The sequence below is a fragment of the Microtus pennsylvanicus genome, chromosome 16, assembly GCF_037038515.1.
Source record: "Microtus pennsylvanicus isolate mMicPen1 chromosome 16, mMicPen1.hap1, whole genome shotgun sequence".
Taxonomy (NCBI): domain Eukaryota; kingdom Metazoa; phylum Chordata; class Mammalia; order Rodentia; family Cricetidae; genus Microtus; species Microtus pennsylvanicus.
Genome location: NC_134594.1, coordinates 26,723,246 through 26,795,334, shown reverse-complemented (window position 1 = coordinate 26,795,334; position 72,089 = coordinate 26,723,246). Strand labels below are relative to the sequence as shown.

Sequence of the window (72,089 nt, the reverse complement as noted above, 5' to 3'; positions counted from 1 at the left end):
AAATGTGTGCACACGTCCTTCCTTGCTGCGTGAGGTCTTTTGAGGAGTGTGTTCAACTACAGTTCTCTCTCCTTCATTCCACTCCTCAGCTTCTCAGTAACCTTAGCAGCAGTAAAATCCATTGGCAAAGGGATTGAATTAAAAGGAACTTCCAGGAGCTGGGAAGGGGACCCATCAGTTAAGAGCACTCGTTGCTTTGGCTGGGAACTTGGTTCGGTTCCCAGCACCTACAGGAGAATCACCAGCATGGGTACCTCCAGTTTCAGGAAGATGATGCCCTCTTCTGACCTCTGCAGGCACAAGGCACACACATATGGTACACATATATACTCCTGAAAATAAAATAAATAAATCTACAACAAAGAGTTTGGTAAATATTTAAAATATATTAAATTTGGGTTGTTTTATTTTCCTACCGGACATTTTAGGCAAATGACTTCTGAAAATTTATTTTCTTAAGTTGTTGGATAATTTTTCTGATTTTTATTTAATGTTTTTTGAGACAGGGTCACTATGTAGCCCTGGTAGCATGGCGCTCTCAATGCAGCCCAGTCTGGTTTTGAACTTGTGGCAATCATCCTGTTTTGATCTCTTGAGCATTGTCATTACAAGAACATGTCACCACACCCAGCTCTGTTTTTATGGTTATGCATTGATTACTTGGTCAGAGGTGTTATTATTTCCTTTATTTCATTTTTTGATTCCTTACCATGAGATTGAAAAATACAATATGAGTTCCATTAGACCTAAAGATATGATATAAATTATATGCATTAAGATTCAACAGGTAAGACTCAACTTTTGGCTTCTTCATGATCCTTCATGTGTCTGTGTCTATATATTTTGTATGTGTGTATGTGTGTGTGTATTTATATAACAAAAATATTTATAACCCCAAATAAAGAAGAAAAATTTCCTACAATATATCACTGAAAATAATTACTGGAAATACTTTATGATTTTTTGAAACACTTATAAAACATGATTAATTCATGCAGGTAAGAAGAAAGCTGAACAATTAACAAATAAACAAAAAACAGTCAAACTGCAAATAAGATACCATAGTTGAGTTGAACACAATACTGCAAAATTATGACTGAGTTGGAAAGACAGGAGGAAACTGACTGTATATTCAACAGCACTGCTGTAATTTTACCAAAGTGATGCCATAGATTCCAGTTGCAAATTAAACAGTTACTTAACAGTTTTCCTTGGGTAACTGACTGGCTTGAATAGCGTTTCAGTGGTTTTTCTCCTTTTGTCTCATGTCCCAGTGGGAGTGTTTTTAGACACCTTGGAGAACTGACTTCTCCTTATACTTTTGAACCTATTGTTATGATCGATTGTGAAATATTAACTCTTTACTTACGTATTTATTTGTTTATTTACATATTTATGTCAGGTTTGCATACATGTCACGTGTGCATATATGTGGGTGTGTGCAGTACCCACAGACTAGAAGATGGTACCATATCTCCCAGAGCTTACATTACAGATGGTTCTGAGCTGTCATATGGGTGCTAAGAATTGAACCCGAGTCCTTAGCAAGGGCTTCGAATGCAAGATCAGTGAGCCATCTTTCCAACCCTTGACACAGTTTTTCTTAATGAAATCCACAACTGCATCTTCTCTCTAACTGAACAAGGGAGCAGGAGATGTTAGCATCAGTGTCTGGGGTACTGAGCCATTGCCTCTGTTAATGTGAACCTGGTACAACAGCCAACTGACCTTGGAAACATTTTGTACTATTCTGAGAACAGGATTGGAGACAGGACTTGTAAGGGCCATAGTGATGCAATGCTAAGATCCTTCTTTATGAAAAATTAATAGGAGTAGGTTCTTGGGAGAAAATCTGCATAAATAAGGAGCCCTGGGGGCTTAGACCTCACTAAATTTGCAGAACTTGTGCCTCTTTCTGGGCCTTGACACTTCCCCCTTCTATTGTTAACAATCAAAATTAAGGTTCTAATTATCAGCATTTTCCTTAGTTAGTGTCCTTCCAGGGTTTTATTTGACTTTGTAAACTTGTGAGTTGTTGCTCCTACTCTACTAATATTTTCTTCATTAGTATCAATTTTACTCCCTTAAGAACAAAATGGCATAAATTTGATACATTGAAGACGCTTTAAGTGTGGCATCAAGGAAGCCTGCCTTTCAAATAGGTAGATGTCAGCAAATTCTTTTGGCTCTCTGGGTGAGGACAGCTATGTCACCATTGGCTGTAAGCTACATCCTGCTTCCAGGGAGTTAGTACAAGAATTTGCATATCTCAGAGTTGCTGGGATATAGGGATTGTTTTTTTAAACTATTTTGTTTCTTTGTATTTTATGTGTGTGAGTGTCTGGCTGCATATATGTATGTGCATCATGTGTGTGCAATACTCACTGAAGCCAGAGGGGGCATCATATCCCCTTTGCGAGCCACGTCACCTGTGCTGGGAATCCAAGCTGGGTCCTCCGCAAAAGCAGCCAGTGACTTAACCACTGACTCGTCTTTCCAGTCCTTGGGACTTTGCAATTCTTGTTATATTTAGTTTACAGTTTTACTTTCTTTTTAAATTAATGCTTTTTGAGATAACAGTTACATATGCTAATGCTTACTAATTTAAATGTTTGGTTTAATATTTAACACATTTAAATACTTGGGTAATCCTCAGCACAGTCTAATTTTAGGACATATTATGACCCTCTGAAAAAACCCTGTGGTCGTTACCAGTTGTGGCTCATCAGCGTAATACCTGACTGTTTTATTTACGTTTTCACTTGATTGCTTTTTTATTTGCTCTATTTTTGTTTTATGGCATAAGTCTTAATTAAAACTAACTATCAAAGAGTTGAAATTCTGCATGTATTTTATCTGGTTTAGGAAGAATGGATTTCCTGATTGCTGGAGTTGTTGGCTGGCTCACTTACCAGTACAGTCTTGGGGATTGAGAGAGTGTCAGACTATCTTGTGACCACATACGTTCTCTATAGCTTTTCTCTGCTTTTCTGCTGTTTATCATACACTGTGGCCAGCTTTGAGCCCCATCAGATGGTCATAAACGTTGTCACCAAGGCTGGCCTGGACACTGTAGGCAGCCTGCATGTTGCTACAAGGCTACCTTCCCTTGCAATGCTTTGGACATGGAGATTTGTTCAAGTTTCAGCAATAATTTGGTCATTTGGTTTATTTTATTTATTTATTTATTTATTTATTTATTTATTTATTTATTTATTTTGGTTTTTTCGAGACAGGGTTTTGCTGTGGCTTTGGAGCCTGTCCTGGAACTAGCTCTGTAAACCAGGCTGGTCTCGAACTCACAGAGATCCGCCTGCCTCTGCCTCCCGAGTGCTGGGATTAAAGGCGTGCGCCACCATCGCCCGGCTCATTTGGTTTATTTTATTATGAAGATCGCAGCTTCAGCTCCTGGTCTGACTTACGCTGCAGTTTTGGTCCAAGGACTGCATGGTGGGGGCCTTTCCTGTAGCCTCTTCTGCTCTCACGCATAGCACCGAACTCCGTGGCTTTACATCCTCGCTTCTCATCTCACTTCTGGTCCTGAAAATACTTATTTTATATTTTCATTTAATTTTAAGGATTCCTCTACACCTGCTATGTGCTGTTATTCCCTGTGATGTTCAGGCTGTATGCACACCTGCCCCTAAGTGGAGGGCATCTGTGTCTTGACTCTCACAGCGAGACATTAAAATACCACCTTACACTGCCAGGAAGCTCCCAATAGGTTCTACAATCTTTGTGCTGCAGGCTCATCTTTGCCTCTGGATTGTTTTAGTTCTGCTAGTGTTGCTCAAGTGTTTGGAGACTCGTGTCTGATTTTTTTTTTTTTTTGAAGTCTGGTTTTTCACTTGGAGTTTTGGGTTTGGGGTGTTAAAACTAAAGATAGGGGAAAGCTTTTTGTATAGGAAAAGGGCACAATTTGAGCTTTTAAAGACATGGGTGGATATATACCTGCGGGATTCAGGCTGCAGTGTGGTGAAAAGACATGGGGACAGAAGACATGACAACGTGCTCCTTTAGCAAGAGTTGATGAAGAAATGTTACTAAATGTTAAGAGAAATGAATGAGTCCCCACATCAGAGAAAGTTTAAAGCAGCTGTGCCCTGGTCTTGATACCTTAGATTTCATTTATCTCGCCTGCAGGGTACATGTCTGTGTAATGCTCTAGTTAGCAGTAGGTTCTGGGGAAATGGAACTGACAAATGAGGCAGACCAAAGTCTCATGCACTAGCCAGATTGCTTCAGAGCATCAGACTCTGGGGGATAAAGAGTCACGTATAACCACAAAGACAAGCCAAAAGTGGTGGGCAACCCCCATGTGGCAAAGCATGCTTCCCATAGAGGCATATAAACAATAACAATAGCCAGCCGCAAAGAATATCTCAAGTAAACTCATCCCTGTCCTCTACACTAGGGATGGGCAAACAAGTATAATCCAAGAATAACTCCATTTTTTTTTTTAAGAAACTGATGTCACAAAACTCCTGTCTTGGTTTCTTGGAATTCTCAGAAACGCTCATTAATCTCCTTACACAACTCCTTTCTTGGGCCGTGTTCCAACAATGTCTTAAATTAATTTAAGATTAAAAAAAATAAAGAGTCTATGCCCACAGAACATTATAGAAAACAACAAGTCAAGGATGGGGGCTCGAGAAATGGCTCAGGAGTTAAAAGCACTGGCTGCTCTTGGTGAGCAGCCACATGGTGGCTCCCAACCTTCTGGAACTCTGTTCCAAGGCATCCAACCTTATTCTGGACTTTGTGGGCACCAGCACACATGGGTGCACATGAATGTGTGCATGCATGGGCATGGACACCACACACATGTGTGCACACACATAAGTACACACACATAGACAAAATAAATGAAAGGTAATGTGGTTTTTAATGTTGGTGCACTTCATTAAAAAAAATGTGACCCGGCTCATACTTAATTCCCAGCACTCAAGATTAGCCCTAGGGCTTACAGAGAAACTAGATCTTTCCTGCATCCTACCCTAAGGGTGGCACCGTTCTCCTCCTTGCCAATTCTAACTGTGTCACTAATGAATATTCAGGAATCTCATTATTTTTTTCTTACACATCACATTCCAAGCCAGTCAGGGCTACACAGTCGTACACAATAATAATTATGATTAATTTTCATCCACTTTATTAAATTTTCACAGTTGTATTTTGCCCATATTGAAAAACATATTATTTTAAACAGCTGAACAGCCAATAGTGAGGCAAGAGAAAGGATAGGTGGGGCTGGTAGGCAGAAAGAATAAACAGGAGGAGGCATCTGGGAAGAAGGAAGGAGGAGCAAAAGAGAACAAGAAGATGAGAATGCCAGGGGCCAACCACCAAGCCACCCAGCCAGCCATGGAGAAAGAGTGAAAGTAAGGTATACAGAAGTGAAAAATGGAAAAATCCCAGGGGGAAAAGGTAGATGGGATAATTTAAGTTATGGAAAGCTGGCTAGAAAAAAAAGCCAAACTAAAACTGGGCATTTATAAGAAAGAATAAAACTCTGTTTATGATTTATTTAGGAGCTAGGTGGCAGCCCTCACACCCCCCAAAATACCCAAAGAGCCTAAAGAATAAAGAACAAAATAATCCCCAACAACAACAAATATTAGAACACAATGTTTGCATAAAAAATAAAGAAAAATGAGAATCTCAGATGTAGATAATTAGAAGTGGAAACTGTGAAATATCATTAATAATACATTGAAAATATGAGATACTTCAGAAAAATTAGCAAATTATGAGCCGTATGCACTGAGTTGCTAAATACTGGTGAGAACAATATGGAAGACTTAATGGAAAGACCCTCCATGCTCTGAGTGAGAACACTCATTATTGTTTCTTTCAAATTGATGTGTTTGAAGCAACCTCAATATATTTTCCTTTGGAGATTATATAAATTGGTAAATCTTAAAACATGTATGATAATGCAAAAGCATAGAGTTGACAATTCATGAAAAAGAACAAAGAAGAATCATTTTAAGACTTTTTATAAACATACCTGAAATGACAGTGAGGGATCTGTAAAAAACCAAAAACCAAACCAAAACAAAATACAATCTTTAAGTTTAATTCTATATATATTTCATATGTAAATATATAAATATATTCATAAATATTTATATAGAAGGCATAATTTCATAACATATTTTTTCTATTTTTTAACAAATGTATATGCAGAAGTCAAGGAACAAGGTTTCTGCGTTTCAGTTTGGTGTGTGTTCTTTCCATTGTCACTCACAGGCAAGGAACTACCTGTCTTTGGTCGCCATCATTTGTATTTTCTGTAAATAGACTTAAGCTATATAGTCTTTAAAAAACATTGGATTTCTTTATCACAGCATACCATCTTGAGACTTATTTACAGAGCTGCACAAATCCATCAATCCTTCCTTTTTACTGCTGAGTTGTGTTCCGTGTACCGATGCACAGTGTTCTGTCCATCCAGTAACTAAACTGTGGGCATTGGGTCACTCAAGGTCTCTGAGACTGTAATGGCATGTCTGTGAATTCTCATGCTCTCTTTCCACTGGTCCATGAATCTGCACATTTTCCCACAGCTTCTCTCCTCGTTTTATTTGCATATTTTTCATTTGTTGCAACTTCAAAGCCACCCGTCTTTTCCGCCTTTCCTTGTTTATCCCATCTAGGATTTCTCACAGTTGATATTTATTTTGTATTCTTTCATTCCACGATAGCATACATTTCTTCAGGGTATCTGTGCTTTTGTTCAGATCCTACATCTTTGCTTCTGATTCTACTGATTATTTTCCTAGTGATGAATTGCCCGCATCTTGGCATATCTGGCAGATTTTGCCAAGGTACCATGTTTTCTCTGAGGACCCACAAATGTGAGTCTGTTCCACCTTGGCTGGAGGTCAGAGAGTCTGAGCTTATTTTTGCTCTCTTCAAGTTGTTGATAAAAGGTGTGGCTGCAAATGAGAGGTTAATTAGCATTTTAGGTATAGAGGTAGATCTGCTCCATCTGGATCAAAGGTCATGGGAACTCAAGTCTATTCCTTATACCATGTTAAAGAAGTCTGTTGCATCCCACCACGCCTTTTGGAGTGAAGTATATAAGCGTGTAGAAAATAACCGAGACAAATTCAGTATTTGCTATATGTCCCTCTCGATACTGTTCTGTGTCTCTGTCTCATATCTCTGTTATTTCTCTTATATCTCTGTTCCTTTTGCTTAATAATTCTAATCCTCACGCTCCTACCCAGGAATGTAAGAGTTTCATTGAATTTGGTTTTTTGAAGTTTTCATGGCAAAGGCTATTCATGTCTAATGCTAGACTTTGATTCGGTGCAGAGCTGAGAAATGATAGAAATGTCACTGTTCCAAGTCCTGATCTTAAGCTCTAAAAGGCAGGCCTGTCACCTCCTTATAATGATGGTGTAGAGCTTTGTTTCCAGATCGTCCCAAGAGATCAGTGAGAACGCCTAGCCCCTTATGTGGTCCAAAGGAAACTTCAGCCTCTGCTTCCCTGGGACAGTTTTGCATTGCAGCATTTGGTTACTTTCCTTGTTTTATGGAGTTTAGGCTGCCCATTCCTAGTTAGTATTCATGAGAGCTCAGAGGCACGCTGCTACCCCTGCAGTTGGATTTCTGTATCATTTCCTGAACTCTGTCTTCCTTTATAACCTGGCCAGTTCTGTTTGTAAAGTTACTTTACAACTATTAAGGAATTATATTTACTTTTCTTTATAAGTTAAAATTATGTACCTTTGTTGTATACATTATGGTATTTTAAAAACATGCATGTATCAGGCAATAGGCAAATTGCAGTGATTGGTATATATTTTCATTTCATTTATATGTATTTTATCATGTATTTTTCTTCTAAAAATTATACAGATTCGTTAATATATTATTATTTATGCTTTCAAAATAATTTTAATTCTGGAATTATTTTTTTAGATGAAATATTTGTAATGTTAGTAGTCCAGGTCTTGCACACATTGTGCCATAAGTGACTTTGGTAGGATTTGAAACATCCTCCATGCTAGTGTGAGTCTGAGCTGGGATGGTGAAGCCTTGCCTTGGACACTTGATTCGCTTATAGCATCTCCCGTTTTTCTCGCTTCTCGCAGGTAGTTATGATCCTCACTACATTGTTGGATTGTGTTAAAATAGGAGAATGGAAATAGATCTATTACTATTATAACTGCCTAGGGCTGTAATTATCAGCCTCTGGGATTTGTATATATGTCTTTCTCTGTTATTCTATCATTCAAATTACTTTGATTTTTTCCCCATTAACTTGCCTTAATTAATTAATTAATTATTTTTCCCCAGCCCAATCAGAGAATAAAGTGCTTATAAATGACCTTTGCAAATAAAAACTACATTGTGGAACGCACATGTTAGCAATTATTTCGAAATCTCTGACTCTGAGAGAGTCCATTCTGAATCCTCTCTGTGTTCTCTCTATCTTCTTTGCTCCTCTTCCTTGCTACAAAACCAACCAACACACCCCGAACAGAGCCTCATATAGCCGTGGCCTTGCAATATACAGACTCTAACAGACCATAACTCAGAGTCCCCTGTATGATGGCCATCCCTGTCCAGCACGGTGACTGGGTTTCATCATTTTATTTCATCCCAAGTGGTTGACTAGCTTGGGAGGTTTATAGTTTGGTTTGGACGCTCTTTCACTGCAGAGTCTGCGTTTGTCAGCTTCCCAAGCTGGTCAAGTCAGAGAGCAAATCCTCGTGAGACTGTGCACATGTGGATGAGATTTGCAAAGGCTCTCACAGTTAATGGATGTGAAAACCACAACAACCTCTCAGCTTGGAAACTGCTTTCCGCCACGGATGTCAATTTCAACCTAGTGATTGCTTCTTTGGATTTCTCCCCATCCCTCTGAAAGCCAAGCATTTTCAAAACTGGAAGACAGCCATGCATTACTGAAATCATGAATCTCAAACTTCAAATTAGTAAGGGACAACTGGTGTAATTATTCTAATTTTGAAAATGTTTTTTGTTATTATATTTAGTGAATTGAAAGAAAGACAGATAGGAGACTGATAATTATAAACAGCTATTTTTTCCCTTAAATAAAAGTTTGTTTTACTTGGCCACTCCTGTTCTATGGGATTGTGTGGAGAAGGACAGTTTACATGTACAAAGCTGAGGAACCTTTAAAAGAACACAGACACCCTTCACACACTGAAAGGAAAGATCTTCAAATGTCACTATTTTAAAAGCCCACTATAGGAAATATGTTTAATATATTTTTGTTTATTTTATGTGTATGAGTGTTTGCCTGCATGTATGTATATGTACTACAAGTGTGCAGTGCCTTTAAAGGCCAGAAGAGGGCTTTAGATCCCCTGCAACTGGAATTACAAACAGTTGTGAGCCACCAGCTCAGTGTTGGGAGCTGAATCCTGGTCCTCTGTAAGAATAACAAGCCCTTTTAAACAATGTGCTATCTCTCCAGCTCCTAACATAGGTTATTCTTGATGTCAAGGATGGACTGGTAGGTTTATGCACACATAATACATATTTAATTATTCTATTTTCATTGACAAACATTGTTGATATCTACTTTATACAGCACAATGATTTGGTCCGTGTGAACTGCATGGGATGAACAAAGTAGCACTGTTAGCATTCCTATAACCTTAAACACCTTTCATTGCTCCCATGTTGGAAATCTTTCTGACTCTGCTTTTTTAGTTGCTTTGAAAGATCTCATGAACTGTTTTAGACTGTGTTAACCCCAACTGTGCTCTACCTTTTAAGGTAATGTAGGAATTAGAAAAGAATTGAAATGGATAAGAAGCAGGTTCTCCCCCCCTCCAAATAGTCATTTGTTCTCTGTAGTTTATAGCAAGTATCTTCATTGTCACTATTAATGTTTTGGATGAAGAAGGCAAAACACTCTGTACTGTGTAACTTGGAACTCTGAGCACAAAATCAAACCAAAATGCCCTTGTGTGAAATATTTAGATTCTCTTTCCTATTGAGATGGTTTTCTTGCCACTTCACCCAACTGACATCTTTTCATGACTCATTTTTAATTGTTGCTCCCCCAGTTTTTCTGAATGCCACTGGATTAATGTCTAGTGACACCATTCTTACTGTAGGGTTGCTGGAGTAAAGATGTTAGTGGTGTAGTGGAGACAAAGGTGTTTGAACTCATTACAGGGTTTCATTTTGCCGCAAATGATGTCAGAATCCACATGCAACAGTCAGTGTGCCAATCCCATAGTTTCTTTTTCTCCTTAGATATCGTATTGCACAGTGGAATAGATGGTATCTTCACGTCCCATGTACTTTGTTCTAGCCTTTTTTCATGGTGAAATATTTACTATTATTTTGGATGGTTGGGATTCTTCTTTTGTTTTTTTAATAAGAAACAAACTTGTTTTCAGCAAGCATTTTGTTTACAGGTGATGACTATTTCAGAGAAAACTTGTTTACCTGCAGAGTTGGTTCAATGGTTAAGAGCTTGGGGTGCTCTTACAGAGAACCAGCGTTCAGTTTCTGGGGCCATGTTGCAACTCACCACCTTCTGTAGCTCTAGTCCAGGGATCTGATGTCCTTTTCCGGCCTTCTGAACACTAGTGACATAAGCAGCACACATCCATGACAGCAAGGCTCATACATAGAAAATCAAAATAAACAAGTCTTAAGTAATTCACTAATCAAAAATGATAACATTATGTTTACGTTCCCATTCTCCTGCATGTTTGCCGCATGAATCTCACTTTGCTGTCACTGAGGGCTCTTTTCTCTGGCTTCTTACAGCTCTGTGGAATCCATGATTTTACTTTTCTATCATGATTAATTTCAGATTCCCACATTATCTCTTCTGCTATCTCGTCACTTACATGTATCTATGAAATCTTTTCCTTCCTCTTGGCTATTAATGAGCTGATAACAGGAACTTTAAAGCACACCAACTTTAAGGCTGCTGCCAGCATAAACATGTGATCTCATCCGCTAAGTGTCACCGGGCCACAAGGCTCTGGGGATGCTCACGGGAGGTGGGGGAGGGCCAAGAGAGCCTTGTACACTATCGCATCTATTGAATTGTGCAGAAAGTTTTAGAAGGGATGAGAAACACATGAACTAATGGTACAGAGTAGGAACTGTACATGTTCCCATGTTTTCCCTCCTGGCACCCTCTGCCCGCAGAGACATTTGCTGACTGTGTGGACAAACTAATGATTGGGCTTAGCACTGACAACGTTTCGGGGTGGGGGGCAGAGGAAGCTAAAGTAGCAATTTTAGTGGTTGTGCTGGCAAAAAGCAACAGATTGGAAACTTGAGTCTGTTATTCAAGAGTATTTGCTGACTCGGGGCTTCTGGAAAAGACAAGAGATGGAATTTCCCCTCTGCGAAGGCAGAGTGAAAGCTCTGACAGTTTCATATAGTCTAAGAAGGCCACTTCTACTAATGGTAGGGCAAGAACCTGAATTTTACTGATATTCTCCACATCAAGACATTTGCCAGCTTTTATAGCTGTGTTGACAATTAGCGGGGGAGCTGAGTTGGGGACCATTGATGTTTCAAACTCTATCTACTGTGGTTTTGGGGAATCATGAGCTAGAAATCTCCTGGGCTTTCTATATAAAGCAAAAATAGCGTATTAAGAACAGTTAGAAGATGATCTATCCAAATCACATCTAAAGGAGTCCAGTACTAGGCTCAACCAATAAGACTGGAACAAATTAAATGCCCAAATTCTTAAACCATGCAAGCAGGCAGAATACAAAAATAGCTCCAACTATCAGGGAACTTAACTACTAAACACTGGGTTGAAAAAAGCTTGAAGCCATCAGAGCAGAGCTAAATACACAGTAAAATCAAAGGAACAAAACTGGCTAACTTTTCAACAGGACTTCTGGGAATTATAGGGCAATATAACTAAACCTTTGGTTGCCAAGGAGAGACATTCCAGTTATTATTCATATGCTGTCAAGATGTCTTTCAAATCTTAAACTGAAATAAATCATTTTTGGGAAAACACAAATTAATGCAATCCAGTAAATGAAGAGAACATTTTGGGATCAAGGCTGAACTAAAGAAAACAACTACGGGGCTTTAGTTTGTTTTATGTGGGCTATAAAGGAAAAGGTTAAGAAAAAAAGGCAGGAAGAATAAAGAACCAGGTGAGACGAAATATGCTGGGAAGTATAAATAAGTATTCATATAAACAGTCACCATTTTATTTAGAATTAAATGATTAGATCAAAATTAGATGTAGAACTAAAACTCACAACAACTATAATGTGAAAATGAAATATGGAGAAATAGAGCTTAAAGATCAGAATATTTATCAGCATTGGGAAATCAATGACTCCTTCTATAATTATTCCTGTGACCCTTCTAAATCTGTACAGCTAATTTCCATCACTAGAGCCCTGCTAAGAGATGAGCTTGGTTTGCATTGAAAAGTGCCGTGGTTCTTTTCATCTTGTAGTTACTCTGAAACAGCAGACAGCGGTGTCTGCTAGTTCTCAGATGTGGCAGAGGGAAAAGAATGGCCCTCTCCACTGAAGGCAGCTATGAGGTGAGTGCTTAGAGAAACGCCCAATGTTGGATCCAGACCTGTCCACAGTTGATGCTGGCATTCCCGACGCACTTTCCAGACTCTTTACTTCTTGTTTGTTTCTCGTATCTGCATGTTACCACAACGTGGATGGTTGTTGATGTCAGCTGTCATACGTTCTCAGAGTTTGGCCTGAGTGGGCTGCTCCAACCTGAGAGTGATTAATAGGTGACCCCGAACACATGACCTCTGCAATGTTTAGGTTGTTTTCATCCCAAAGAAAATGTGCCAAATTTCCTTGTGATGGTCCATCTAACTTTGTCGACGTTCCTATGTTTTGCTTTTTCCATCTAACTGGAACTTAAGGGTCTAGATATTTCCTGTGAACACTGAAAAACAAATCACAGAGGGTGGATATTTCACAGAGCTTCTCCAGCCCAGTAATCAAGCATATGAGGTCACTCGCCACTATCTCGTGAATTCTCTTTTGATGTCACTTCTGGTCACCCCACATGCACTTTTTTTAATGTTCATCATTATTTGGTTGTGCATGGGTCTGTTGCGTTTGTGTGTGTGCATGGTGTGTGTGCGTATATGTGTGTGTGTGTGTATGTGTGTGTGCATGCACATGCCATGGTCATAGCTGGTGGCTGGAGGAGGAGTTGGTTTCCTTCTATTATGCAAGTTCTAACTTAGGTCAACAGGCTTGGTGACAACAACTTCACCCACTGGGATATCTCACTGGCTCTCCTCTTAGCACTTTTAATTTGAAATTTTAAAACTTTAAACATTTTTTGAGAACTTCATACACAAGTACTGTGCTTATATTATCATTCCCAGTCCCCCCTCTCCCTCTTCCTATACCCATCTACACCCTCTCAAATTATTGAATATCTATATATCTATATCTATCTATCTATCTATCTATCTATCTATCTATCTATCTATCTATCATCTATCTGTCTATCTATCTATAGCCAATATGCCTTCCTGGGTTCATTTAGCATTGTTAGTATGGACATGCATTTTGGGATTGGATAATCTGTCCGAGGGCTCGTCCCTGGATAAGACTGACTTTCCCTCTCTCGTCGGTCATTGATTGCAGATTGTCATGTATGGATGGGGGCTCATGAGATTTCTCCCATCTGCTTTAGCATGTTGATTGGTATTGTTATCTCGGGTCATGTTTAGGTGGCCATGCTGTTTCAGAGGACCTGGACGAAACTGCATCTTCTGTAAAAGATAGGGAAGTTCTTGTACATTCTATAGCACAGGAATAAGAGCTGGATTGACTTTATTTTGTAATATCATTATCCCAGGAATCAAGGATGGCTCACTTCATTAGATAGTGATGTGCTTTAATTTTGATTAGAAAAAAAAACAGTATTTATAAGGAGTCAGGATGTCTGGATAGCATAGTTTAATAAAAATTCTGAGTTTCAGTAAGGCATAATGGTGCATGCCTGTAATCCCAGGGGATTTAGGGCTTTGGGTCAGTTCGGGTTATAAAGTGAGATCCTGTCTCAAGCAAATAAAAAAAAAAACTTGTTTGGATTGTCAAATGAAGATCTTGTTCGTCTCAGATGGTCCTGACCATAAATAAAAACAAACTGTTTTAATGTTATAAACACATCTCTAAAACCAGAACTACAAAACTAATTGCAATATAACCAGAGGAAATGACTTTAAGAAAATAATTTTAATAATTAAGTTTTCAATTTTTAATTCTGCTCCAGTAATAAGAAAACCATTTTCCATATATTAGTTTTCTTTCTATAAATGCAAATTATACTCTTCAGTACTGTTTATGACATATGTATCTCACAGTGCTGACACTTGAGTCTATGTCTTCGATGTGACAAATGACACCCAGAGTTTTCAGCATCATCTGTTGTGAGTGTCTCCTGTGTGCTTCTTAGTAAACTCCGAGTCTGGCTTAAGCAATGGCAGTGGGGCTGAGTGTATGACCTGAGATTGGGCTGAGGTGTAAGAAGACTTATTTATCCTTGAAAGAGGAGGGTGAAAAAAGAGAGGTTTGGACCAATGAGTTTGGAGACCTCAAAGGGAGATGAAAATTAGTTTCAAATTCATCAACACATGTTCAGAATGAGAATACTGGAAAAATCAAAACCCACTGACTTCACTTAAAAATGGTAGTTGCAGAATTCTATGGTTTGGTTCTTAATACAGGATCTCGCTGTGTAGACAAGACAGGGCTCAAACTCACAGAAATCTGCCTATTTCTGCCTCCAGAGGGCTGGGATTAAAGGAAATGTGTCCTGGAATGAGAGGGATATGTTCTTTCAAGAACTAACCATTTAATGAATAATGAATATACAGTCATGATGAATAATTCTAACAGTGACTTACAAACTCGTGAACAACCAGAAGCAGCAGCAGATAGAGAGGTGAGTTCTTCTTCTTCTCCTTCTCCTTCTCCTTCTTCTTCTTCCTCTTCCTCTCCTTCTCCTCCTCCTCCTTCTTCTCCTCTTCCTCCTCTTTTGGATGCATCTGCAGCAGGCAGGTTGGTTTGTGACCTGATATTTGTTTGATGAGGAACACAGAAGGTCTACAGATGAAAACAGGGAAGCACTGTGTTAAACAGAGGTGGGCAGATCGCAAGTTCTATCAATGATCAATCAATCTAAAACTATGCATGCAAGACTGTGCCAAAGAAGCCCCAGTTTTTATTTTCATGCACTATTCAATTGGTAAAGTTTCTCATCCCCCTGTTTCCTTTAGTTTTAGTAAGGAAATCAAATCACGTGGATTAGCAAGCCATATGGAGATAGCAGTTTTCTTCAAAAAACTGTGTGGCTCATTTTGAAGAAAATATGTTTGCCATTAATGCTAATTGTTTTCCCCTCTAATGTTCTATCTGGTTCAAGTAGTGAATATATTTTTTTGTTTGGTAAGTTTATTTCAGTTGTGCCAAAATCTGACATCTGCTGTTCTGAGTATATGCTAAGCTGAGAAAAACCAAGTGTTCTTCTAATTAAGGGTGACTTCAGACCTATAAACACAACAGTGAAGTCAGTTTTCTCCTTACTTCCCAGGAATGGATGCTCACTCAAGCCAGTAGTAGTTCATGAGTTCGAATGTGGCAACTGGGATTTACTGGGTGCCTTCCAACACTTAGAAATCTCTGTTCCCTCCCCAGTATCCTCTCTATCTCCGCTCCAGATATTTTTATCTGTCTTATGCCAAACCTTTTAAGAAGTCACTATCCAGATCTGTAAGAGTCGTGAAGCATTATCTGTCACCTGACAAATCTTTTAGTGTCTTCCAGTTGTGATAGGAAAATCAATTAATAGGTGAGATCATGGGTAAAATGTGCTTTTGGAATGAGAAGATCAAAGAAATTGAGGAATGATGGAAAACATGCTAGGGAAGACGGCTCCTTGGCTGGCACTTAAAAGAGATGTTAGTCAGATGAAAAGGGGGAGGTTTTTTTTTGAGGTGTACAGACACGGGTGGTGGTGTGAGGTTGGGGATTGTTAAATAGGGTTTTCTAAGTGAATGTTCATCATAAACACAATATAGAAGATTCGAAGCGAAGACTAGCTTAAGGTCTTCACTGTAGTTTTGGAAGAACTAAATAAATGGAGTGGAAAATGTCCAAGAGGTAGGATTGATGAGGAGGAGCCAAAAGAATGAGTTTGGCTTTAATCTTGAAGTTGTGGGGTGATTTTAAGAGTACATGGGTAATTTTTTAAAGATATTGATAGCAGGGAACAAAAGATAGAGATCTGGAGTACATGCAGTAATTCATGTAAGAAATTATGGTGGGAAAATATCATGAGGTAATGAACAACTGATTGACCAAATATAAACACACGTTTACCCCAACTAGTTACCTGGAAGATTTAGTAAGACATTGTAGAACATTTTCACTGTTGGCCTTGCAGAACACTTTCACTGATATTTTCTAACACGAAATGCATTGTTTTATGTTACACATAATTTAGATTCCTCTTCACCCAAACATCCCAGGAAACCAACTTAATCCTTGTACTCTTCATTTAACCCATGTAGCCGTTCTTGGCTTTTGTTCTCAATATGCCCACTGGAACTCGCCATGACATCTACGCTGCAGTAGTCACTATGTGTTCTTCCACCACCATGGCTGTCCTTCTTGTCCCATCGTTGGTTGACACTTTCAACCCCTCCTCTCCTCTTGAGCTTGTGTGTACCTCTCTATTGTCATCTCTGCAGCAATGGTCACCCTATCCCCATCCCATTTGTCTAGTTGACCTGCTAAGGTGATTCTGGTTCTCATCTTACAAAGTGGTCACGTGGCAATATGCATATAAGAGAAATTTTCTATTCTAGTTGAAATACCTTCTATACGTCTACCCTCCTGTGTTCAAAGGTTTATCTGATGGATCCATTGGCACAATTGTAAATTTTCCATGAGTTCATAAGGGCATGAGTCCTGCTCATGAGGATGGTATTCTCACAAGCTAATTGCCTTCCCAGGGTTCTTATTGTCACTCCACTGGAGATTAGGATTATTTATGAATCTGGGACAAAAGCATTCAAAACAAGGTAAAAAACAATAGTGCCCTATGCCCTATGTATGGACGTGTGTATGTATATTCCAGCTTTTGATAATATAGATTTAGCCGTTTGAAAATGTGATATATATATATTGCCTGCAGTGATTGGGTCAAAGTGCAAACATGTGACTCATGGACAACCAATCACCTTTTTTTTTAGTTTTCAGCTTCCCTTCTGCCTAGGTAACTTATAGATTGTCAATAGCCACCATACTATGTAGACCCCCAAACAAGGGTAACAACCTCCTGCCAAAATCCCAAAACAACAATACAAAACTAATACAGCAGAATAGAGCTTTTTATGTAGTCCTGAACCACACCCCTAAATTGTGGTTTGTGGTTAATTCTTGAGATGTGCAAGTCACTTGATTCATTTGCTAGTATATAAACAAAGATTTAAATTATTCTTCTCCCAAGCTTAATAAGGTTTAGTTTTGTGTTGCTTGCAGACTAATAGATCCTGGCTAATAAACACATGACTAGAAAAACAGGAAAATATGGCTAAAAATAATGAGTCATAGTCAGTTATTGATGTGAGCATATAATAACATTTGAAATGCTTCCCCCGGCCTCTTCCCATCTATTCATTACGTTGAGAGAAATGCTGTGCCGAGTTCCATGGTCGCGTTCTCCGCTCTGTGTCTATTCATTTGTCAGTACTCTGCACGGATCTGGCAAGCCTGCTCTAGGATAGATGGTAATTGCCGCATTTGGATAATAAAACCCAGCAGGTTTACGAGTTATCCATGGCCTGTCTTTGTCAGTGGTGCTGTTATAGTGAAGTCAGCTACACAACGGAACAATCCTTTTGCCAAGCACAATTGTTCATTAGCGATGTGCCCCAAAGAGTTAAATAACCATTAGCATGACAAAGTGGGGAACAACCTGCAGTGACTTCTTGCCTACATTCTTGTAGGAGAGAAGGCCCCGGCGAATACTTAGAACCACGTTCAGTCCAATGGATGTCATTATGACAGGAAGCAAAGTCCGTATTAGTTCCATTTATGATGGATCTTTACAAAATAGCTGACGAGTGCAATGGACGGGAGGAAGGATTCAGTCCAGCTAGTCATAGCGGCAAGGCAGGGCACAGTATCTCCATCCATAATGGCGGCACACACAGCTGTTGCTGTTGCATTCTGGTGGAATTAGAGGCAGGCATAGCCTTACAAGTCCTGTCTTTAGTCATCTTATCACCAGCTGGGTCACCTCCTATAAGTTTTATGGCCTTTAAAATAGCAGCAAACCTGGGGAAGGGATCTTTCAACTTGAGTCTATGGAAGACATTTGCTGTTCGGACTATAGGTGAGATAGTGAAGTGAGCATCTAACAGTGGCTGGCCAAGATGGAGAAACTTTGAAGGAGGGAGAGTGTAACGGAAACATGTTAACTCTCTCAGGCGTTCTCTTGTGACTAATAACCACCAACAGATGTGCGCAGATGAACGGCAGCCTGGGAGGTTTCTCAAGCTGTCTTTCCCTCCAAATGGGTTGTTTATAGCCTTATTGTTCTAGAAATGACTCTTGAAGACGGCGAGGAGCACTACTGCCTGAGAAACTGGAAACTGCCATCCTGTTTCGGAAAAGCAGCTCAGAACATTTCATAAACTTGTCGGAGAAGCAAATGAGCACGTTCCAACCACCCTTTGTCAAATACGATCTAGCTGAATTATATTTTATTGGGAACCAGAGAAATAGAAATGAAAAAATACGGTATTTAAAAACCTTTTATTGCCGGGCAGTGGTGGCGCACGCCTTTAATCCCAGCACTTGGGACCAGAGACAGGCAGTTCTCTGTGAGTTCGAGACCAGCCTGGTCTACAAAAGCTAGTTCCAGGACAGGCTCCAAAACCACAGAGAAACCTTGTCTCGAAAAACCAAAAAGAAAAACCAAAAAAAAAAAAAATTAAAAAAAAAACCCTTTTATTTCATAGAAACGGTGGGCAGGAATGTGTAGTTTTGTGTTTACTTTTTTTTTTTTTTTGAGGAGTAAATTCAGGAGCTAGGCATGGTTGACTCCAGTGTGCTGATGAGCGCTGCCAGGAAACACTCTGTCAGGTAAGAAGAGCTTGAAATGGGAACCAAGACATGTGAGCTGACAGACCAGTATGAGAAGAGAAGAAGCCTGGTAACGTGCTTTGAGGAACAGGCAAGAGATCAGGAGTGATGTAGGCTTGTGCCGAATGCACATCTGGAGACTTGACATGAGGCTAGTTTAAAATCACAAAGCTACAAAGCACCGTAGTTAGTGAAAGCAAAGGGTAGCTTCACAGAGAACCAGGGAAGGAGATCAAGCGGGCTGGAGGTGTTGAGAACCGGACAGATGCAAGGCTTTCTCAAAGGCCCTGATGAAAGGCCAGAAAGGCACAGGGTTGTGTCCCCTGTTCAGGACCAGACTTGGCAAGGCCAGGCAGGGCCTGGAGCCAGAGCTTCAAAGGAATGAAGCTTTCAGTTCCTGGGAACTTGGCCTTTCTCTGTGAAGAGGCTGGGGTTATCATTCCCAAGGCTGCTGTGTTGCTTGGTCTGTAAGGCTCTTGAGATCCCACGGGTTCCCTTCGTGCAACGCAGCTTTACAAGCCTACTGCGGACGGTCTCATCGTATGGTAGCTGCTGCTGACTCTGCCCCACTTCAACCCTGGAAATAGAACATAAGATGCTGTACTTCTTAATAAATGTGCTTGGTGTAAGACAGCCTGTGCAAGGCCTCCTGATCTCAAGAATTTCTATCTTCTTACCTTCTGGGCTAGTCCTCTCTCTCAGGACTTGTTACTGAAGAAAGACCTGCTGGCCTAGGTCATGGAGTTAAAAACCTTTGATGTTAATGGTACCCAAGTGTTCATTACCATGCCAGACTTTTCTACCAGGATGACGTAACATTAGACAAAACACATTAATAGTAAAAACCAACATTTATCTACCAGGATAAAGCAAATGAAAAATGTGTCTTTCTTTTATATTGTCAGGACAGTTGTTTCATTGAGACGACTTTGTTTCCATGTGTCTACATTGTCCACATAGATGCATAAGGTGTCATAAAAATCACCAGTCAGGACTCTGGAGATAGCTCAGTGGTTCAGAGAACTGGCTGTTCCTTCAGAGTACCTGATTTTGATTCCCAGCACCAACATGGGAACTCACAACTGTCTGTCACTCCAGTTCCAGGGCACCCAGCACTTACATACAGACATACATGCAGGCAAAAACACCAGTGCCCATGAAATAAAAAACAACTTTTCAAAAATCACCAATCAAGACATTCACTTTAAAATGCTATCTGTGTAGCATCAAACCCAACAGCTGTGCTCGGTGTGATGAAATTCTTGGAGAGCGTAGCTGGCTGAAGCCCTTGGCTTTGCTTAGCTCATCCACAGGAGTTGATTAACCTCTATGTCTTCTGCAACTGATATTTATTGACTCAAAAAAAGAGATGAGTTTGCATTTCTCAAAACTGCGTCCTCCTTTCCAGATACCTCAAGACTGCTTCTCATGGGCAATTCTGCCCTAGTTCACACTGTGGCATTGGCATTTGCTATAGGTCTGTGGTGCTGGCGGGGCACATCAATGCTGGAGTGAAGTCCTCTGGGCATCTGAAACAAGGTGGTATCAGTATGGAGATCTCTGTGGTGTGTTATGATGTTCAAAGCAGCACAGGAGGAAGTGGATGATCCAGTAGAGTGTCTTTCCTGTTCAGATGACCCAGCAGAGTGCCTTTCCTGTTCAGATGACCCAGCAGAGAGTCTTTCCTGTCCAGAGTTTGCTCTTTTGTCACAGCGGTGGCCTGCCTGACCCATAAGGATACCTCTTCCAATTTCTGTTGTCACAGTCTGGTCCCCTTTGGTGAAACACGATTTCCCGGTGCCAGCATATGCAGAAGGAACTCCAACTCCAAAGCCATGCGCTATGTGACTGACTAAGCAGAGAATTCAGAAAAAAAAAAAACTGAAACAGGAATTTTCTAGGGCAAATGATGTAGGAGCTTGGTGAAAAGAAATTCAAGAATGAGGCCCAGAATTGAAGCTGTCCCCTTCCTGAACTCACCGTGAGCAAAGGCATGTTAAGGTGAAGAAAAAAAAAAGATTGCTAATAGGTTCTTGTCTCATCTGAGCCAGTCCGATGGCAGCCTTCCTTCCTTCCACTCCTCCTGGCATCCCCCACGTCCTCCCCTCTCCCTCAGATCCACTCTGAAGGGACACTAGCTCACTGGAGCAAGGCTCTGGCAGGCCTTGCCCTTCTCCCTCATTCCCCCTTCCTTGCTAAGAACTGTTAGATCACATTCCTAAAACTAGCCCCCAAGGTCTGTTCCATTATTTGGCCACTTCCTTCTCCTGAGATTGACTACTAAGGTCCAGTTATCGAAATACTGAAGTTCAACAATCAAAAGCCCTCTTTGTCTCACCTAGCTAGCATGCCCGATTAAAATTACACACCTCATTCTAACATGGGGTTTCCCCCTTTACCTTTATAACTGCCAGGTTCCCCTGTGTCACACCTGTCTCCTCTCTGTCCCTCTGGGACAAATAGCCCTTCCTCCTCTCCCTGGTTCCCTTCCCCATCTCCCTCATCCTCTATCTCCTGTCTTTACCTCTTATTCTCTGTGGAATGTCTGGCTATGGGTCTCTGCACCCAGGTCCCATCTGCTGCCAGAGGTAGCCTCTCAGATGATGATTGAACAAGGCAGCAATCTATGAATCTATGAGTGTAGCAGGAATCACTTTATTGTTTTTTTTTCTTTGCCAGTTGTGTTTTGTTCTGCCCTAGGTCTCTGGGCTGTCCATCCTCCAGTTCCTGGCCATCCAGGTAGGGTAAGGCATTGGGTCCTTCTCATGGTGTGGGTCTCAAGTTAAATCAAACTTTGGCTGGCCACTCTCACAAGTTCTGCACCCCAGCACATCTTGCAAGCAGGACAGATGATAAGTATAGGGTTTGGGGGCTGTGTTGGTGTCCAGGTTTCTCTTTCCATAGCCTGCAGAGTGCTTTCTCATGCCAAAAATGCTAGAACATAGGGATGAAGAGTCCACGCCCACACCAACTTGACCTCTCTACGTTCATTGAGCTGTGTGGATGTTGCCTTCAGCAATGGAGTCCCACTGCCAATTTTGGGGAGTGATTCTCTTGCTTACCATCAGCCTGCATTGCTTGGGGATCTCCACAGGACTTCCTCAGCCAACAACTCAGCCGGATGTAACCCAGTCCCACCACTCAAGCGTTGCCTGGCTACAAAAGATGGCCAGTTCAGACTCTATACCCTCCATTAATAGGAATCCTCACTAAGGTCACCATTATAGATTCCAAGAATTTTCTACTGCACTAGGTTTCCTGACCACCTCCCAAATGTCCTCCAATTCCATCTGTATCTCCCTGTACTCTTTTCCTCCATTCTCCCCACCTTATTCCTCCCACTTCCGTACCCATCCCAGTCCACCACTAAATCTGTTCTAATGCCCTTTCCCAGGAAGATCCATGATTCCCTCCATACACCTCCTCTTTACCTAACCCCCCTGGGTCTGTGGACTGTAGCTCGATTATCATTTGCCTAATAGCTGATATCCACTTAGAAGTGAATACATACCATATTTGCCTTTCTGGGTCAAGGTTACCTCACTCGGGGTGATTTTTTTTCTAGTTGCATCTATTTGCCTGCAAATATAATGATGGCACTTCTTTAATAGCAGAGTAATACTCCTTTGTATAAATACACCACATTTTGCTTAACTATTCATTCGTTGAGGGACATCTAGGTTGCTTCCAGTTTCTGGCTATTATGAAAAAAAAAAGTCACAAAGAACATAGTTGAACCAATGTTCTTGTGGTAGAATGGAATGTCCTTTGGCTATGTGCACAAGAGTGGTTTAGCTGGGTCTTGAAATAGATCAATTCCCAATTTTCTGAGTAACCATATTGATTGCCACAGTGGCTGTGTAAGTTTGCACTTCTGCCAGCAATGGAGGAGTGTCCTCCTTGCTTCACATCCTCCCCTCAAATGTCCCATGTGTTACTGATCTTAACCATTCTGTCAGGTGTAAGATGGAATCTCAGAGTAGTTTTGATTTGCTTTCCCTGACAACTAAGAACATTGAACATTTCTTTGTTTCTCAGCCATTTGAGATTCCTCTGTTGAGGATTCTTTGTTTAGATCTGTGTTCCATATTTAAATTGGATTATTTGGGGGCTTTTGGATGTACAGATTATTGAGTTATTTATATATTTTGAATTAATTAGATGTAGAGTTGATGAAGATCTTTTCCCGTTCTGTAAGCTGCCATTTTGTCCTATTGACAGTGTCTTTTGCTTTACAGAAGCTTTCCAGTTTCATGAGGCCCTGTTTATTTTTGTTGGTCGTAGTGCCTGCACTATCAGTGTTCTGTTCAGAAAGTTGTCTCCTGTGCCAATGGGTTCAAGACTGTTCCCCACTTTCTCCTCTATCAGGTTTGGTGTATCTGAATTTATGTTGAGGTCTTTGATCCACTTGGACTTTTGTGCAAGGTGATAAGTATATATCTATTTAGATTCTTCTACATGCTGACATCTAACTTGACCAACACTGTCCTTTTTCCAGTGTGTATTTCTAGATTTTTTTTTAAAATAAAAAATCAGGTCCATAGTTGTGTGAATTTATGTCTAGTTCTTCAATTCTCTTCCATTGATCAATATGTCTGATATCTTGTGGTTTTTATTGCTATAGCCCTGTAGCTTGCAATCGGGTATGGTGAGACCTCCAGCAGTTCCTTCATTGGTGAGGATTGCTTAAGGCTTTTCCCCATATGAATCTGAGAACTGTTCTGTTAAGATCTGTAAAGAATTGTTGGAATTCTGACAGAGTTTTTGTTGAAGCTGTAGATTGCTTTTGGTAGGGTGCCCATTTTTACTATGCTAATCCTACTGTTCCATGAGAGGGGAGATCTTTCCATTTGATATCCCTTTCAGTTTCTTTTTTCAAAGACCTGAAGTTTTTTTTTTATTATAAAAGTCTTTCAGTTACCCAAAGACATTTTATGTTGTTTCCTTGATGTCTTTCTCAGTCAGTTTATCATTTATACATAGGAGAGTTACTGATATTTTTGAGCTAATCTTGTATCCAGTCACTTTGCTGCAATGTTCATCAGCTGCAGAAGTTTCTTGGTGGAACTTTTAGGGTCACTTGTGTATACTATTGTATCATCTGAAAATAACGATACTTTGACTTCTTTTCTAATTTGTATCTCTTGATCTCCTTCAGTTGTCTGTATTGAATTTACAGTGTGTGTGTGTGTGTGTGTGTGTGTGTGTGTACACGCGCACGCGCGCCCACACAAGCACACAATGGTGCACATGGAAGTCAGAGGACAATCTTCAAGAGCTGGCTCTCTCCTTCCACCACGTGGGTCCTGGAGATCGAACTCAGGCCCTCAGACTTGCTGACAGGTGGCTTTAACTACTGAGCTCTCTTGCTGCTCCATACTCTTGTTAAGGAGGATGACACAGGTTCTTACAATCAGGTTCACTTTCACTGCAGAGTTTGCCCTGACCTGGGCTCTCTATTCAGTGGCTGTGTTGTTTGATCCAGGTAGTCCAGAGTCTGGGTAAAGCATAGATTTTGGTCCAGCTTTTACTCTTGGGAAAATTTTAACATGATGTTAATTTTGTTGACTATTATGGGTATGTGTAAATTGTTTATATGTTCTTGATTTAATTTTGATATGTCATATATGTCTAGGAATTTATCGGTTTCACCTATATTTTTTTTTAAATTTAAGTATATGTTTCCAAAGTGCTACCAAATGATTCTCTGTGTTTCATTAGGATTTATATTAACTACCCATTCTATCTCTAATTTTATTAACTTGGGTCTCTTTCTTTTGGTGACTAGAGATTTTTCAGTCTTGTTTATTAAAATGGGATCTTTATTTTCTCAGTTCTGTGCATTGTCTTGTTGGCCCTTGATTCCCTTGAATTTCTTTGCTGAACTTTGATGCCCTGGGTCTTAGCTTGTTTTTATTTACTTAGGACTTGGAGGTCCATTGCTTTTTATTTGAGGTATTTCTGGTTAATATAAACACTTGTAGCCTCTGAACTTCCCTCTCAGAACTACCTTGGCTATGGCCCAATAGTTCTGGGGAGATGTGTTCTTTTCATTATTATTTAGGAGCTTTTAAATTCCCTCTCTAATTTTCTCAATGACCCATTTTCTGACAATGTTCATTCTCCATATCTTGGTGCGGTTTCTGTAGTATTTTTTTTTTAATCCTGGTTTTTTTGTACTAGCCATGACTTATTAAAATAAAGGAGAGCATTCTGATGTATTGTTCTGATAAATTAAGGAAAATTCTGGATTAATTTTTAATTTAGAATTTCTTGATGCTTTCTATATTTTATGTGTATGAATGTAGACAGAGGCAACTTGTTCATTCCTAGCCGCATAGATCTGAAATAATCACACCTCTGTATTTGCATACAGTGAGGACAGGCGGATTGCACGGATGCACACACATGACTAAAAACTGTTTTTTAGATACTGATGTCAGGTTCTGCATAAACCAGTGGGTTCCTCTTCTATGACACTCAGTTGATGCTCTGGTTAATGTCAGTTTCTTGAAGGGCATCTGGGACTCACATTGCACCACACTCAGGAATTGTTAATTGATGTCATGTGTACCATGGCCTGTTTCCTTCATCTCAGCCTATTTTATATTAAGAGTAATTTTTGAGGAGGATAACTTTCTAAATTTTGACAACTAAACACAGGTCCAGAGTTATAGTAGACACATTATTGATAATTCATGATTATTCAATTGTGTAACGATCTTTCATATCACATAATACTCTGAGAATTTTGAGCAACACTAATTTTATTTGATTTCCTTTATTGAGTACTTGTTAACAATAAAAGAGTAAAGAGTCCTATTCCAAAGTCGAAACTCATTTTTTAACTTAAACCTTGAGTTTTCTGAGTTACCCAGTTTGAAGTAACTCTCTTTATACCTGAAAAATGGTTTTATTGAAATGTTTGCGACAAAACACGTATATTGCAAGAAGCATATGACAAACATCTCGAGAGTATAAATCAAGTGTAAAACTAACAAAATTTAGCAGGAAACCCACATTGCATGAGAAATATGTAACGCCACAGGTTGTATCGTGGTTGCTTGGTTTGCTTGTTGTGTACCGAACACCCCTTTTGACAGCTTAGCCTTCCATGGACAGTCAACTGTATGCTTTGGGTTTTTCCGTGAAGCACATTCAGCCTCTCTCTTCTCAAGGAGGTAAGAGCTCACAGAGCGGAGACACAGCTGTAATGGATCTGGCCACTAGATTGATCTTCGGTTGATTCCCAAGTCAATCGGAACTCTTCTCATTGAGATAATAAAAGCCCTGCATGGTCCTATGTGTCTTTCAGTTCCTACCCCACTGGAGACTAACTACTGTTTCCCTTATGTTCCTCATTCAGAAACAAAGGAATTAAATCTGTGTTCAGACTTGCCCGACGAATCTTTTCTGCTTGTTGGCATTTTGGACTCTGAAATCAGCGTGGCTCTTACAATTCCCCTTTAAAATCAGGTTGTTGGTTACATAACCTCTGCTGTCTGAACTCCGGATTGTCACTGGGAACGGCCTTCCCTTGATCGTCTTCTAGATCCTGAGTAGAAGGAAATGACAGGGGTTAGATAGGAGTGTGACAAGACCTCACTGGTAAGAACGGGCTGTCTGGTGCACAAATCTGTCCAAAGCGATCCTTGTCATAAGAGTTATTTAGATCTATACTATCTTTATTGTGAGAAAAACATTATGCCTTAATTAAAGGTGTATGAAGGTATAAAACTGATGATTTTGAGTCTCTAGAAGATGGAAGTGTGCCTGTAAGAAAGTCAGGATAAATCTTTTATTTAAAAACATACAATTCAGAGGTGCAGTTGAGCCAGCCTTGAGGGCACGAGAGAAGGAGAGCTTGTGCCCCCGCATAGCCCCTGCATCAGTTGGAAGAGAGGGCCCTGTACCTCGCCTGGACAAAACAGTAGATCTGGTCCTGGTGGTTTGAGGGAGTGGTCCAGGTCTGAGGACCGGAGAGCAGGGGAACTGGCCCTGCTCCTTTCTGCAGGCTGCATTGGGTGAGTTATCTGAGGCAGTGCGGAGGAGCTCCCCTAGGCAATCGTGAGGCGTGAAAACTGGTGGACTGGTCAGCCCATCTCCCATCTAGACCCAGAACCAGAGCTATGAGGTGGTCCATCCCAAAATCCACCTCATCTCTGAACTGTTGGAGCAAGCGAAGAGTATGAACCTACAGATCTAAGACAGCAGAATCTCTCTACTGTGTTAGGACAGCAATGGGATCCCCAAGAGGAGCTCCGGAGAGAGCCCGTTATATTAGTAAAGAAGCCGCCAGAGGCCTTGAACCAGACCAAAGACTCAGGAATGAACACTAACAAGTAAAGACGGATGGACTAAAGGGTCCACTAAGTGACTCAATGGGCCACACTACAGCTTCCTCACAAGATTCTTCTTTTGTTGTTTGGTTTGTTTTCGGGTTTTCTTTTAAATTTTGTTTTTTTTTTGGGGGGGGGCGGAGGTTGCATGGGCCGAGAAGCAAGGGGACAGGGAGATAAGCAGAACCAGAATGCATGATGTGAAATCCACAGGAAATCAATAAAAGTTGGAAATACAATAAATGGATAAATATGGAAATAAAAAATGGAAAACAAAGACATTATGCAATTACTTAGTGTCAATATTCTTTTTTTTGTTTGTTTGTTTTTTTGAGACAGGGTTTCTCTGTGGCTTTGGAGCCTGTCCTGGAACTAGCTCTTGTAGACCAGGCGGGCCTCAAACTCACAGAGATCCGCCTGCCTCTGCCTCCCGAGTGCTGAGATTAAAGGCGTGCGCCACCACCACCACCGGCTATTGTCAATGTTCTATATACTGGGTTGGCTTACAGTCAAAGTTTCCTCTACTATGTGACTTACACCACAGCAAAATAAGTCAAACATGTTTCAGTATATTTGATACACTTACCTTGAACCCTTCTGCTGCTGCTTTGTATCTTCTTTTCAGGTGTGTCTAAAATTAAAGATCTGTAGTTAGAAACGTTTTGGGATTTCAGGTAAAAATCAGGAGGCCATCGCCAAGGACAACGTATAAAGTATAAGTAGCCGTTGCTTAAATGTGTGGGTTCTGGAGGATTAAATTCACTGGTCCTAAGAATCTGGCACTGACTGAGAGGTTATCCGCTCCCACACATCATCGTGAATGCACACGAAAGCACAGTGCTGTGTTGTGTCTTTGGAGTCTCTTCATTTGTACAAATTTTGCATGGAATAAATGATTTTCATATTGCTGACTTTTTGGTAAGCTAAGCTAGGAAAGCTACCCATATTTCAGTTGTTGTAGGTCTTATGTATTCCTACATTCTCATTATAGGCTGATAAGCAATTTAGAAGAATTTCAAAGTTCACTCTCCCTAATTCTATGGCCCATTCTATGAAATAATTAAGATATTAAATAGCTGCAAATAATAAAACTTTTCATTTTTTCTTTAATTTTTCCTTTATGTATAGGGGTACTTTACCTGCATGGATGTCTATGCACCACATGTATGCCTAGTGTCTGTAGAATAGAGCATGAAGAACCCACTGAACTAGAGTTCAGTTGTTCAGCCTACAACAGACCGTTTTAGGCTATCTTGTGTGTGCTCAGTCTCAAACCCAGATCCTCTGGAAGAGCAGTCAAGGTTCTTAGACACTGAGCCCTCTCTCTAGCCCTGGCATTTTCATATTTAAGAGTTTCACATGTTCCTATGACTTCTGTTTTATAGTTGAAAAGTAATTCTCTAATCCTTTGAGTATAGCTCCTTCTGTGACTATCTAGCAAGCCTAAGGTTACATTTTATCTTCATTTTGCAGGTATTTGGGATTAAAGACTGATTGGTTCCTGTGGAGACTTCATTTTTCTGATTACCTTCATCTTTTCTTTAAAATATTATTTGCTTTCTATACAGTATCAATATTCAGCAAGAAAGCCAATGTTCTTTATTGGGGATTTTTTTTCAATTTTATAAATTGATGCAAGCATCGTGCCAGACGTACAACAGCAAGCAAATGAGAAAACCTACAGTTTAGAGAATTTATGAGCTTTGCTCCAGTCTTAGTACATTCCCAGCCTGTCAGTTCTCCGTGTAACTATTTGCTGTATCGTGTTAGCACTCTAGTTAAACACAGAACCACAGAGAACCTTTTGAGATTGGATGACAGGAGGGAAATGTCCTTGAATAGCAAAGCCTATGTCATTGCATGTCAAATAGACATTTTCTTTAGCTACAGGTTTATTTGATAATAAAATAATTGTTTATGAAGTCTCATCACAATGAGATGGATGCAACTTTAAACACTGAGTAAAGGTTTGGTTTGTAGTGAGCTTATTAAGTCTTCTTAATTGCAAATTGATTTCAGGATGAAGAGGAATCCCTAGGCTCCCCTTTTCAAATGAACAACTGCTTTCAGGTTCCCTTACGTACATTTGCTGGTATCTGACCACGAGATTTGCCAATTATCATTATTCTGCCATTGAAGCATCCAAATCAGCAAATTCAGTTAGGTTCAGAAACATCTCAGGAGGAAGTTATAATAAAGTAAAAAGCCTGGGTTTACTCTCTAGGCCCTCATATATCTCAAAATGAAAGAGCTTTAGGAAGGGACTCAGAGAGGTAAACAGATACCTGAAGTCAAAGGGCTGGTTGTGACTCAGTGGCAACTTGATGTTTAGAGAGGTAGAAAAGGAAGTCTAATTGTTCCAGCTAAGGGCCATTTACTAGTAACTATATTGCAAGTTGTGAATCTCTACAAAGATTCATTTATTTGTTATTTATGTGTATGTGTTTGTGTGTGAATTTATATGCATCCAGTGTGTGCAATGATAGTGGAAACCAGAAGAGGGTGCCAGAGTTCCTGGAACTGGAGTTCCAGGCAGTTGAAGGCTACTTTGTGGGTGCTGAGAACCAAATCCCAGTACTTTGAGAGAGCAGAACATGTTCTTTACATCTGAGTCATCTCCCCAAGTCCACGCCCTTCTTTTTAAGAAAAGAAAAATCCTTAGAAATACTTTGCTAAGCCTTCTAAAGTGGCACTCTTTGAAAACCATGCCCATAGATCTGCGGGCAGTTCACATCCAGAGAAGTGAAAGAAATAGAAATAGCTCTCTTAATTAAAGAGAAAACAGCATTTTCTTGAAATGTTGTACATATATTCATGGAGGGAAAACCAAATATTTACTGTTTAAGTGCTATTTCAAAGGAAACTTTGGGAGTATTATTAATTAAAGGAAGGGAAACATACTTACCCACAGTGTAAGCCTATGGGAATGAAACAATATAAGTAGAGAAAGGTTCTAATTAATTCTCTAAAAAGCATTGCCATTCTACGAAGCTGCTCACTATGGCAAAGGTTAAAAAGAAAAACAAAGAATTCAATTTACATTTCACAATCCATGCCCTCTCGTTTCAAGGCCCTTTATGTTTTTATGGCAGAGAGTTACTTAGTGAGTCCTGCACTCTGTCGTCAAGGACTGTTTGGTTTTGTTATGACTTAGTAATCTGCCATCGGCTCCCTGCCTTCTGGAAGAAAATCTTGTACTTTTTCAGAAATACTGAATATATACTAAAGAGAAAATACATTGTTGCTGGAGTGAAGAATCACTGTCACAAATCCAGAAGTGTTATCTGTATTCAAATAAGCAAAAATCACTTCCAGAAACACACAAGATCTTCAGAGGAGCTATATTTTCGTAGACATAGCAATAAAATTTTTAAAAAAATTATAAGCAGAAAGCCATCTGAACTGGGTTTTAGATTAACATCAAATTTCAGGTGTCTTTCCTGATTTGTAATATATTGCAAAGAGCATATTTGTTGTACTCTGAACTCTTATACTCTGAATCATATTTAGTCTTACATTTTAGCTTTAGTACATTGAACTAAAATTGCCTTTTTTTAGGTGTCAATGAGCTAAACGACTTTAAAATCCTTTCTTATTTTTGTTTGTTTGAATAACCATCACTGAGAGAGCGTTTGTATATTTTGAATCCTTTTTTTTTCTTTTGAAAGTCAGTCCAAAGACCAAGAACATTCCATATTTCAAAGATTAATTTTATATGCTGAAGAATATATAATCCTGAGGACAGATTATCACTGAAACAGTAAGCAGAAATGCATATTCATTCGTGAGAATGCAGTTTTGGAAATGCAAGTCACTAAAAGCACTGTTTACGTTTAACTATGCACCTACAAACTTCCCAGACATGCCTGTCTTTGTCACGGGGACATTGAATACGTTTTTTTGGAAATACGAAACGCATTTTCAAATTTAGGCTTCTCAGTCAGCAAAATCATTCGCCTTTTACATCATCAAAATATCTGCCCAATTTTCTGTGTGAAGGCAAAACAGTATTCATTGCTCCCCAGTGGATACCATGAAACTTTTTAAAGACTGGTTAGCCAGCAATCACTTTGGGGAAGGACCACTTACGCACACCAGTCAACAGGCTGAAGACAGCTCACTGTGCTGTCTTTTTCTTCTAATCAAAGGAATGGCCTGCACACCCAGTCTTTAAAAAGCGGAAGCCCTCCTCCGCCGCCTGTTACGGGTTAGTTGTTGGTGTTTTACTAACCTCCCTGGAGCAGCCTTTTAATATCCTCGTCTTCAAATAAGTGACCATCGCCACCTTCAATGAACTTTGTGACCTTGGAGACCTCTGAGAGGACACACGTTCACAGCAGAAATTGGTTCACTCAATGAAAAAGAATTTGACACGATTCATCCTGCTATCTGCTCAATAAAGAACTCCAGACCACCTCTCAGCTCCTTTTAAGGTTTTGGTGCTGGCTTTTGGTAGTGTTTTCGCCAGCTGTTAATCAGTGTACCAGCAAACGATCTGCACGGTTACCGTTATCGGCATTGTCTCCCGTTTTGGACAAAGGCCTTATGCTGGTGTGGAATATGAGCATTGGAGCAAGGTGGTGTGGAGAGCGTGTTCAAGGCCTTCAAGCTGACGTTAGCCAATGGGACAAGTGCGGAACGCCACACTCTTGCGTTCCCAGACCTACTGACCTTTCTGGAGGAATTTCTGCAGCGACTCGCCTGTTTCATCGCCTCCTGTAGAAATCCTGGTGTATTTTACCTCAGGACCTAAAGGAAAGAAACAAGAGTGTGCAAACTCCTTTTGTAAAGGCAGAAAAGAATCCGGGCCACGTGGTGTGGGCTGCAGCCACGCAGCAACCTAGGAAGCGCAGGCAGAGGTGCTATGCCAATGACGGAAGTGGCTATGCCCCAGTGAAGTTTATTTTAAAATATGAGGCACAGACTGCGTCTGCAGAATGTTTAAGTATAAAATATATAAGGTGTTAAATTTAAAATTTTAGGTTAATTCATAGATGCGAGTCTCATATAAAAGTTACTGAATTTGTCAATTCTTTTAGATAGATTCATACATCTTAGTATGTAGATGTATAGATTTTAACATTTATGGAACCTCAAAGAAAATTCCTCTTATTACTCAATAACTTAGTAAACTGTAAGCTAGAGGCAGAATATCATAAACCATATACGTAAACACAGTGTAAAAATGCATGTTTATGGACATATCTACTAAAAAGTTTTAGAGTTAAAAATAGATAATGTATTTAGAATATTATATATTTTTTGCAAAAAGAAAATGAGAAACAGAGTTATTTTAATAGTCACTATGATAAAGATTAAGTTTATATAATGCACATATTTTAGGGTTTGTATAACTTGTGTTTATAACGAGTACAGCACACCTATGGAATTAAAAATTACCTGTAATGATTCGCTCTTCCCGGGTCTGTTTTTCAGTTATTTCAACAGGAACCCCATCTATGATTTTGGTGTACTTTTTAATGACTGGTTCTGAAGGCAGAGAAAGAAAACCACACATGACTTACCCTCTTACGGTGTTTATACCTAGGAGAGCTGGAGATTTTAATCAAAGACACGCTTCTTACAACGTTCGTGTTTGAGAGTCAATTGTAGCCATCGTTGGAACAGACTATGAATTCGTTCCAAACAGTATGAGTAACTCTTGGGACTCAGGTGAGTGGCAGGGGTAGTTGCCAAGGTGAGTCTGGCATCGGAAAAGAATCCTTACAATAGAACCTAGTGCTGGCTTGTTAGCACAGTCCCTGAAAAGTTTATTACATTTTTGTTTTGTCTTAGAGAGAGAGAGAGAGAGAGAGAGAGAGAGAGAGAGAGAGAGAGAGAGAGAGAGAAGCTATGGTGTGCCTATGGAGGTCAGAAAACAGCTTGGTCCTTTTACCATGTGGAACCCAGGGATCGAACTCAGACGTCAGGTTTGGGGGAAGCTGTCTTCTCCTACCAACCCACAGCACCAGCCCATATTACCAGAGTCTCACAAAGAAACCACCAGCTCTCTTCTGTCCTGAGAACAAAATGTTTTTGTATTTACATGATCGTAATCATTATACTTCATGGTTACTGTTTGAATATTCATAAGAAGTGGTCCAGGGGCTTCGTTGTTAAACTGTGACTGAATCCACTTAAAAATAAGCTGTACTGTGTCCCTGATTAGCTATCAAGAATTCAGACCTAGTAAAAATGCCTGGGTAAAATGAAAATCAAGAGAAAATCAGCTGTTTGACAATTCTAAACCAACTCTCTTTTCAAATGTCACAGGATGCCACCTAGATAGAAGAAAAGGCTCAAGACATACCTCCATGGATGACCTCTGTCACCGTCTCTCCCTCTTGAATCACTCTGAATTCAGGTTCCCCTTCAATGTGGATCTTTGTCATGGCAGGCCCTGAGACATTATTTTAGGGGACAGGTTAGTGCCTTAAAGCAGCCCCTTACATTGCCCCAATAATAAGTTTGTCTCCACATTTCTTGTCACTCAGACTTTGGTGTTTCTGGTTTTATGAAACTAGTTTTAAACACTTCCTGTTGTCTTTAGGTTAGACATATATTTAAGAGAACAAACACCTCGGCTGCATCTGTTAACGCTGCCACCCCACCCACCTGCCTCAGCATTGACAGTGTTGCACCAGCAAGCTGTGCACGCTGTCGTCTGTGTTAGTGCATGTAAGGAATGATTACACCAAGTATTTCATGTGGCTTTCTCTGGGAATCAGATGGCATTACAGATTGGAGTTGCTCGGGTGACAACTGGTTTAAATCACACCTTGCCATAGATATCCTCTGCCAATCTTTACTGGAATACTTAATTTAAATTTTTTTATCACTTATGACCTTATATTTTTATCTAAGAGCACATGACTGGACATTAAAAAAATCTAATATACTTACCCTGAAGATGCTGTGTTTTAGACTTTCTAGGAAAACTGACTTGAGTACTTACCTTGACTAAGAGAAAGATGTACATACACAGCTACAGCGACTAATTTACACAGCCCTTCAAATGCACAGCGGGCTGGTTGCATTTGACTTACAAAATGATTTCCCAGAGAAAATCAGCTGGAATGTTAGAAAGCTTACTGCTACATTAGTTGAACAGGGATGTTTTATAGAGGAGGGAGAATTATTCCGTTCAGTACATTTAACTTGCACTTCTCACCAGCTGAATGGAGCTATAATCGATTATCTTTGAGAAAATTGATTTGTTTGCTGAGAAATCATCAAAGCACACCACTACCCAGAGCTAAGTAATAAATAATGAGAGAGAGAAAACCGTAAGTATTTCAAGCTGTGATATTTTGTATGTGAGCCCTTTAGAGATGACTAATATGAAGGGTAATCCTCAAAAGGAAGTATATACAATGACTCACAACAAGAAAATGAGTTAGCACTATGCATAAAGATTTTTTTCTTTAGAAAAGTCGAATTGAAATTCTGGAAGCACCTTTGATTATTAACTATTACTACAAAGGAGGGAATTTTACTAAACTCCTCTTTTTTGTGTATTCAGATGATAGCTGGGGAGAACATCCTGCACAGGGACTATTTGCTCAATTTTAGTGGACTTAGTCTTCATTCTGCATTTTGGTTTGGTGTCTTTTTGCCAAAGATATTCTAAAATTATGTCTTGGACTCTAATGCATTTAGTAAAAACTCATAAAGCATCAATGAATTCACGAAGTTCAAACCCTGAGAAGGGAGTGAGAGTAGTGAACAGGGAGATGTGGGAGTTGCCAAGAGGGCTGTTGGTTTCTTCACTTGTGCTACACAGTAGTAGGTATCTCTTTCCGGTTTTATATCAGAGAGTATTTACAGATGAGATGACCCATCTGCACCCAGATAATAATGAGGAAGAACCTAAGTAGCCTGACTCAAGGATGCTCCCAACTGAGGAAACCATGACATGAACCCAGCTGACAAAGACTGAAAGGATTCATGAGTTGAATGAAGAAGCTGGGAAGGAGAAGAGTTCTTGAAAATGGGAACACAGCACACATGAATGGCTTTAGTTTTGGAAATGCTAAGAATGAATAGGTCCATAGCTGGCCAGGCAGAGAATTAGCCTCTTGTTTTCAATGAATTTAACTCAGGGTTACTTTAAAGGGAAGAGACATATGTAAATTTGTCACAGATTGAAAATCAAACTCAAATCCAAGAATAATTAAAACAATGGTGTTCCCAAGATTCAATTAAACCCATAATCTGCCTCTCTTGGGAAAGACTGTTTTCATCTTTCTAATGGAAGAAAGATGATATTAGGTATATTCTTTGTGCAAATTACTGCTGCAACATGCAAAAACAAGGACACTGGTACTTAGTTTTGACCTTAGAGATAATAAAAAGCCTTGAAATCAAGCTAATATCCAAGAGATTGACATCAGCTAGCATAGTATATAGAGAGAAAAGTGACATTTGAAATATGAGAGGTATATATTTAATACATATGTATATAAAATATGTCCAGAGTTAAAGTGTAGATTCCTGGTTTTGACTCACTAAACTATGCTATTTCTTTTTCTGTCTTGGCAATCTAAGTTTTAATGTATATCATGCCTGTTCGGAATTTTTAAGGCTTTTGTTAATGTACATTTTCTATACTCTCATAGGTTGCTCACTGGGAAAAAAATGCCTGCATATATTTGAAAATTTTTCTTTCAATGACACAAAAGAGATTGTGTGTGTGTGTGTGTGTTGGTTGGAAAAAGAGCTACAAAAAGTATATTTCCTGAAGGAATCTACAGCAAAAATGTTTAAGGTTAATTTGTGAAGTGATTATCTGGGTACTAGTGTCGACACAACCTCAATTTAATAAAAATAAATACAAGCAAATGTACTGAAAATATTAGGGATGCACCATCTACTTTGCTTTAAAAGCATATTGCACTCCACAATCTGCAATTACACAGCATGCCGTTTGTAAAGGAATATTTAGCATGTTAGTTTAAAAAAGACTGTAGGTATATTCAGAGAAATGAATTGATCACATGACTCTTTCAGAGTGGAAGGAACCACGGAGGATGTTGGTTTTTACCTTCAATTTTGGTAATAGGCTGAAGACTGCCTTGAATGACTTTAATTTTTGGTTCCACGACTTTGGTTATAATTCTAGTTGCTGAAAATAAAAGTGGAGCATGAACGAAGCTTACACAGAAACAACTCAAAGGAAGTTGTCCTTTTTGGTCTTTCTATGGTGCTACGTTATCAGCTATGGGATTAGGTTCAGGCAATCACCGGAAATATTCACAGCGCCTTAATGTCTTCTCGTGTCCAGATGCTGAATCCTGCAGGCCAGTGGCTTGACTATGTTCCAGAGGGGGGGAAGCGCTAACTCAATGACGCATCCTACCTAGAAATCTACCACTATGACCTGCAGCACTAACGCACTGACTTTCCATTGTGCTTCTTGAAAACTGGCTGCGTAGCAACAGAAGACAAATAAACATGATTAATGTCATGCAACTCATGATAACTCAAATTGCATTGTCAGATTCTCTCTCAGTTAAAAGAAGGCTATGGGGAAAAAAAAGACCCTTGGAGTACTCCCATGCATTTGGCACAGAGAAGAAAATACGGAAGATCATTCACGATTCTAGAGGAGAATAAATTTCAGCCAGGAAGTCATGAGCTTTCTGCAACAAATAGGACGTGGTCACTATTTAATTTTCAGCCTCGTAAGGATAGTTTGAAGGTGGTTTCCACGCAAAGGTTTTGTGGTGAAAGTTTAGCACCTCCTGAGTGAGGTTTCAGTGGTGCAGTTTGCCGCATGCGCCAGTTCATCAGAGCTACAGGCCTCTGGACATTTCGTCACAACTGTGACTAAGAGTCGGTAGCCCAGCGTGCCTTCCCACCAGTCTCAACCCTGGCTCTCACAGGCTAAGCTGTGTGGACTTTCTGAACTGGGGACCTTCTGAAGCTAGGCCTTTAGGGGAACTACTTTCCAATCATTATAAAATCAGAAAACTCTACAATGTATTAAATCCGTGTTTTTCTTGATCTCTCAGGTGGTTCTGCCACACAAGACTCTTCTCCTGGAGCACACGGATGTCTCTGTTGCTATTGTTCAAGCGGAATAATTGATCAATCTTAAAGGTGATACATGGTGTCGAGGAATCTGAACGTCAGAATCTTGACTTGGTTGGTAGTTTTGCTTTTATGAAGGCGTAACTCATTTGAACATGTCTAAAGATTCCATGATTTTTTTTTGTCCTTCTCTACATAAAATATCTTGTGTTGACAACTTATAACAAAGTGTACTCTCCAATAAAAATATAAAATGTGTGGTATTTTGGGGAGGAGAAGAAAAATGAGCACCAACAATCCTGAAGAAATCGCAAAGACAAGGTAACAAATGAACCAGAAAGTGGAGTCTTTGCTTCAGTAAGCCTGCCCCTCTATGTGGAACAACCCATAAAGGGCTGTAGACCCAGAGCTACTTAACAGTGCATGAGTGGGCTAGCAAGTTACTAGGTTTGCATAATCTTGAAGACATAATTCATGTAATGCGATAAACACATTTTGGTTCATTATAAGCAAAATATTGTGTTGTCATGTGCAGCCCATAGAGGAACTGATACGGATAAATTGGGAAAGGATAAATAAGATTTTTGTAAAGATTTATAGCATGGGAGAGTCTCATATCTGATGAATGAAGGCCATGAGGACCCTGCTATTTTTATACGGAGTGATTTTCCATGGCTGGAATTTAGAGCATGCTAAATCATCATGATACCAATGGAAAGGAATCCCTAAGACATCTCTGAGAGCCCGGCCCCGGGATTGCAGAGGTATTATCAGGTAGAGAAGCAGACATTTTGTTTTGCTCCAGATATTTTTCATGTCTATCATTAATATTGAGGGGAATGTCCATAAATAGATAACTGAATGTTCATGATAGAAAGTAGGATAAATTTCTAGTCGGAATAAAAGTGAGTAAAGTAATGCCTTAGCATATTGGCTGTTTTGTGGTAGAGTCAAAACAAAATGGAAAGAACCTCAGCTTTAAAAGCTGCAGTGAAAGAAATGGGGAGGGCCATAATGAAGAAGTTATTGGATGATTGACAGCAGAATTTACGATGAGAGAGAAACGTCTTTTGCCACTGTTTAGTACTTGAGCTTTGATCTTGATAATCTGGTAGCGTAGTGGGTAACAAACAATCACTGGGGTTCCTTTGCCCGGTTTTGGATGTGGTTGTTTTTGAACCAGCATCTCCTAGGAATCAGGGCTTGTCTGCACATCTTCCCGCGCATGGCTTAGGCCCAGGGCAGGATGAATGACAATCTTTGCCATGCTATCCTGTGCCCACTTGTTAACATTTCCGGATAGCTCTGGAGTGTCTTCTAGCAGTCTGTCCTTGTGTATGCCCATTTTGTTTATTTTCTAGAGCATGTCTTTACTCTCTGGTAATGCATCTTTCTTGTTTCCAATTAGGAGAGAAGCAGTTATACAGAACTGGAGGGTGAGACCAAGCCTGTGAGGCCTCTTCCAGATCTCAAGCCCCGTTTGAAGGACAATGAGTTTTGCAGGATTTGGAATTCTAAATACCAGATTATCAGCAGTCTTTGTACATACAAAGAGATAATATTTTTTTTTGCTTGCACATCATCCCCATTTGTAGCCCACATTTTTCATATACTTACTGTAGACAGTCATGGGGATTTCTTTGAAGGTGCTGCCACGAACAAACTAAAAACAAATGTTTATGTTTAGTAACATACAATGTATTGTACACCAGGGACACTATAATTCTAGCTAAAATAAAAACAGCTAAGGTCACTCAGTAGAAATGAAGTCAGTTCAGGTTCTATAATAACTATCAGGTTTGTTACTAAATATTTTAAGATTTTAAAATAGTTCACAGGTAAGTATATGGGCTATGCTATATTTCCCATGTTTTCTACATTATACTAAAGGTATACCAATACTAGGCTATACTAATTTCTAGTTTTTTACATTAGCCATACAACATCTCCTCAACATACTAGAAATAAAATCCAACAGCGTTCTGTACCTTGATTTGGATGTATTTTATCAGTTTGTTCAGTATTTCCAAGAGCTGATCATTGCCAACTGGGATGTCTACGGAGATAAACATTCAACGGATATGGTAAGGAAGTGAATGGGTGATCAAAACTCAGTTCATGTCGAACGGTATCCCATCCATCAGTACATTCAGTCAGTACAGACCTGCCGGGTAGAGGAGTTTGTCTACGACATGAATGACCCCGTTTGTTGTCATGATGTCAGATTCTTTGGACTTCAACTCATTCACCAGGAGCGTCTCATTCACCTTTCAAAAGAAGGGGTGATGTTAAGGAGAAACTATATGGAAACCACTTAATAATGATAAAGTACTTTGTAAATCCCGTGTAGTAACTTACTCCTTTCAGGTAGATTTTGCTTCCCTGTGTGGTCTTCAGGATGTTAGTGACTCCAGGCTCAAAGCCCTTTCCGATATAAACTCCTGGGGTCAGGTGATAAAGAATGATGTTTTGAAGAGCATTTTTATCTCCTGCAGGAAAAGACAGGTGTTGATTTAATAAGACGCTGCTTTTCTGACATTTTGATACAAGACTAAGAGATAAGACACCCCATTGTTTCTGTTTTCCCAGTTCTTTTTCTCACAATGTCAAAATTTTTTTGAGTAGATGCCAATGCTTTATCAAAATATTAGTCATTTCAATCAACTCAAGCTATGCCAATTAGTCTTGAAACTACGACAGTTCCCTTTTATACCATACAATTGTGAGTCTTTCGATAAATTATGGTATGGCAACAAGCATAAACTGAATAAACATTAACAAATGGCTCTCCGCACGTCCCAACCATGGTAAAGGAAATCAAAGTTTGTTAAGGAAACCAGGGGGTGGGTTGGGGGGATTTCTTTTATTTTCTTAAATGTGGGCAGAAAACCTGGAGGAAGAGCCAAGATTCTTAATATGAGGGGTGAATATCTGGCACCCGCCACTACTCACTAATCAGAATCTCCTTCTCTTCGTTTGTCATCCCCTTGAAGGCATCGTTGGTTGGTGCAAACAAGGTCCAGTCTCCGGGCTGTGTCAGGAGATCTTTCAAATCCGCAGCTTCCAGGAGGCTGAGGAAGATGCTGAGAGCAGAGAAAGCGCATTTACTTTGCTATGCATCAGATGTAGGTTCACTCAACTGCACGGTACAGAGTAGGGTGGAATCCACGCGGTCTGGAAACTGAGAAACCACCTCACACATTTTGGTGGGGTTAAATGCAATGTCCCTGTAAAGTAAAATGTCTAACGGGGAAATGACTAAAATAATTTATAAATTTCTCCACCTCTGTTTTTCTTGTAAAATCACATTATCAAAGTCACATTTTATGTGACATAAAACTTTGTTTCATTTGATACTTTATTGATATTACTTTATTTATATCACCATTTTTAAACAAACAATTAAAAGAAAAATCTCAAGGAGTAAGTCCGACTTTAAGGTTTTTTTTCTGCCCATGAAATCATACTATGAATCCCCAGGAACAGACCAAATAGCTCAGAAAGCATGTATTTATTTGAAAACATTTGTATGTATTTTTTCACTTTAAGTTTTTAGATTTCTTTTAGAATTTCATCCCTGAATGTATTTACATCATTGTCCTCTCTTCATCGCCCCCTCCTGTGTTGCCACCTCCCCTGGCTCTTCAACCCCAGGATCTGGTGTTCCTTAATTATTCTCTCTCTCTCTCTCTCTCTCTCTCTCTCTCTCTCTCTCTCTCTCTCTCTCTCTATCTCTATCTCTATCTCTATCTCTATCTCTCTATCTCTCCCTCCCTCCCTCCCTCCCTCCCTCTCTCTCTCTTTCTCTCTCTCTCTCTTTCTCTCTCTCTCTCTCTCTCTCTCTCTCTCTCTCTCTCTCTCACACACACACACACACACACACACACACACACACACACACACACACACACAGTCTGATGAGCCCCTTTAGTGTTGCTGATATATACACAGGTTTAGGGCTGGTCGAGAGTTAGAAAGCCTACTAGGTGACTCCTGACTGCAGAAAGTTGATTCTCCCTCTCATCAGCCACAGATGCCTGTGATTCCCAATCGAGGGGTGTGGCCTCATGAAATAAATGTCCCTCATTCATACTGATGTATCACCTGGCATTGTCACTGTAAAGGTCTTATTTAGGTGGCCACGCTGTTGTTGAGTGAACTTCCCTGTCATATATAGACACTATCGTCTCACAGCAAAGATCCGGCTCCTACAACCTTTCCTTCCTTCTTCCATGATGTTTGTTGAGCCTTGGGTGTTGGGGTTGTGTTGCCAATGCATCACTGGAGTTAGCAATACTGTGAGCCGGATGCTTCTTTGGATAGCTCCAATAGCACTCATTCTTTTGTGCAGGTACAGCTGGGAGACTTACCTAAAGCGTTTATCCTGCCTCAGTTTCTCATGCAGGGATTTCTCTGCTGGTTGGATGATCTCTCGGAATATGTGAATGGCACCATTTCTTCCCTGCTTGCTTCCTCTCACCATGCAGGAGTTCTCAATGCAGATAGCCTGGCCGAGGGAATGACGAAACATGATACCTTTCCTGTGTTCCACCTGAGCTAGTCCTTCCAAGAGGCCAGTAGACCGATGAGGGCCAGAAAAAAAGAGCTTCTTTCTTGTTTGTAATGTCTTGTAACTTTCCTGTGACTTCTCATCCATTCCTACCACTAGCCAAGCTGCCTTATACCTTAGGCCTGTGCGTTCTGTCAGCAGAACACAGACTACATAAAATTCTACTTCTGTTTATTTTCCGTGGTCCTGTCTCATGTTTAGCTTCTCTGTAACTTTTGATGTTAATATTGGCTATAAGTATTCCAAAGTTCAGTACTTCCTGTAATCCTCACATCGGGTACGTTTTCTTGGCAGTAAAACATATGCCTTAAATGTCTAGACCTTAATTTATTTCCAGTTTAAAAATCTAATAAATGCATAAGCTTAATTTAATATATGTGCATATACAATTTACTGTAAGCAGAAGTCTTATTTAATGTGTGTGCGTGTATAATTTGCTGTATGCATATGTATGATTCAATGTGTGTATATGTGTAATTTAATATATGTACATGTATAATTGAGAGTGAAGTGATTTTCTTAACTATTTAAAATGTGTGCTTTGCCATTGTGAAGCCTTAATGAAAAGCCACCATGGGCCACATCAGTTTGTAGGTAATACTTTCCTCCCCAGATAGCTTTTTGGCTGCATTGCCATACTGACAGTCAATGTTTCTAGGAAATTTCACACAGGATATAGTACTTCCAATTCATCTCATGGGGTCCAGAACTCTGTATGGGCCTTTATAAATTCATCTTGAAAATCACTCAAATGATACTCCATGGTTGAATGGAGATACCATAATAGGGATACCCTGCATGTTTGACTCAGCATGAAATCTGCTAAATTACAAGGCAAACATTTACTGTATAGGGAATTTTCTGGAATTTAAATGAGTATTTCACAACATAGTCCCTTGTTCATGGAAACAAAGGCTGATTATCTGTCACACACAGCGCATCGGCACGCTCTCCTCATCATCTTTCTCCGAGCTGTCCTCATTTCTGATCAGATGGGCATTAAATTTTATAATAAGCTTTACAAAAATCTGAGGAACATTCCTGTGTCTCTTGGACCAGCCCATGCCAGGTGACACTCAAGCCAGTGTAGAGACGCAGTCGACTCTGGTCCAACCCACTTACCGTGCGATACACAAAGACTCGGAGCTGTTTGCCTCCGATGGTCTCCAGTATCTGCCCGTTGTAGAGATCGTTAAGGCCAACTTTTACTTTCAGTATGTGATTCTGCAGAATTAGCTTAAGGAGACGCTGATCCATGCTCAGAGTGTCATCTGTGAAAAAAAATCCATGGGGAAGGAACATTATTGTACTTGAGCAACACGGCTGGAGGAGAAACCTGAAAGTGGGCATCTCTCATGTTCTTCATGCGTGTCCCTCGCTCACATCATAAAAATGAGCTAAATACCCAAGGCCAGCAAGGCCATCTGCTAGTACAAGCTGGCCTGTCAACCTAAACTATTACCACGAAGCTCTTATTGAACGAACAATGGCTCCATCTACATAGGAGACTTTATTTTCATGATGGTCATTGGCACAATCCAAATCTTTATAGTGGCCAAGGTTTTTCTTTGTTTTGTTCCTTCTTTCGTTTTTCCCCTGACAATTAGGTGTCCATTAGTCACGTGGGCGGCTATGATGAGCCATTTGTAAGGTCATGCTTATTGCTGGTCAAGGGGTCAGAGCACACAGACTCCAAAACGTGGCGGCTGTTCCTTTTGGAGACAAGGCCGCACTACAATTTCCAGCATCCCACCGAACTACAAATCCCAGCTCAATGGAAAGCCACGCATGCGCAGGGCATTCTCCCAGATGTACCTGGATGCCCCTTTAAAAACGGGGAGACCCCTTTTCCCTTTCGTCTCTTCACCCCCGTCCCTCACCTGTCGTCACCCCCCCTCCATTAAAGTTCACCCATGTGGGACCGCCGTGTGTCTCGTGTTTTCTCTCCAACCCCGCCGAAAGAACAACAGTGGCTTTGAGCCAAAACATGCGCACAGTATTAGTCTAAGGGAGATTCACTATTTCTAGAAATTTTTATTTCTTTAATTAATAATGTCATATACTGCAACTTGATACTTAAAAACCATTAACACGTTTGACTTTTGGTCACTAAACTTTTCCTCAAAATTTATATATTTTCCTGTGAAGTAAGTTTCTAGAACAGACCTCAGCATGTGTTCTAAATATTGTCAGAGAGTAGCAATACCTAGGTGAAAAATGTACTTCCCTTCATGATTCAGAAGCAGCTGTCTCTTGGTTTTTTTTTATGCGTTTATAATTTGACACCTGCATCTTCCAGACTGCAAAACCCTCATTAATATTTTCTAAACTATCTAAGACTTGGTATTCAAAATAATCAGGGTCCCCCAGGGAGGAAGAAGCAGCAGCGCTCAGTACTTACCAGAGAAGGCGTTGTTCACAGGTGCTAACAAAGTATATTCCCCATCTGGCTTCAGAGAGGACGCCAAGCCTAGCTGGGCCACCAGGTCTGTGAAAGTGGTTTGCTGCTTCCCAGCCAGCTCAATGACTTGTTTGGCTGTAAAATAAACCATTGCCATCTCAACAATGTCGTCATTGTTATGATCTGCATCCCAGGGTTCGTAAATTAATGCCTGGCTCTTTTCTACCCTTGTAAGCTGTTTACTCGAGCGCCAATCTAGTAAAACATCCTTCGCCGCCTTAGTATGAAGAGTCTAGCTTCCAAGTGAGGGACTTGATCAGCACAAATAACTTTAGAGGGAATTTTTCTCTCTGTCTTTATTGCTTTATAGTGTAGTTTTCTTTAACCCCCAATCACCCACCTTTCAGCTCTTTCTATACTGTGAATCACACACCTGTTCCTTTACCAGAAGTCTACCACCACTATCCCTCTTTTTATTGCCAAGAAACACACTAGCAGTGTGAAAACCTTTTATAAAGAGTAGATTCCAGGCCAACGTCCTGCACGGGCTGCCCATGACTCCGCAGGCCTTGGAGTTGGCACTCGTGAGCACACGGCCACTTTGCTGGGTGTACTTTTATAGACCTCTCACTAGCTCTTCGTGGACTTACTCTCCAAACACCTTAATTGGCAAGTAATGGGGAGGTGGATGGGAGGCCTTGCTCACCCGAATCAGGAATGAGAACTTCGTCAATCAGGTGAATGACACCATTCTTTGTCACAATGTCTTTCTTGTTCACCATCTTGATTCCATTGACGGAGATGCTATCCCCTTCACAGCCTATCTCAACTGTGTTTCCTTCCATGGTTTCAAACACAGCTCCTCCTGTGATAGCCTCAGAACACTGCACAGTGTTTAGGATGTGATACTTCAAGAGAGCTGGGGAGAGAAGGGGGAAGGGCAGTCAACTTCTGGTCAAGGGAAACAACATTTGATCCTTACATTATGCATCCACCAAGGGTATATGACACAGATTAAGACTTGAAATTCTAAAGTCGTAACTATACAGTTTCTAGGAAAGTGGGTGTTTTAAGTCACTGCTTCAGTGGGAACAGATTAGCTTATTAAAAAGGAGGAGAAGATAATATGAGCTTCCAAAATTATTTTTTGCAGCACCAGAAAAACAAAAAAGAGAAAGAGAAAAAGAAAAGTCTTTTAGACAGTTTCTGAAGTTATCTGTTAGCCATGACTGTTGGAAAACACTCAAACAGAATGCTGCATTCGCCTTCCAAAAGATCATTCATGATTGGCAAACTAGTTTGAGAACCTGAGGGCAAGGCAAGCCATTCCCTCCAAACAACACCTAGAAAATCCAGAAGAGCATCTGGAAGGAGACGCCTCTTAAGGCTATGATATCGAAACTTACATTCTCAAAGTGTGTCAGCTGTATTTGAACAAATATATTTGGAGACTGAGTATATAGAAGTAGTTAGCACAACACAAAACCTATCTGGCTGTTGAAAGGGAGGCAAGAAAGGACTCAAATACATTTGTGAAGCAATGTGTGCTGGCCAAGGGGAACCATATAACTTTCTCTGCTCAGTTAGAACTTGCGGCATACATTTGGAGTCAAAAGTATTGTATCATATCGTTCCATATTAAAATCAAGCCCAATATTACTCTGCCACACTTGATTAATCTTTCTTTTTCATTTTTAAAAAGATCTATTTATTTTGTCTTATTAGTATGAGTGCTTGCCTACATGTATGCTCATGCACCACATGCATGCCTGGGGCCTACAGAGGTCAGAAGAGGAAATCATGTCCTCTGGAATGGTGGGGGTCCCGGGAATTGATGGCAGGTCCTCCTCCAGGGAAGCCAGAGCTCCTAACTGCTGAGCCATCTCTCCAGCCCTTGTTAACCTTTCACAACATCTGGAATTTGTTTGCTCGGAAACAGCATGAAAGGCTGCAATCTTACAGCTGTTTTGATCAAGAATGATACTTGGGTATTTTTTTCCATCTTTTAAATGATGTTTTCTAGAGCACCTCATGTTAAACACTTTTGTCTTTACTATCACAACTGCCATTATCGGCCATAACTGCTCTTTTCCCATGGCCTCCATCCTAGGTCTCCATGAGAGGAAGACATTTTCCTACCTTCAGAAGCCACTTTGTCTCCCATGATCCTTTCTAGGACTCCCCGTGGGAGTTTCTCAAATGCTTCATTGGTGGGCGCAAAGAGTGTGAAGTGACCATCTCTTCCAAGGGTCTCCAATAGGTCGGAGGTGATGGCAGCAGCCTGAAACACAAATGGCCTAGGATATCAGGAGGGAAGTGACAGCCTCACCAGAGACATTTCTGCGTGTTAGATTGTTAAACTATTACTTTTTGGTCCAACCGACAAAGTCTTCCCCAATTTTTTTCAAACCATTGGCTAGAAAGGAAAGTCTGCCAATATTTCTCTGACTGAAACAAAATCCAGCAACATGTTCAGTCACTGAATCAACGTGTTCTATAGACCCCAAACACTGTACTCACACACCAAGAATATTAACCATCATATCCAAACATGTATTATTACTATATATGGGATGGTATCTCCTTTATGAAGTGGAAATGGTTATTTCATGGAATATATTATTGTACTTTGCCAGATTTGTTGATTAGCACTTTTGCAGTCTTCAGATCTTGCCAGAAAAGGAACCTTCCTTCTCTTTCAGCAAATCAGGGGAACCTGCCCGGTTCTTACTCTGAACGATGAAAGGTCGTCTTCCGCATCAAGGAAGTCTTGGATGGAGGTACCAATTTGCGTCAGGACACGATCAATGACGTGGACCACTCCATTCGTGGCAATCTGGTTTCCGTGGATGACTCGGGCACAGTTCACAGTGACAACCTGCAGTCATTCGAAAAACAAAAAATCAGATCCAGCGCTGATCGCTAAGGCACCAGGGCGATTTCCGTACCCCCACGCACTAGCGAGTACGGTGTAAAGTGTCTACGTGCCAAGCGCATAATCTGGGGACCTAGTAGGTATAGCATCCAGACCCTACATGCGGAGGGCCGTAGCTGTGGATTAAGACCTGAGTATTATCAAACAGAAAGCAGAACTGTTCAGAACCCCAATCAATTAAAAGCATTTCTGGACATCCAAGGCCAATAATTTCCTTCATTTGAGTTATTGATTTTATTTTTATTCTTTCCTATAGTTCTATACTATTTCTAATGATGGTCAAAAACTGTAAATAATTCTAACTAGCTCTGAAATAAGTTCTGAGAAAGGAATAAAAATTCCCATTGCAAGACTGTTATGCGGCCTACTGAACAATAAGTAGCCTTGCCTCATCAATGGGATTTTTTTTTTACTCTGGAAATTTGAATGTTGATAAAAACCTTGAGACGACAGTTTGCCATAGTCAAACTAACTCAAAAACTCAAGACTCTCAATCAGCACGGTGACTCCCAGCTGCCAACCATTCAGTCCTTAGGAGGAGCCAATTGGATTGACATTTCACAAGGTCAAGTTGTTTTCTTTTAATTAATGCAAGTACTTACATTCTAGTGACAAACACTATCATGTCTGTGAAGGTCCTAACGAGGGAACAGATAGATTTAGGGAAAACACGCCTTAGAAACGTGAAGTTGATGAACGAGACTTACCCCGTTGGGATAGTGGTTAATGAAAAGGCCCAGATTGTTGTACATTGACGGAATCACCATGCCGTGCTTCAGGTCCTTGGTTAACATTCTCTTGTTAACCATGTGGCTGTGTAAAGCATTCAGCAACTCGACATTGACATTGTTCTCCAGTCCTCTGCGAATGTCCTAGGAGGAATTCAATAAAAGCTCATTTGTTTTAGTTTACTACTGAACTTCTCCCCTTTAAACAACTATTATCTGTGTGTATGTGCGCGTGCATGTGTGTCTATATGCATGTGTGTGTGGGTGTGTGTCTGTATGCATGTGCGTGTGTGCATGCATGTATTCCTGCCTGCCTGTGCATGTGTGTGTGTGTGTACGTGTGTGTGTATTGGGCTTGGCTTCTGGAAAGCCAATCAAGGAGTAAGATTATTCAGGAGCAAAAGCACAAGGAGAATTACCACAGACAAACATGAGAATCTTCTGATTAGGTCATGTTTAAGGAATTGAGATGGGAGAGCCAGGTCACTTATAGTTTTTAAGTCTGAATGTTGACATTGATTCTGCCTATTAGGGGAGAAAGAGTTAGAGCAATGCAGGCATTTATGGAGATAAGAAATGACTGACATTTTTGGTATCCTTTATTTACGTAGCCACATCATCTTTGGAGAGGAAATATTAATATGGAGATTAGAATTGCTGGGGTCGCAAGGGAAATCAGTACAAACCCTACAGATTTTATGGCTGTGCACCCTAGAGTGAGAGGCAAAATCGTCAAGGTGTAGGCAAAGGACTGAATGCATTTCCAGGAGAAAATATCTAACCTTTGCTGCTAAGGCGAGGAAGCCCAGGTGTGATGAAAAGGAATCAGGAGGGAACTGAGGTGTAGGGAAGCCAAGAACGTGACTCAGCACTAACCCATAGGGTGTGCTCAGAGGAACAGGGAGTGTGCTAAGGTGTAGGGAAAGACAAGAGCCCGTGACTCAGCAGTAACAGCTCTGCCTGAGATGCTGCATTGAGTCCCTGTAGGATTTTCAGTTCATCTCCACAGGAACTGGAAGTAGAAATGTGTTTTTCTGCTAGTTGTATAAAATTGGAAATTGAGGAATATTTTATGAATTAATCTGTCCTAAGTTAGTCTGTTCACAAAATCAAATATTGTTTATAACACTTGGTTTAACTATCCATACATATTTACTATTCTGGTAGCTTAGGAATAGCAATCTATATGGCATGTAGTTATACATCTATAAACAAGTATACACTATTTACATTGCTTTTATTTCAGCTATAACTATGTCATTTATAAACATAATAAAATATTGCTATGTAATGTAATATAGCTTAGAGTAGATTTTAAAAATAGTGCTAGGCTTTTTGACTTACCTTTTTAATGGATATGTTATCTGAAATTACATGTATTTTCTCATACCCAAGGAGGTGAGAGGGAGAGAAATAAAATATAATAATAATAAATACTCTTTTAGCTCATTCTCTTTTCCTTTAAAAATATTATCTCTTGGGGAGCCCCACTATGGCAGGGTGAGCATACGCCATGGCCCAATAACTTGTCTTTCTATATTCTCACATATGTATGATAGAAAGATACAGCATGTTCTCGTGTTTATATATAAGTTGACCAACTAAAATGAAAATGGCTGTATTCCACAATAAATATTTCAGATAACGAAAAAGGTTAATTACAGAATCCAGGTTCTCCCAAGCCTCGTTACTCGGTGCGAAGTAGGTGTACGACCCCTTTCCTTCAATCTCTTCTCTCAGTTTTGAGACATCGGAATAATGCTGAGTGGTAGTGGCTCCCACAATGCCCAGTGTGCCATAAACATGGTCAATAGGCATCACTGAAACAACAAAAAATGAATAAATGCTTAGTACTTGATCTCCAAAATGTTTTTGCAATCATTCAAGCTTTGCCCTATCCCCCAATATACTGATCAATTTAAGCAATAACACACCATGTATCACCCACTTTAGACAAAAGTTGCATTTCGAGTGCATTATATAATAGCAGATCACTCAAACTCTTATTTCTTAGATTCTTGGTGTTAAAGAAGTGAGTTTTCAAAGATCAATCTGAAGTAACATTCAGTAAATCCTATCACATCACTAATAGTTCAATCGGAATTTCCAGAAAACATATCTGATTATTTTACCTAAAGACAAGCTGCTTGCTCCTTGCCACTCTTGAGACTAGCAAGGATAACACGTGCTGTGGTGCTGAATCTCCAAAGAGTGAGCTATGTTTACATCTATAATTTTTAGGATTCTTGGTCACTAAGGCAATAGATGGACACAGTTCTCTCCATTTTAATTAAAGAAAAATCTGTCTAATACTTTTAGAAGGTTCTCTGGTCTCAATATCAACCTGAAAAGGTGTTTCTAGTTGTCTGTGCATCACTTGCTTTCCTGACCTCGTTGATTTGAAAATCGGTGTCACTTGGACATAGTCATAAAGTAAATGACTACTTTACTGAATTCCCCAAGACAATTACTAAATTAAATCATAAAGTCTGCAAAAGAACTCTCAATATGACAAAAGTGTGTAAAAGTGAAAAAGGGTAACGTTTCATGACAAGCCCATGCCTTGATTTGAACAAAACACATCCCACACCAAACTTGACTCCCCAGTTTCATTTGGGAAAACCTGTAACATAACTGGTTGCAGATGTGATACGAGTTAGTCACAGGACATCGTTACCAACAGCAGTAATCAAACACCAGGTCTCAGCAAGTAAGGCTCTTGATGGTCTCTCAGCTGCTCAGATCTGAGTGCTTTGGAGACATCAGCCTGGCATCTCATTCTGAACACAGTATTATACCAGGGACTGTCTATGGGTTGGTATCCATCAGAGTCAGCGCTCTGGAGTCTACACCCACTTCGAGGCATGGAGGACCTGTGCTCCAGGAGGAGACCATTCTATTGCGATACAGGAACCTGGGGAAGGGTGATGATTGACATTGCATATCCAGAGGAAATGAAAACGACTTCTTTTTTGTTGGCAAAATTATGGGCAACCACATTTCAAAGCGAGCACATTTCAGAGCAAGGGCCATTACAAGCCCAGATCTGGTCAACGGTAGATGCTGCCTTCTTAAAGTAGGCACCATGCTTCTTAACAAGTTCAAAGATGGGGACTTAGGTGGAGGGGAAGCAGAGCTACTTCTCATTTAGTGTCTAGAGCAATCAGCTTCCAGTGCTTATGAGAAAAGAGGTCTAATATTTCAGCATTAGGGTAGGTAAGCGTGAAATTAACACAAAAACATGAAGAATTTGCTTGGATTTATGATTTGCTAAGTATACATACGCACACACTTATACACCCATGCACGCACACAATATTGACTTCCCCACAAGCTGTCTACCTCATTCCTCACGAAGGAAATGTTCCCCAGTTAGTCTTGAAATGTAGATCTTACCTGCCGGGCAGCCTTTCATCCCTTCCATTCTCATATAGCCAGGACAGCATTCATATAACACAGTGCTGCATAGACAGGGGAAAATGTCTCAAAATGAAACCAGGAATGTGCAAAAAGTGTACCTTTACATAAACCTAACAAAACCTAACACTTATGTCCATGGTTTGCTAAGACTGTGGAAGCCAGCTTTTGTTCCTGCCCTTCAGATAGCAGACATTTTTGTAAGCTGAATTCTCTGCACCCTCGTGGTATTGGAGGAAGTTTCCTGCATCTTTATCCTGAAGGACAGTTTATTAAGCAGGCTCACTGTGCAGTAGACAGATATCCTTAAACAAGCCACTTGATATATTAGAATTCAGTCTTCCCAACATTTTAGCATGGGAAGAGCAGTGGTAACACAAATGGCTGTGAATCTCGAAAGAGTGGTATAGAATAACTTCTTTAGGTATGTGTAGAAAAAGAATACTCATTGGGATATGCCACCTTGAAACAATAGAAATACATTAACCCATTCTAATTCATATAATCCTATCTCATGTGAAATTATTGGCATGGATTAATTATACAAAATAAAAGATTTCTTTGATGTTTTTATAATATATATTATATATTGTATATATTATATATATATATATATATACACACACACGATATACTTGGATCACATTTTACTCATTTTGAGCCTCTCTTGCCTTATTGTTTTATTTTTTCCCCCATAAGATAGTATCTCCCACACCCTGGTTGGTTTTGAATTCCCTCTGAAGTTGAGGATGTCTCCAAACTGATCCTCTTGAGTTCATCCCATAAATGCTAGGATGAAAGCCAATGGTTTTATGTGGTGTTGGGGATTGAACCCAGGGCTTTGTGCATTTAAGGCAACCAGTCAACTGCATTTCTGACTAAGACACAGTTACTTAGGTTTTAAATTGTCAGTAGTTTTTACTAGTTAATTACTTAATAATATTATTATTAATTTAACTATGATTTACAAGTTAAAAATTTTCATATTCTAGTTTAACTTTCTCTGTAGTTTCAAGAGTTGGTTGCACCTGGAACAGGGAAACTTCATTTGACCTTAATACAAATTTTAATTTTCCCCTTGGTGACAATTTTACTTACACAGGTCTCCACGGAAATAAATAGACTATGGAGGAATTAATTAAATGTCCTCATGAATTTGATGTATGCACATTATAAGTAATAAGATGAGGTATGTCTAGCTATAGTTAATCTAGAGGCTAGAGGATAAATGAGAACAGGACATGTCATTGTGAGACAAAGGTAATGACACACTAGTATAATAATAATGACACGCTCATATAATCTGTGGCTCAGCTCTAAAGTAGGGAAGGCATGCAGCAGAGGGGTGAGCTTGTAGCACAGTGGTCCGTGATTTCAACGGATAAGTGGACAATGTGTTTAACTGAGTTAACACTTCCAATACAACTAAAGCATTTTGTCCCCAGAGACCATGTATGATACACAGAAATCCATTTTCCTGTGTGAGCAAGAAGTAGAAGAAAGAAAGCAAGAAGAAGGATCAGTCCTTGCTCTGCACAGCTTAGATAGTTCCTCACTATCTGAGCAGTCATGGAAACATCACTGAAAACCAGCTGTAAACACCACTGGCATCTCACAGGGAGCCTGCAGAACGCTTTATGAAATGGATGCTCCATTATTCTAGACAACACCTTAAGCTAAGGCCCAGGGATGCTTGTGCTTTTCCTGAGACCCGGTCTGTTCCTTCCGGTAAACTCCCAAAGCAGCTCTTTAACCAGAAGCCAAGTTGAAAGCTGCCAGAACCCAGAAGACGCTGGCAACTTGAGCAGAAGGGAAGGGAGGGCAAGTCAGGCTTCCTCCCTATTCACAGTACTGGTTTCTTTGGTTATTCGAGACCAGCATTTGCATTTATTTCAGCAAAGAGATGTAAATCTGATTTGAAATGGAAGATCCTGGAGGAAATTTTGCTAAGGGGACATTGTTACAGCTTTGGTAAAATGTCTGGCTACAAGCAGAACTTTTGTTTAATGGAAAACAAGAGTCTTTTGTTGCGTGACAACTTTGGCATCTCTACTATAATTACATAGTGGAAATAAGACTGTCTTAATTTCCAGGAAGATCATAGAAGCATTTTCCCTCATACTCTGCGTGGGAAGATCACTGACTTCCCCAGATTCAATAGTTTTTTTTTGTTTTTTTTTTTTTTTGTTTTTTTTCGAGACAGGGTTTCTCTCTGGTTTTTTTTGGAGCCTGTCCTGGAACTATCTCTTGTAGACCAGGCTGGTCTCGAACTCAGAGATCCGCCTGCCTCTGCCTCCCGAGTGCTGGGATTAAAGGCGTGCGCCACCACTGCCCGGCCCGATTCAATAGTTTGGTGTTGAGTGTTTGGACCAGTAGCCCAAGGCTAGAAATTATATATATACATATATATATATATATATATGTATATATATATTTATGTTTACATTAATTTTGAGTATGTCTCATTTTGGAGCTTAAGTTGTCCTAGAATTTGGGGTCGTTTTCCTGCCTTGGCCTTCTGGGTGCTGAGGTTATAGACATGAGCTACCACGCCTGGCTGAAATAAGTTGTGGACCAATGTTTCCACTCTTTGGTGGGTCCCTGAAGTTCATCATGGCGTGAGAGCAGATCATCAGACCCTGCTGCCCTCAAGACTACCGCTTAGAGGATGCAGCTCAGACTGATGGGGTGAGAAGCCCTTGCCATGGTTTTCATCACTGGAAAGACATGGCCACCCTGTCTGGTTTACTAAACTGCCCCCACTTTGGAGACAGCGCCCTCCTTGTAAAATAATGAGCTGGCATTAAGTGATTCCTAACCTTTATAGATCCAGGAATTTTAGTTTTCCTACCAATGATGACGGTCAAATAAATCGATAAGGTTATCTAATACATAGGCAATAATGCTTTCTAGCTTTAAGTTGATCAGCCAAAGATACAACTAAGCCATAGTTGGATCACTAAGCTAAAAGAAATTATCCCGTTAGCCACTGGGATGTTCAATAGAGTAATGGACTTCTGCTGCCACCTTCACGGTCCCCCGGGGACCAGGCAGTTTGTGAAAGGCATCAATGGTTATGAAGAAGTGGAAAATGCAATTTATTTCTTACTTTATGCTTCAGAGAAAATTCGGGGCTGATGTGGAACCTTTTCCATAACTTCTAGATGACTGGAGAAACATTGATTGGGGATTTTAAATTCTTATGTTTCAGATCAATTTGTTCTCCCTGATCTTGTGTGTGTGTGTGTGTGTGTGTGTGTGTGTGTGTGTAGATGTGAGAAGGGCAAATGAAACACATTTTTACTGACTCTCTTAAGACAAAGGAAGACCAAACAACAAGGAGGGCAAACGGAGTAGAAACCATGTTTGTTCTACTGATTCAGGCCATATCTTGCTGGCCTGGGACTGGCTTTGGCCCCTCCCCCGCCAGCTGATGGGCTTGGAGAGAAATCCACTCCTGGAACAAGAGAGATGAGAGCAGTTTCTCTGTTCGTGCAGATGAGCCTCTCTTTAAACACTCAGGAGATTGGACAGGATTTTCAGACTGGGTCGTGTGCCCAAGAAGAGGCTAGTGAAATCCCTGCTCATCATGAAACTGTCAATAAAGAAAAGAGTGAGACTCACGTTTTCTTCCCGCAGATGGCACCTTGATACCAGTTCTTACATGAGCTGAAGTACTTCTTTTTGGTGCCCAGAATCTGCTGGAGGGCACAGACATTGGGGCTGGGAAGGAAAGGGGAGGCAAAAAGAGTTAATCTGCATGGCTACCATCTCTTCACAGTTTCAGGTCAGGAGGCTGAAGAGAGAGGTTAGGACTTGACATTCCAAGATGGGATTTTTAACTTTGTGCCAATTTAACTCCTGAGCCAGTCCTACTGAGTCTCAGGAAACGCAAAAGTCTAAGGGAGATAGGGAGGGAGGGAGGAGAAGAGGAATGGGGGAGGAGGGGGAGGAGGGAGGAAAAAAGAAAGGGAGGAGGAAGGGGAAGAGAGGGGGGTAAAGGAGGGAAGATGCATTGTATATTTGAGAACAATATCAGCATTTTAAAAAGTTAACCAGATAGAAATAGTCACACAGAATTTTATTTAGCCAAGTTTGGATTTATGCACACACTAATGTTAATAGTGACCTTTCCACACACAAACATACTCACGCACACTTGTTTTTAAACTGAGCATGCCTTCATTGGAGGATGGGAGGCTTTAGGGTTCACCTGAACAGTGGGAGACTGACAGCCAAGGACACCCACCTTCTTACTCTGCTCTGTGGTCCCCTTGGTACTTTAGGGAAGCAGATTAGTGTCCAAAGTAAGTTTGGAGCAATGCCTTTACAGAAAGGAAGCTTGTTTCTTTGACGAGGTCAAATAAACATGTTTCTCTATTGCAATTTTAAGTCTGCTTTCTCTTAAAGGGCTGGCAATCCTGCCCCACTGTGGGGGGAGTGCTCTGAACATTAAGAAAACCCTCTAAGACTTGGGAGCGATGCCAAGAGACACATGTAAAAAGTGCAGATGTTTGCTTAAGTTGCTAAGTTGTTTCTCATAACTTTTAAAATCCTACATTTCTCCTAAAAGATAAAAATACTTCAAAGAATTCGGAGAACTAATTATTCAGATCAGAGTTTAATTTTCATATATAAATCAAGTAAAATTTGTGCTGAGATCCCGTGAGGTATTTCAAAGCATTTAACATGACACCATCTAACAGAAGACACTTTGATTTTGAAAGCCATGTTCTGCAGTTTCAGAAGGAAATAAAAACTCAAGTGAACCATATGATAAAGGATTAGCCTATTGTATTTTGTTAATTACATTAAAATTAGTAATCCACATAAAGTAATAATAATTATGCTGACAGTAATTCTTATGCATTTAAGACATATATGTTGTAGTAGCCATATATATATATATATATATATACACACACACACACACACACACACACACACACACACACACACACATATGTACACACATACACACTTTTGCAGGAATACTCATTTCTCCTTCTCCTGTCACCTTGCAATAAGTAAAACAGCAACAAAAGCCCAACAACCACCCTGAGGCACATTTAAAAAGAACTTCATACATATTTCTAGAAAAGGCTAAGTGGAAAAATAAACTAAAAGAAGCCAGGGACTCACCCCTGATCTCGACCCCTGATGCGGCTGTGAGCCAGGACTTTGTCATAGTAATTGTTGGCGTTTGCAGGGCTGAGATCACACAGCAGCAGCAGCAGAGCCAATAAGGACAGGAGAGGAACCATCTTCAGCCCTGAGCTCCGTCCAGGAAGAGAACTGGCCTGGGCTCTGGAGAGCTGAGTTTATATACCTCTGGGCGGTGGGAGGGAGCATGGGGCTGTGGGAGGGGGCGCTGGAGCAACCTGAGACTTCCAGATGCTTTCCAGAAGCATCAACCGCTCCGGGCTGCCAGTGAAAGCCTACTGGGTTCTGAGCATACGGAACTTCTATTGGCTTTCACAGAATGCCTGGCTTTCGTCTATATAGGTTTTGTTTATGAACACAGCCGGATCGGCGTTGGGAGTGGGGAACTCTGCCGCCTGCCGCTTTCACTCGGCGTCTCTGAGCTCCGTTGCTTTGCTGGTGTGATCTTATCACAACCATTCCACAACAGAACACTGAGGTTACTTTTCACCAGAAAAGACATCACAAAGGGAATTTAACACAAATGCTGGTTAGATTTACAACACATATAAAGTATGGTTTCTACAGTTAATATGCACGTTCCTTGCACACCTATAAAATTTGGACTATGTCATTTCACTTCTCAATAAACATAAAGAGTTAATTAACAAAGATCTACTTTGGGAGAGTATCCTTAACTTTTGAAACAAACACACACACACACACACACCTATGTATGTATATAATATAATAAAATTTTGCTTTTTATTGCTTTTTTATTACACACAGGCTGCATATTCTGATAAGCCCTGGAAGCAAGTATTACTAACCCAGAAGTAATGTGGTAATTAAATGCATATTAAGAAACAGGGCTGCTGCCAAGTCTATCCTTGCGATTTTTGAAAGAACAACTGAACTCTCTTGGCGCTGGGCTTCGACATCCCCAGCTGAGGGAAGGCGCTTTTTTTTTAACCTCTTCACACACGATGGCTGTGTCAGATGTGGAGGATGCTTTTGATGAAGAAGCCAGAGGACCAGAAGGGCTGGGAATGAAAACGGCCAGTAGTCTCTGAATGCATGCACAGTGCCTTCTGTGCTGTGTTGTTGCGAATATCAGTATTGTTTTCCCACAAGCAAGATATACACGCTTTATGTTTTCCAGCTGGAAAAGTTTAAGGGGAATGAATGCGCATTAGGCCAGAGAGAATTCCTTATCTAGAGAGAGATGCGTAGGCCCCCTGCGGGAATCGCCTTGGAGTGTTCTGCGACAAGCGGCTGATTTATGAGGGACATGATCGAGCAGCACAGTTTGAGCATGAGTCAGAGGCTTCTGTCACTTCTGAAATCTTGGTATTAAAGGGTTGAAAGTGCACGAAACAATCCGGGGAGAGCTTGGAGAGAAGGCATCGTGAAAACTCAACTGTGTTCCTTTCAGAATACTTGTGTGATGAATACCACTGATCTTTTATTTATACTAATTGAAATGAAATGGTCCTAACTTTATATGCTTTTTGTCTTGTTCGCTTTTACGATAGCTTTTTGTTCCTCTTAGATTGTACAGAGGGTGGGCTGTTGAAAACCTCTTCATGAATAGACAGACCTATCTCATACATATAAGGTCTATATAATAGTAATCAACTGGCGATTAGAAAGCTTTTGGTGACATTTAAGAGGTGACTGTGCCATATACAAACAATACAGGTTTAACTTCTTTGCACAAGGTAGAGCATATTCTCATATAACAAAAGGCGTTCTGAAGCCCCTTTTTATAGTTTCCAATAATAGAAATCTGAAATCTTTGCACCCCGAGCACCGTGTTTGAGACTGACAAAACTCCCACGGAGGTCAACAAAGGCCAGCCCTCCTCAGATAGTCACGATTCGGATCAGCGATGACATCAGGGAGGGTCTTGCGAATGAGATCCAGAAGACACACAACCCACCAGCAAATCCAAAGAAAAAGGAGAGCGAAACTGAGGCCAGGCCAGAAAAGTGATGCTGCATTTAATTAGCGGGAGAAAGTCCAAGGCTAACTACGAGATTCCGAGCCGCAGCTGACAGTTCAAGGAAGGGTGAGGGGAGAGGGGGGTGATTCTAAATCTGAGGACAGAAGTTGATTCATGTTGTAGAAAAGACTGGAAGAAAAATCTGTGGATGGACACATTCTGTTCCGGGGTCCTCATTAGACGTCACACTCTCTCCACACAGGGCCCTTTCTCTTCTGCTCCACGACAGGACCCTGACCCTAGTGGACCTTGCAATGTTCCTAGCAGTCGGGAAGATGACGGAAGTCGGGAAAATGAAGTCTGACTTTCCAGGGATGCAAAGTCTGACCCAGGGATCTAAGTCATTAGTGAGAAAGAATGGTTTATTATGTAACTGAAGAGCGATAGTGTCTCTGAGAGACAGGGCCACTTGTCTCTAGGCCTGGGAAGCAGATTTATAGGCAGTTCTCTGTGATCTAGCCTCCGGAGACCATGAGGTCACCACACTGCCATGCTTATTCACCAGCGAGTAACCAACCTCAAACTCCTGCACTTCCGGGGGCTCCTCATGGACTCAGCTCTCTGTAAACCTGCGTGTTCAAACCCAGAGCGCTCTGTTCACGGTCTCGCTTGTATCGTGTGCATATCAACATATGATATGGTTCATGGGTTGTCATGACACTTGAGCTTCAAGTGGCTTGCATGTAGATCACACAGCACAACCCACACTTAAAGTTTAGCCCAAACTTGAAGTTAATCTTGCACCTTGTTAGGGAAAGCTCCACCCTCAGCACTTAGGCACCTAGGCTATGGGACTGCTAGCCTTATCTAATGCCTGGATTATAGTCCTGCAAAGGGAAATGCTGGGCGAGACTCTGGGGTCTTTGAGGAGACCAAAATCTTTCTTTAAAATTATTAAGTTGAAAGAATTTAAATTAAGTAAGAATCTTGTATTGATTTCCCATCTTTAAAATATGTTTATAAGCGAAATAAAATTGAACATCAGTGGTCAGTCTGGAGAAGTTAAGAAGACAAGCTATAGGCTTGGTTATTCATAATAACACATTGCAAAGGCTGGCTATGCGAAGTGGGGCTCCTAAAGCCTTCTTTTTAGTAGTATTTTCATGGATTTCCATAAGAGCCTCCAAACACAGTCTGTTGTGACACAGGGAAGACACTGGAACCATATTCAGCTTCAGGGCTCACTGCACACCAAAGAAAGAATCATGGTCTCTTGACTGCTGACTATGTTGGGCAGAAGCTTTTGGGGATGATGGGGAATAGGGTGCTGTCTCCTTGCCTGCCTCCTTAGACTCTGCCTTTGAAAGCCCTTTACGTGGTGGATTCACTCTCCTATTAAGTAGCCAGCCATGTAAACTTCACCCTCACTGAATCAGATGAGTTTGTACATTACTCCAAATGTATTTTGTATCAGCACCATCTACTTTGTATTTCTCTGGAGACATCTAGTGGAGAAAATACAACGTGCAAGTGTGTTTAGAAACTTATCTATTATGTTCTGATTAAATTGATAAATTGAAATTCATAGGAAATAACCTAAGTTCAAAATGCCAGCCAAGTAGGAATTAACAACCCCTTCCAAGAAATCTTGTTTAGTTCTTATTTTATGTAATTTATTTTTAAATTCATTATTATTTTTTCAGTCAACAGTTACGGCAGTTCAGATAACAACTATAGTAGTTTTTAGGTATGCCTTTTTTTTATTTGTCTATTTATTTTACATACCCTCCCTTCACTCCTCCCGCTCCCTCCCACAACTTCCCTTCAACACCCCCCCCAACCACTCCTCTTCTGTCTCCATTCAGAAGGTGAAGTCTTCCCATGGGAGTCAACGGAGCGTGGTGTATCAAGTTGAGATAGAGCCAAGCTCCTTTCCCTGCATTAAGGCTAGGCAAGGCATCCCACTGTAGGCAAAGAGGCAGTTCACACGTGAAGGACGTGTCCTGGTCCCACGGCTAGGAGTCCCACAAATGACCAAGCTACACAACTGTCACCCACAGGCAGAGGGCCTAGGATGGCTCCAGGCTGACTCCCTAACTGTTGCTCCAGAGTCTGTGAGCTCCCAAAAGCTCAGGCCAACTGTCTCTGTGGGTTTCCCCCTCATGATCTTGAGCCTCCTTGCTCATATAACCCCCTACTCCCTCTCTTGAACCAAACTGCCAGAGCTCGGCCCAGGGCTTGGTTGTGGATCTCTGCATCTGCTTCCATCAGTTACTGGATGAAGGCTCCATGATGACAATTAGGGTAGTCACCAATCTGATTACAGGGGAAGGCCAGTTCAGGCACCCTCTCCACTATTGCTAGGCGTCTTAGCTGGGGTCACCCTTGTGGCTTTCTGGGAGTTTGGAAAAAGCAATGTGGCAGCACCTGAACTCAGTGATCCGACAACCAAGAAATTTTTAAGGCCAATGCAAGAAGTGACTGTTAAGTGATGTCAAATCTGGAAGAAGAGCAGACATGCAGTAAATGGTTGAAAATCCATTGCTTCACTTTCTGTTTTTTTTTTCTACACAGACTGACGTGTGCCTGTATATGCAAGCCAGAGGTTGGTATTGTGTGTCTTCCTCTAGCACGGTCCACCTTATTGTATTCTTTGAGAATTTCACACATACATACAATGCATTTTGATCATAGCCCAGCTGTTCAACTCTTCTCAGATTCCCCCTCCCCTTCTCAACGTCATGTCCTTCTGTCTGTCTGCTTGTTTGTTTACTTACTTTAAGCTACTGAGTCAAAAATTGGTACCACCTAACTGTGCATGTGTGTGAATCCTTCCGCCAGAATGCCAGCTATTGCTTCCGCAGGCACATCTTGCCAGGACAGTCATTACTGTAGCTCAGAAGCTTCACAGTTGGATAAGCCTCTTGCTGGCTTTTCTCTCCCTGTAGCCTGCACAGCAGCTTCCTGTGCTATGAAGGCTCCAAGCAGTGAAGATGCTTCTAGACGGATACCAGCCTCTTTCTTCATGCCCTACGACTGAAGTATGTGTTGTCTTCATCAATAGGCTCTTGCTATCAAGTTCTGATTGGCAAACAAGAGGAATGGGAAAATCCTGTATTGCGTGGGGTGGGATGACCCCTGGCCCACAACTCGAAGGGCTGCGTTCCACACTTGTCATTGGGTTTTGATGGGTAAACTGTAACTTCTGAGAGGAGCATTAATCTCCGTGTTCAGTAACAGCACTTAACTCTGCTTCCCCTCTCTAGAGAGAGAAAGAGGTAAAGAGAGAGAAGTGTAGATACACACACACACACACACACACACACACACATATATAAGTTTTAGGAAACTTTCTCGTGTTCACAGTCCCAGTCGTCTTTGGCACTCTTGATATTGCCACATCAAGCCTTCTGTCTCCAAAGGCAGAGACCTAAGCATCCTAATCATCGGCTCCAGTCCACAAATAGCTACCAGAATTCCTTCAGTCAGACTCTAAGATAAAGGAAGAATGGTTGCTACAATAGAAAGAACTCACTAAAACACCAACTTCCGCTTTGTCACATTTGGTCTCTTCAATCTTGTTCAGAATTAAGACAAATGCACAATGTGGATTATCGTTCCCCTTTCCTTGGGAGACTTCTCTCTCACACAGGAATGTTCTAGAGTCCATCTCATGCTTCTACCTCTGTACACGTACTTCCTCTGCATTTAACTGTTCAAAATTAACGCCAGTCATGTATTTGTGACACCTGTCAATCATATATGTGTGTGTGTGTGTAAGAGAGAGAGAGAGAGAGAGAGACATATACCTCCCAGATGAGAAAGAAAACGCGGTTTTAAGCTGCCTGAATCTGGATTATTATGTGGAGCGATATGTAAATTGTGCAGATTTTTGTGTACAACAATATGTATGTTATGTAGATAATTGAAAACAATGTGGATGTTTCCAGTAATAATAATGTGTAGATTATTGTGGGGAACAGTATGCATGTTGTGTAGATTATTATGTGGGACAATAGGTGTTATATGGAACAACCTCCAGTTATATCAATTTTCCTATGAATTATGTAATTTTACCTTTTATAACTAAATAAAACCTCACTTTATATACACCCAAGTCTTGTGATTTATTTATCCACCTTTTTAGAGGTATTTAAATATAAGACACCTGGAATTTGGGGCAATTTTACTGCCTCTTTCTTTTCTACCAGTATCTTGTTACATTGACTAATACTGTGATGCTTGTAGCTCTTGGCAGAGATCTGTCTGAGGTCTCAGATCCTAACGAGTTGGTTTTGATAGCTCGTATTTATTGTTCTAAACATCTCTCTTTTTGAAATTAGCTTGTCTAAGGGCTTGCCAATCCTGCTGTATTTGTCTCGAGCTTACCTTCTTGTGTTCATCACTAGTTAATCTCCAGTTCATCAATTTCTATCTTGATCCTTAGAGTTTCATTTTGGAAGTTGTGTCTGAGGCTGGCTTGCTCTATTCTTTCTAAGAACTGTAAAAGGTTTATTATTTAACAACTCTTGGGCTTTTTTTTTTTTAACACAAGCACTAACAGGTATAGCTCAAGCAATCTTAGCACTGCCTTTGCTGGATCCCAAGGGTTCTGGAAAGTTCCCTTTATGTTTTCACTCGACTCCAAGAACCATTTTGTTTTCTCCTAACTCCTTCAGTGACCCTCATGAGCATGTTGTACAATATCCTTGCATTTAAACAGCGCTCTAGCCATTACTTGGGCTATTATTTTACACCTTACTATGATATGGTAAACTAGCTGTAAGAAGTTGGGTTTTTTTTTTTTTTTTGCACTTTTTTCTTTTTTGTTCTTTTCGAGACAGGGTTTCTATGTGTAACTTTGGAGCCTGTCCTGGAACTAGCTCGGGTGTTTGATGAGTTGGTTACACTTTGGATGTCTATGGTTGGTCCACTTGAGGAAATTTCTTTGTTGGTTTCTGTTGGGAGATTTATACACGGCCGAGAATGGGAGTCTGGAGTCACATACAATCATTACCGCTGACCTTCTTGCCTTTTTACGTCCAGTAGCATTTCCTTTGGGAAGCTGGGTGTCCAAATGGTCAGTATTTTTAAGACTGGGGGAGGGGGTGTCCATTCAGTTGAAGCTGGAGTCTCTTGCCTTTCTTATCTTTTAGGCTGCTGTTGAAAACAGAACAGGGAAACATCAGAGGTCTTCCAGAACCATCGGTTGAGGAGTTTTCTTTCCTTTTGTGCCAGCACCCTCTGCTGGCCACATTCGGCTCTGCAGCCTATGGGCTAAGGCTGGATCCTCCATCTCCTTGCTTGTTAGACTTGATTTCATAGAACTTGATAAGGCAAATGTTCTCGCCACCGAAGGTCGTCTCCCAGGTGTCTAAGAGGGTGGGGTAAGCAAGCAGAGAACTCTGAAGTTAAAATTATTCGGGATACAATTGCAAATAGTAAGTTAAAGGAAAGGGGTGGAGGAACACTAGTGAGACAAAAGGAATCAGCCAGCTCCCAAACAATGACATGGCTATGAAGACTTATTATTAATTACGAAAACTCGACCTCAGCTTAGGTTTGTCCCACTAGTTCTTCTAACTCAAACTAGCCCATTTATTTTAATCTATGTTCCGTCACGTGGCTCGTTACCTCATCTCTCTCTCTACTGCTCATGTTGCTTCCTCCACGGTTGCTGGCGACTCCGAGACCTTCTGTGTTTCCTGAAATCTCTGCTGTGCCTAGATTCATCTCCTCTTCCTTCCTTTCCCCAGAAATCTCGCCTATACCTCCTGCCTGGCTATTGGCCCTTCAACTTTCTATTACACAAATCACAGCAAATATGTCTTCATGGATATCAGGGAGCGGTGGGAATGGAGCCTATTGGGAGGTATTTGACCTCTGGGGGCCACTCCTTTTTCTTTGGTTCCTGGCAGTCAGATGAGCTGTCTGTGAACTCACACGTTTTGCACTGACGCCATCTGGCATACCTGCCAGCCGAGTCTAAGCAATGAGCTTGTCTCACTACGGGCTGAAGTCTCTTAAGACTTGACCAAAAGCAAACCGTCATTTGTCTCAGGTGTTTGTTATTGTGATGGCAAACTGGCTTAGCATGTATGCTCACACACACACACACACACACACACACACACGCACGCACACACCTTTCTGCAATATCATGGGTAACACTTGAATATTTTCGGCTAGATTTTTCTTTTTTACTTCCATGCAGAAGATTAAATCCAGGGCTGTGCAGAATTTCAAGGTCATCTTTGCTATTTGAGCTTAGAGTCTGCCAGCATAGCTCAGGGTAAATCCTAAGTAAATCTTACCACAAAAAGATTAGCGCCATGTCTCTCCCCAAACAAAGATCATTTTCTCTACTTCTTTTCTTTCTCAAAAAACAGACGCATTACTTTAAGGATGAAGGAGGTATCTGAATACTAATAGAAACTAAATGCTTTAGAACAAATAAATTAAAACTAAGAACCCAAGGCCAAGGAAAAGACAGCACTATATACTTGAAAGAGGCTGTAATTTTGAAGCCAGTGACCTGGGCTGACACCTAAACTTTTTCCAGCCATTAGCTACGTGTTCATCAGGGCAATAACTTATCCCTCTGTCTCAATTTCTTAAGCTAAATGATCAGCTAATAATAGCCATCCGTTCAGCTCCTTAGAGAGGCTTTGAATTATTTCTGAAGCAGGAGACATGTTTTAAGGAAATTTACAAATAACTCTTGGGTGCTGTTGACTTTTTACAGAGGAGGCTGTCATTCTCCAGACTGTCAACCATGAACTCCCATCAGGTGACACGCAGTGGTGACCGGACAGTGTCTGTTTTTCAGCTTTGTCAGGCGTGGTGATCGGCCTGAAGCAGCCGCCACTTGAAAGCACCAAAAATAACAGTTAGAATGTCCCGAGTTATGTCTTGTTAAAGATGGAGTGAGTTGTGTATAAAAGCTGGTCTTAAATTGGGAAGCAGATAGATAACAATTTAGCGCTATTGGGTTAGAGCAGCTGCGTGGACAGGAGAGCAGAGAGGTACCGTGTTCTGGGATGGTTCTGAAAGTTCTAAGGCTGTAGAGGAGAAGAGGCAAGCTGAATGAAGGAAGAGACAAAAGGCTTGCTAAATAATTTGATTCAAAGGGTTGACTATTAGGCTATTTTATTGTATCTTATTTAAGAGAAAAATACCTCTATGTTGATGTTTATATTGTGCAAATGTATTAAGATATGAGGCACTAATGTTCCCAGTCTATTTATAAATACATGAAAATTAAAATTGTAGGGGCTGGAGAGATAGCTCGGGTTAAGAGCACTGGCTGCTCTTGCAGAGGATCTGGATTTGGTTCCCAGCTCCCTTATTAGATGGCCGACAACTGCCTCCAGGGCATCAAATACCCTTTCTCTGTGGGCACGCACACACACACACACACACACACACACACGCATACACATATGCACATACCAAGAAGTAAATCCTACAATTTTTAAAGCCTTTCTACTATTTTTCTCTATTAGGTATTAGATATTAATATTTTACTGCTTGTTTATTTTTGTTTAGTTTTGACGTTTTCTGTTTAGCTACTGCAAGACTTAGATATGTGCTCCTCACTTAAAAGAACAAGGGTCTGACAATCTGTTCTTTTGGGTATCCTGAAAAACAGGTGTACCTTATCAAGGCGGAATACACAGTCAGATGGCAGAGTCTGATCTCTTTGTCTGCTGGCTTTCCGGGTCAGGGTTCACACGGCCTCACAGTGAGTTCATGCTGAATCCCAGTGATATTTGCCCTTAAAGTCTTTGCAGGTCTTGTCTGTTTGTCATGTTGGCTTATCAGGAAGGAATCCTGGGTCAACATCAGCGTTGCTATTTTTTGTTGATCGCGTTGCCATGGTAACACATTCCCGGTGGTTTAGAAAAGCCTTCTTTTTGCTCAAGTGCTATTTTTATTTTATTCAAAACGAAACAGGATAAAAACGCAATATTCACAGATCTAATGATAATGCCAGGCAGAAGGACTGAGATAACCAATGCACGTTGCCTTTTAGCATGTCTTCCATGCTCTGGATCCTCAGGATTGCTGTGCTGTTAGAATGGCCAAGGGAGGAAATGAGTATCTGTCTGTTTTATTTCCAATTTGTGGTGACCTCTGGGCTGGATAAAATCAACTCATCAATATCTGGTCTGAGGTCATAACTTAGCCACACACGCCTCAAGAGGAATAGAAATTTATGGCTGACACACCGCGGCTTCTCTGGAGAGCAGGGAGGTTTCTAGGGGGCTTCAACCGTGGCTGGGGAGAGTGGGAAGATAGGGGTTGACTTGGTTATTGGTGTTAATTGATAATTAGAGTTCTGGACCACAGTACATAGACTTGCCGGAGAGCTTTCTAAGGGGCGGGTCCAGAGGTGAGGCAGCAGGGGAATGAGAAGCGTGGTCTATTAGTGATCATGCATCAGTGATGGAGTCAAACTGTGTATAGTTGAGTTTTTTAAATCATATTTTCTCATCTGAGCAGAGACTATAAATATGTAAAGTAAAATTCTATTTAATGAATTATATATTTATTTTCAATAAACATATTTGTGTGTGTGTGTGTGAATGCTTACATCAATCAAAGTAAATGACATTTTGTGGGTGCCGATGCTGAATTATTGGGATAATTATTGTGCAGCTACAAAATAATACTCGGTCCCCCTGAAGATTAGGAAGCCTATTCCAGAAGCATTTTCTCCTCTTTCTCTGTTCCTTGTTCTTCCTTCCTTTTTATTGTTCTTCCCGCATGGGACGAGTGGATTAGAGGTGATGTTACTCCTAAGTCCACAGGATAACCAACTAAAGGAAGATTCAAGCTCCTTCCATGTCCTCGGCTGTTGATCTCTGTATTTAACACTCACCCAACGGAGCCATGCTCTTCTCGTGCAGACTCATTCAACTGGAAACACAGTCGATGTGGCTGACAACACGTCACGCTTTGCTTCTGTGAGAGCCCGTTGTGAAATTACACATGTAGGATTTTGGTTTGGGCACACATCTAATCTCAACACTAGCCTTAAAATCCATCCAAGTAGCTAGACGTAGATTCAGCCCATCATTTCCAAGAGCTGCTTAACAGTGCATCTCGTGGGTATAGAACACTGTAGATCCCTTCAGTCTATTTTGAATTTGAAGGATAACTTTGCATAGGTAGCTTTATTTTACTAACCTGCAGCAGTTGAATTTAAAGCATTGGAAAAGATGATTTTGAGATCCCTCCAATCTGAAATTCTCCAGCTATAAGCATGCTGATAGCTTACATGGGATGATAACTTTCCAATAAGTAAGGTTTTAAAGTCTGTATCTTAATTTGCATTGGAACAAGTCAGAAATAGCAATGATTATCAAATGCTTTGGTAAATAAGGTTTATAAATAGTGATGCCTTTGGATTAATTTATATCAATTAAAGTATCATTGCACAATATATATTAGCGGTAGGTAAGATGCTCATTTTAGAGATGACAGATTACTTTTATTAGTTAAACATTTTCTAGTGGCCACTGGATAGCGTAATTAACCGGTCAAGGTGAGGAGAGTAAGTGACATGGTATGTTCAATCTTAAATAGGGTGTGTGTGTGTGTGTGTGTGTGTATGTGTGCATTTATATCATTTCTCTCTCCCGAAGCTCAGGGATCATTATAGAAGTGGGTTGGAAAGACTATTAAGAACCAGAAGAGAAAGATGGCTACAAGGAAACAGTGTCTTCCAGACGCAGCACAGCAAGTGCACATGTCCAGTTGTGACATCATGCAAAGCCATGACAAATGCTCAAGCCAGACCAAGTCACAGCATGGAGATGGGAAGTGGGCGCAAAGTCCCACCCCTGGCTGAGTTGCTAAGAGAGGGAGCGCGTATCTCCTGCTAAGTCAACCACGCTCCCACGGAAGACCACCCATATAAGATTATATGGGCAGCACAAATGGAACTTTATGGGTTTTATTTTTAAAGACACAAAGTTGGGTGAGTGGGAAAGGGGGTTGGATAGGGGAGGAGTTGGGGGAAAGGTGAGTATGACCTAAACACATTGTACAAAATTCTCAGAGAACTAATAAAAATTTGCACGGACAGTGAACATTTTGTAATATAAAAACTCCAAACTCTCAGTAGCTATGTTTTCTTACAGAAGTCTCCATAGTGGGGAGGGGCAGTGATGATTCGTACTGACTTTGTTGTAAGTGTTGAGCGGTACTCTTGAGTAACTCTGAGGTCCTAGAAAGGGGTCTCTATTAAACCTGCAGAGGAAGAGGGAACATGTGCCAAACCCTTTATGGGATTTACAATTCATTGTACTAGAGTTATTGCCTCATTTAAACTCTAGATTTCTGTGGGCAAACATGGACAGGAGAGGGCCAGACTGAAGATGAGGGAGTCTGCAGTCTATTAAAAGAAATGACAAGCCGGGCGATGGTGGCGCATGCCTTTAATCCCAGCACTCGGGAGGCAGAGGCAGGCGGATCTCTGTGAGTTCGAGACCAGCCTGGTCTACAAAGCTAGCTCCAGGACAGGCTCCAAAGCCACAGAGAAACCCTGTCTCGAAAAACAAAACAAACAAACAAAAAGGACAGAGTTTATTATTCATACACCAGAGGATGTGCTATTACAGGTATTCAAGAATCTATTGACTTTGTATGTTGTTCATTTTCTCATTATAAGAAGCATAAGCTCCCCTAAGAAACCTCCTGGCCAGGATAAACTGGAAGCAGAGGAAGCTTTTAATTCCACTATAATATGTTTATATCATCAACTATGTTTGTTGCCATTGATGAGTTTTCTCCAGCCAGAAGAACTTCCTGAGAAGAATCCGTGTCAATGTGACAGGTATCTGTTTGAAGTAGGCTGTCTCTTCTCCCAGCTGTGACAGGCACAAGCATGAACCTGGGTACTGTCTATGCAGAGAAGTGTTTTCAAAGGTTGGAGTCAGCGTGAAGATGTCCCCAGGGTTCTCTGTCCCCCACTGAAGATCATAATGCACCTTCCCTTTCTCATACACAAAGGGCTTGGGAGTTAGGCTTGTCACAGTTTCCATGACTCCTGAGCTCATCTATAGAGCAATTTCCACACAGATGCCAGTTGCCACTTCACTGACAGCGAAAGGTTGAAAGATCTGACCAGGGACACAGCTTTTTTCTGGGATAGTGAGTGTTGTGGAAGTTGTTATATTTCTGTTGGAGTCAAGTGAAAGAGCATTCTGGTAAGAAGAAAATGCTACCATTATTCCACAGAACAAGTAGCCTAAATTGGGAGGTAGACAGAAGACACTAACAGAGGGAGATTGAAAAAGTGTTCTTTTTTGTTCTTGCTTTTATTAGCCAGTTCAATAACTGATATGATGAAAATCAAACCATCGTCATATCTCAGACAGACGAAAACAGTACGTCAAAAATTTCACGACAGTGGGGGGAGGGGGAGGAAAAAGGGAGGCGGGAGGAGGCAGAAATTTTTAATAAAAAAATTTCACGACAGAAATTCCCTAAAATATGATACTCTAAAGATTATTACTTGGTTGTTAGTTAAATATATTCAATTAACCTTGTTGTTAAATATATTCAATTAACTCATGTTGTGACAGCAGGTGATGCCTTGACTCGACATTGCTACAATCTCTTCCCCCACGTGCTGTTTCTCCCTTCTACCCCCTCTCTCTAACCCTCTCCCTCTCTCTTCTCTCCACCTCCCCTCTCCCTCTCTCTTCTCTCCACCTCCCCTCTCCCTCTCTCTTCTCTCCACCTCCCCTCTCCCTCTCTCTTCTCTCCACCTCTGTTATTCTGCACACAAAACTAATTTCGGTTGCTGTAGCTTTTGGCTTTCCATTTGCTTCAATTGTATGCATCACTAACCCAATAACAAAATGATAAGGAATCTTTATCCTTGTCTGCAGTGATTACTGTTGGTAGTGACATAAATCAAGGGGTCACAGATGAGAACAGTTTCAGTAAGCACAGCCGGTTAAAATTATTTTCCTCTAATTAACTGAAGATACAAGAATTCAAATGAATCATTAATGAAAAATGCAGTCATTGTCAGAGTATACTCATTTTTCACCCTATGAGTCTCAAGATACTGTTCATCCATTTATCCAGCTAGGATAGAGACCTAGGAGTCTTTGAAATCTTTGTTTTTCCCAGCTACATTCTTGGATTAGTCCTTAACATTATCTGTAAGTTTTCTTAGCATATAAACTTTGTTTTAACTCTGCAGATTTCAGAACCTAGCCTGAGCCCAAGTATTTGGTATTTGTGATCTTTTTACTTGCTGTGTTTAGGCAGGTGTGAGATGTGTTAGGTCTGGAGATTTGGCTTGGAGCTTAACATCCTTACTGCTCTTGCAGAGGACCCTGATGTGGTATCTAGTACCCACACTGTGGCTTAAAGCTATCTCTAGCACCAGGGTATTTCACGCCCTCTTCTGAGTACCAGGGGTATTACATGCCTGTGGTGTATGTAAGCTTCATGCAGGCAAATACTCATACACATACTAGAGGAAGAAATTGGCTTTAAAGACGTGATTTGACAGTGACAATTAGTATTTGAAGAGTAAAGGTCCCTGTGTCCCTCAGGAAAACCACCTGGTTGTTTCCTAAGAGACCATGCAGGCTCCTTCTGCTGCCCCGAGGTGAATTATAGTTTTATTTTATTGAAGTTGTATTATGAGAAGGAAATTCTACACTACTTAGTCTCAGTTAATGGGCTCATTCTTACCCTCGGGCTGGCTCACTTGGATAAATGGGCCTTAACAATTTTTTTTTTTGCATACAGACTCTGAATTCCAACTTTGTCGACACATGAAGCATCTTTCCATCCTGGCACTTAGCTCAGTTCAGAAGTTTTCATCTTCCATCAAGATGCTTTCCTCCTGTTTCCATGGTTACAAACGTCACACAAACACCCCTAGCACATGTGTTTGATGAGTACAGCTCTACTGGAAGTCACTAGATTTAGACATTGTTGAACAGAGGACCTCGTGTATCTGCCTTCACTCGTTCATCCACACAGGTAGGTCAGCACTGTCTAGTGGAGCCAGCAAAAATCCTTCTTCCTTTTTGTCTACTGACGTTTCTCTAGACTCTGGCTGTCACTCATCTTGACAGACACTTTCTTTTTCTATCTAGATTAATACAGCAGATTAGTTTGAGCCTGTGGCTCATTTTGCTTTCTTATGACCAATTACGGTTTTATTTGATTCAAGTTGTATGGGAGAATTTATTGAACACTTGATTCTTATTTCTCTGGGCCGTCTCATTTTTATTCTTAAATAATGGGGACAAAATGTCATGATACACAGGCCCTTGGAAAGTCTTCTAACTGACTTTTCCCTCTTTAGTCATGCTGACACCCGAGTGACTCAGTCCAGAGGAGTATAATGTGTCCAGAATGTATTAGTGTAAAACTGTAAATTGAATTGCTTATATCCAAGTCTAAGAGC

General features: G+C 40.6%; 1 protein-coding gene across 4 annotated transcripts; it reads right to left on the bottom strand.

Moving 5' to 3' along the window:
• Positions 1–25,882: 25,882 nt before the first annotated feature.
• Postn (periostin) lies at positions 25,883–57,029 on the bottom strand. 4 transcript variants are annotated; one of them, XM_075950541.1, is made up of 23 exons: positions 56,698–56,850; positions 55,180–55,278; positions 51,535–51,599; positions 49,801–49,958; positions 48,118–48,282; positions 47,207–47,353; positions 46,615–46,756; positions 45,182–45,394; positions 44,476–44,610; positions 43,197–43,345; positions 41,875–42,011; positions 40,457–40,587; positions 39,863–39,993; positions 39,669–39,771; positions 39,493–39,560; positions 39,122–39,167; positions 36,516–36,596; positions 33,783–33,872; positions 32,873–32,962; positions 32,144–32,221; positions 31,704–31,787; positions 28,059–28,103; positions 26,503–26,688 (listed from the first exon to the last, which is right to left on the bottom strand). In XM_075950541.1, exons 1-23 carry the CDS (start codon positions 56,817–56,819, stop codon positions 26,651–26,653), a joined length of 2,517 nt encoding a protein of 838 aa, XP_075806656.1. In that variant the 5' UTR covers positions 56,820–56,850; the 3' UTR covers positions 26,503–26,650. The 4 variants fall into 4 exon arrangements, with proteins under 4 accessions (XP_075806658.1, XP_075806659.1, XP_075806656.1 ...); XM_075950543.1 differs by lacking the exon at positions 31,704–31,787 and having other exon boundaries at positions 25,883–26,688; positions 56,698–57,022; XM_075950542.1 differs by lacking the exon at positions 36,516–36,596.
• Between the last annotated feature and the right edge of the window lie 15,060 nt (positions 57,030–72,089).

Excerpts from the sequence above, each read along its gene's own strand:
- Postn (XM_075950541.1), bottom strand. The coding sequence starts at position 56,819 with ATGGTTCCTCTCCTGTCCTTATTGGCTCTGCTGCTGCTGCTGTGTGAT. Across the intron at positions 49,959-51,534 it reads GATGAAAGGCTGCCCGGCAG|TGATGCCTATTGACCATGTT; the intron begins GTAAGATCTACA and ends TTGTTGTTTCAG. Across the intron at positions 42,012-43,196 it reads GAGTCTTTGTGTATCGCACG|GCTATCTGCATTGAGAACTC; the intron begins GTAAGTGGGTTG and ends TCCCTCGGCCAG.